This window comes from Coenobita brevimanus, chromosome 56 (assembly GCF_032717465.1).
Source record: "Coenobita brevimanus isolate Jiangsu-jjx chromosome 56, ASM3271746v2, whole genome shotgun sequence".
In the NCBI taxonomy this organism is placed as follows: Eukaryota; Metazoa; Arthropoda; class Malacostraca; order Decapoda; family Coenobitidae; genus Coenobita; species Coenobita brevimanus.
This window is the reverse complement of record NC_137009.1, coordinates 7,717,321-7,789,409: the sequence shown is the minus strand read 5'-3', so window position 1 is coordinate 7,789,409 and position 72,089 is coordinate 7,717,321. Positions and strand designations below refer to the sequence as shown.

At 42.1% G+C, this 72,089-nt stretch overlaps 1 protein-coding gene across 1 annotated transcript; it reads left to right on the top strand.

Moving 5' to 3' along the window:
- The first annotated feature begins 37,111 nt into the window (after positions 1-37,111).
- Positions 37,112-47,386, top strand: LOC145401630 (glutamate receptor 4-like). Its single transcript, XM_080273824.1, has 5 exons — positions 37,112-37,177; positions 37,840-37,998; positions 38,974-39,222; positions 46,607-46,774; positions 47,267-47,386. The coding sequence occupies exons 1-5, from the start codon at positions 37,112-37,114 to the stop codon at positions 47,384-47,386; spliced, it is 762 nt and encodes a 253-aa protein (XP_080129950.1).
- Positions 47,387-72,089: the final 24,703 nt, after the last annotated feature.

Below are 72,089 nucleotides of genomic sequence, written 5' to 3'. Positions count from 1 at the left end.
GGATCTAGGAAGAAAAATGAATGCGAACTACTCTGAAAATAGAAAGTTATTCTGGGAAACTGTTGCGGAAATGTAGAAGTGAAAGCGGAAAGAAGTGGAATGGTGTGAAGGATGCAGGTGGTAGATTATTAACCCATCGAGATGAAGTACGGACCAGATGGAAAGAATATTTTGAAAGCCTGATGAATGGGGATAGAGAGAGCAAAGCAGCTGTAAACATGATTGGTTTTGGGGATATGCAGAGAAGGAATCCAGTGCCAGGAGACGTGACACTCGCGCAGGTGAAGAGTGCTGTGAAGCAGCTGAAAAATGAGAAAGCAATTGGGGTTGATGAGGTGTATGCAGAGATGCCTAAATGTACTGGAGAGAATGGAATGAAGTGCTTGTTGGAGATATGTAAGAGGCGTGGATGAGTGAAACTGTGCCTGCAGAGTGGAAAGAGGCTGTGATTGTAGCCCTGTACAAAAATAAAGGTGAACGAAGTGAGTGCAAGAATTATCGTGGCATAAGCTTACTGAGTGTTGTAGGGAAGGTATATGGAAGAATTATTATAGAAAAAGTAAGAGAGATATCGGAAGTCCTAGTGAGTGATGAACAGGGTGGCTTTAGGAGTGGCAGAGGATGTGTGGACCAAATATTTGCAGCGAGACAGATAGTAGAGCAGGCTTGTCAGAAGGACCATAAGGTGTTTTTGGCATTCATGGATCTGGAAAAAGCATTTGACAAAGTGGACAGACAAGGATTGTGGAAAGTTTTGCCATGTACGGTGTAGAGAGTAACCTGCTGGGTGCCATCAAGAGTTTTTATGATGGTAGTGAAGCATGTGTCAGGGTTAATGGGCATCTAAGTGAATGGTTCACGATCAGTGTGGGCGTGCGACAACGTTGTGTAAAGTCCCCATGGTTGTTCAATATATATATGGATGGCGTGATGAGAGAAGTGAAAACACGAGTAATGGAGAGAGGGTGGCATTGGTAATAAATGGTGATGGATGGAATATCTCAAATTTGTTGTATGGTGATGATGCAGTACTGCTTGCAAGTACCGGACATGAACTTGGCAGGCTAGTGCAGAGTTTTCCTGATGTCTGTAAGCGTCGTTCCTTGAGAGTAAATGTTGAAAAGAGTAAAGTGACGATTGCTGAGAGAGAAGGATGACTTCAGTGCAATGTAACAGTGAATGGAGAGAGACTGGAATTGGTGAGAGAGTTCAAATACCTGGGTACAGTGATAGAAAAGAGAGGAAAATGTGCAAAAGAAGCTGAAAGTAGAGTGATGCAAGGAGGAAAAGTAGCTGGTGCAATGAAGGCCTTGATAAGAAACATAGGTTTGAGTGTTTCAGCTGCACGAGGTTTACATGTTAACATATGGATGTGAGACTATGGTGTGGCATGAAAATGAAAAAGTCAAGAGTAAGAGCAGTGGAGATGGGACTGCTGAGGAATGTATATGGAGTACAGAGGGTGGATAGGATACGAAATAATGTGATTCGTGAAAGATGCGGAGTGAGGAAGTCGGTGGACACCAGAAATGAAGAGGGTGTACTGAGATGGTATGGTCACGTGGAGAGAATGGATAACAACAGAGTGGTGAAGAAGGTATATCTGAGCGAATTCAAAAGAAGGAGGAGGTGAGGTGGGCCAAGGAGAAGGTGGAGAGGTATGGTGGATGAATGTGTGAGGAAGAGAGGTTTGGAAGTCGGTGAGGCTAGGGAACTGACAGGAGATAGAGCTGGCTGGATGAATTTTGTGAGAAGTGCATGATCAGGGACTTTTGGCACCCCTTTTTAAAGTGGCGGCGTCTGGATTAACTCTGTCGGATACGATTATGTGAAGCTACAGAACGTAGTGAATGTTTTTGGCGTATCCGATAGAGCCAGGATTCCGGAGGCTTGAATGATGAGTGAATGGAAGCATGGCCCATTGGATTGGGCAATTTTGGGCTGTCGGGACATTGCTACTCACCCTCCCTTGGGTGGGAAAGGAGTTCCGGATGATGATGATGATGATGATGATGATGGTGATGATGATGATGGTGATGATGATGATGATTATTATTATTATTATCTTGTTTTTTGGTTTAAAATCTCTAGTATAATTATTAAGTGTAATGGTAGTGGTATGATGTACTTATGGCAAAATGCATCTATAATACCCCTGCAGCATTTTTAATGTAAAACGTGAAGGCAAATGGCAGAGTTCCCTGTGTCGGGTGTACAGGACATAGTTTTGATGTTAAAACTCTTATAAATCATGCTAAGCTGTTAATAAAATCTGTTGTTGTTTGTTTATAAGTCTCCTGGTGAAAAATATTGACACTTTCAACAAAATAATAGGTGTTGGATTAAGATGTGAAGATTTACTTATATACTTTATTAAAAATGAAGCAATATAATCAACTGTATAGTTCAATAATTATCTATCTGTCTATCGATCTATCTATCGATCTATTTCTCTCTCTCCCTCTCTCTCAAACTCTCTCTCTCTCTATTGTGTGTGTATATATATATATATATATATATATATATATATATATATATATATATATATATATATATATATATATATATATATATATATATATATATATATATATATATATATAAAGGTGAATGTAGGCAAGAGTAAAGTTATGGTCTTCGAGAGAAGTGAAGTCAATGAATGTACAGTGAGGCTGGATGATAAGGATATGGAAAATGTGAGTACATTTACGTACTTTGGGACTGTGATGAATAAAGATGGAAGTTTGGAGGGTGAAGTGCTTGAAAGCGTACAACTAGGAAGAAAGGTTGTTGGTTCCTTGAAGGCAGTGATAAGAAACAGGGAAGTGAGCATCGAAGTGAAAAAGTTATTACATGGCAATATTGTGATACCAACTCTAACGTATGGAAGTGATGCTTGGACGTTGCTGGAAGGACACAAGGCAAGAGAGAGAGCAGTGGAAATGAGTTATTTAAGAGGAGCCTGTGGAGTCACATTGAGAGACAGGCTGACAAATGAGGATATAAAAGAGCATTGTGGTGTGGATGTGGATGTGATAGGCAGTGTTTGAAGGAATACACTGAAGTAGTTTGGTCATGTGGAGAGGATGAAGGGTGAAAGACTGACGAAGAGAGTGTATGTGAGTGAGTTGGAGGAGGTAAGAGGGAGGGGGAGGCCGAGGATGAGATGGAGGGATGGGGTGGAGAGGTATATGAGAGAGGGGGTTGTGCGTTGGGAGGGGGGCAGTGAAATGGCAGGGGACAGGGCCACATGGAGGCGATTTGTTTGTGGCCCCCCCGAACGGGATCGAGGAGTCTGGCAATAGATAGATAGAAAAGGTATTACTACCAAAAACCTTGTATCAGATTTATTAGTGAGCTGGATAGCAGGTAGTAGCGCGGGTAGGCTGGACCTGTCTCAGCCTACACTAATGATGTCAGGTTTTCATTTTTTGTTGGTTGGTTAGGGCTTTATGGCCATCACCCACACCTTGGGCATTAGGCCTGAACAAAATACTATATAGAAAGACAAACAAAAGGTATGAAAGTCGCACCGTGGTAGGAGCCAGCACATCACTGCACCATTCGTGGGGGCAGCATAAAATAAAAAGATCGTAGATCGACCAGACTTACCTCCTCCCCCTGACAATTAGACTTGGTGGAATAGCCTCACCCAGGTCGACAGCTTGGAGTAGATTGTAAAGCGTGAAGTAATTCGTAACTCCAAGCCGATACGACCCGGAGTGAGCATCGAGCGTCAGGAGGCGTTGGTAGGAGGCAACTTCCAGCCGATCTTTATAGTCAATAATGGGGGGGCCAAATGGGCGACTCCCCTCATCAGCAGGGGGGGCCGCCTCCTCCCCATCTGAGGAACTGATCGTCGACTCCTCAAGCATGGGGACAGAGGCAGATCTCAGGCGGCAGAGGGTGGATATCTGCCGATTCCGTTAGCATGGTCGAGGCCAGTCTAGGGTCATCACAGGAAACAGTCCGCCAGTTGACGGGGGGCGTCTAGCCGCAGCCGTTTCCGCGGTGTTCTGTGGGGTTTAGGCGATGGCTGCGGCTGGGCCCGATGCTCCCGCTGGCGAGGTACAAAATGAACATCGCAGGCAAAGCATTCGGGAATGACAAGGCTGGGCAGCCCATTCTCCTCAAAGATCATGGGGAGGAGAATGTGTAAAGCCCCCTTGTCACCCCCAGCAAAAGCCTTTGCCATCGCAATACACATCTCAATGATGGTAGCAGTCCCCCCAGGACTCCCAGGACCCTCAGCTCTGCACCCCCAAGCTGTGGGGTGCCGACATGCATGGGAAGAACCCTGCATGGCAATGCCCCCACAGTCCAGTGACATCGCGAACCTCAGGACCCTTGGGAGTCCCGAAGAGACTGAACTCCAATTCCCCATCGCCGAGGGAGCGTTGAAGGTGCCGTGGGTTCGGTTCAACGATCGCCGTGCGGTGGACGAAAACATCAATGTCACTGTCATGGCGCTTATTGAATCCATATCCTGCAACAACGTTGAACCAAACCAAAGCACCAGTTAGCTTAGTCTGGCCCTGAGCTGGCTGGAGTCTACTCTCTGCCCCCATGACAGGTCGCAGGCAGAAGAAGACGGAGGAACAGAAGCGTCTCGTGTTGCCTCCATGACTGCGAGCAAGAGCTCTCTCCCCCTCCCAGGTTTTCGATGAAGAGGCCTTGTTTTAGCAGGCCGTGGCAATGTCCTCTCCGTTCAAGAATATATTCCTCCCACCTTGCCAGTGCTCTTCCTGCTGCTGCTTTGGCCACCTGGCCAAGTACAGCCCAAATTGGCTGTCTGACCCAACTGTGCTCAATCTTGATTCTCTTTGTCAGCCTGTACATTCAGCATCCTGTCTCGCAAAACTATTTCCTTTCCTGTTTCCTTTCCTATCCCTCGTACTTTTCCTGGTGTTGTTCCCGTCAGTGGATCGCTGTGAACTCACTCTATTTCTCATCTGTCCATTTTGATTTTCTAGAATTTCCCCTACTTCATTCTCTTCCCCCCTCCGATTCTTCTCCTTGGTGACTTAAATTGCCGGAATTCCCTGTTTGATGACTCAGCGATTAGCACTAAGGCAAACGTATTAAAATGATTTCTTTCTTATCACGAAATCTTCTATCTTTAACACTGGCACCCCAGTTCACATCATCCTACACACTTGTTTCCCTCTTGCTTAGATGTTTCTCTTTGTTCACCTTGAATTTCTCATATTTTTTTCACTGGTTCGTGTTGAAAGAATCTTTTCAGTGATCATTTCCCTCTCAAACTCACTCTTACCTCTTTCTGTCCCGACTCTCGTCCACCTTATTGGAAGTTACATGTTGTAAAATAGGAGTTGTTTTCTTTTCTTCTCTGCGCCCTCTTCCTCCTCGTTTTTTTCTCCCTCCACATGATATATCGTCCTACTTCCCCATTCCAGTTTTAGGTGCTGCCGTCGCCGCCATTTCCCCGTGACACTCGACCATCCACTGCCAAACGTATTCCTTGGTTCGCTTCTGCTTGTACACTGAGGTTCGAACAAAGGTGCTGCGTGAGGAGAGAGGATGCGAGGTGCTGAGGTGGCAGGAGAGGGGGTCAGAGGGATGGATTCAGTGTACGGATGTGATTCACTGATAAGGTTGAGCTGTAATGCTGAAGACTTGCAGTGATGTGTGTATGATCAAGTATTCCATGAGACTGTGAGCATACGTGAATACCAGCCTTGGTATACTCGTACTGAATTTCAGTCTCTGCCGCTCAGTTGCGGAGGAACCGGACAGCACAAAGTGATGAGATTAAACAGATGATAGAGCTATCCCAGACTACCACCAACTTCGATCAAAGTAAGTAGCTCTGGGTATTATTTTCTTGTATTCCTCTGTATGTCCATCCCCATCTCTTACATCTCTAACCCCTTTCCACCCATTCTCATCCTTCCTGTCAACCTCCTACCTCCTTCCTACCTCTTCCTTATCTCTCTCCGCCCACTTTCACTCTTTCTACCTACTTACTTCCTCCTCTCAGGGTCCATGGCCTTTCTGTTTCGATCCAGCGCTATATGTGATCAAAATACAGAGAGAACTAGCTGGTGATCTGAAGACCAGTGGTAGTGGAAACTTGCCTTGACTACGTATACCACGACATTCATTGCATAAAAGTTATGTAGAGACAGTCTGATCAGGTTTATTCGTAGCCTCTTGATTATCAGAATAAATACTCATTTTCCAAACCTTCCCTTATGGGAAAAAAAAAAAAAAATACTGAATCAATGCGAATTGTTTAATAAGCATTGCAAATTATTAAGGAAGGGAAGAATGTGTTAATGGCAGGAGGGTAGAACCGCATAATTATGCAGTGAAATGACATCAGTGGTTGTACGAAACACACACACACACACACACAAATGTGGCAAATGTAATGAGCTTATTGAAAGAAGTATCAGAGGAAATCTGTAGTAAAGACATAGAGGAACACAAAAGGTTAGGGAAATACGAGAATAGCAAATCAAGACCCCTAAAGGTAACTTTCCAGAGTGTAAACACCGTGGAGGAGATACTAAAAATTGCAAAGAATCTTTTGGAAAAAGAGGAGTTCAAAAATGTATGGATAAAAAGATGCCTAACACAAGAGGAACTGGAATTACTGAAAGAGAAAAGGGAGGAAGCAAAAACAAAAAATGAGGGAAGATCAGAAGAGGAGAAGAACACATTTTTTTTACAAAGTAATAGGATTGCAGGTACAAAAGTGGTACATAAACATGAGGGAATAAAAAGGAGGAAGGTAGTAGAACCAAGTAAGTCATGACAAGTATATAAACAAGATGATAAAGTTGATGTGCTCAAATGTGGATGGAATGGTATCTAAATTATTAGAGATGAATGATTATGTCAGACAAAATGAACCACATATAATATGCCTAACTGAAACAAAATTAACACCAAGGATATCAAATGGCATACTAAACTTAGAGGAATATAATATATGGAGAAGAGATAGAAAAAGGAGGAAGAATTATAATATTAACTAAGAAAAATCTACAAGTCAATGAAATTAAACTAGATATACCCTCACAAATAGAACTGATTGCAGTAGCGATCAACACATCTGAAGGGAAAGTAATTGTAGCCAATTTGTACATGCCACCCAGATCAAACACATGGAAAAAGAGACGAATATGAGGACTTGGCAGAGAGTACAATTCAGAGTTTAAGAGCATTACTACATAAAATGGAAGAGAAATCGGAAAGAATTATACTATCTGGAGATTTTAATACAAATATGAATTGGAATACTCTAGATATAATAAGCCAAGAAAGCTGTTGGGACCAAAAGCTCCTGGATCTCGTGCAAGAGTTTTTCCTAACGCAACATGTGAGGGAAACCACCAGAAAAAGAGGACTCGATGTACCTTCAATGCTAGATCTAATATTTACTAGGCAAGAAAATGATATTGAATATCACCCTCCTCTCGGCAAAAGCGATCATGCAGTACTAAATTGCAACTTCAGGATAGCATATGGCATAGTTAACAGCAATGAAAGTTACAAAAAGAGCCTAGACTATAAAAAGGGAAATTATCAAGACCTATAGAAGTATTTCTTAGAAGTTGATTGGGAAAATGAGCTTAGAGGACAAGATTTAAATGCTGTATATAAAAAATTCTGTGAATTTTATGAAATAGGAGTCCAGAAGTACATCCCACAGCACAAAGAAGCAGAGAAGAAAATATAGAAATGGTTCAATACAGAATGTAAAAAATCAAAAGAAAAAAGAGATTTGTTGTGGAATAGATACAGAAGACACAATAGTGAACGGGCATATAATAATTACAAACAGGCAAGAAACGATTATACAAGAATAAGGAGGGAAGCCCGAAAACAGTTTGAGGAGGATATAATAAATAAAAGTAGTGATTAACTGAAGCTATTTTACAGCTACATCAGAAGCAACACCAAAGTAAAAGATATAATACAATACATTACGGACGAGGGAATCACCTATACACAAGAGAAAGATATTTGTGAAACACTAAATAAGAACTTCCAATCAGTTTTTACAGAAGAAAAAAATTTTGAGGGGGACTATGTGGAACATGCATGTCCACACATACTACCAGATATACAAGTATCAGAAAAAGTAATACAGGAGGAGTTAAGTAAATTAGACAGAGGAAAAGCAAATGGTCCTGATGAAATTTCATGTTGGGTGCTACGAGAATGTGCAAAGGAGTTAAGTAAACCAATATTTTTAATTTTCAAGAAATCCTTGAGTCAAAGTAAACTACCTGATATTTGGAAGAAAGCAAATATTGTTCCCTTATTCAAGAAAGGGAATAGACAAAATCCACTGAACTACCGACCAGTATCACTGACCAGTGTTGTAAGCAAGGTATTAGAAAAGGTTATAAGAAAAGCTTGGGTAAATCATCTAGAAGAACACAACATGATAACAGAAAGACAGTTTGGTTTCAAAAAAGAAAAATCATGTGTTACTAATTTGTTGAGCTACTATGACAGAGTAACAGACACAATACAGGAAAGAGAAGGATGGGTGGACAGTATCTATTTAGATTTCAAGAAAGCATTTGACACAGTACCACACCAAAGACTTTTATGGAAACTGTACCTTCAAGAAGGAATTCGAGGCGAACTGTTTTGTTGGATGCAAGCTTTTCTCATAAAAAGAGAAATGAGAACAGTACTAAGAGGAAACTACTCATCATGGAAAGGAGTGACTAGTGGAGTACCACAGGGCTCAGTGCTGGCACGAATCATGTTTTTAGTGTATATAAATGATATAGACAGTAACACTGAAAATGAAAGCTATCTAAATATGTTTGCAAATGATGCAAAAATACAAAGGAGAATTACTAACAGACTTTTGTAAAGAGCTACAAAAAGAATTAAATAAACTTCATGAATGGAGTAATACATGGCAAATGGAATTCAATGTGGACAAGTGTCATGTAATCAAGTTTGTTAAAAGTGGAAAAAGACCTGATTGGGATTATAAGTTAGGAAATAAAACCCAACACACATCAGAAAGAGAGAAGGACCTAGGTGTGATTATCAAAAACAGACTATCTCCGGCTGACCATATCAGTGAGAAGGTATGGAACATGTATACACTGCTTGCAAATATGAGAATAGCATTCACATACATAAATGAAGACATGCTAAGAAGGATTATAACATCATTCATTAGACCAATCCTGGAGTATGCATCAGTAGTCTGGAGTCCTCATCTCAAAAAACACATAGACAAGATTGAAAAAGTTCAAAGGGCCGCTACAAGATGGATGCCAAGCTTAAGGGATCTAAGCTACGAAGAAAGACTAAATAAACTGAATCTACCAACACTACAGGACAGAAGGAAAAGAGTTGACATGATAATGCTATATAAATGCATATCAGGGAAGGAGAAAATAGACATAAATGATTGCTAAACATATGGGGAAGCATCAGCAAGAGGACACTGCAAAAAATTGCATAAGAAGAGAGGTGATAAAGACGTAAGGAAATTCAGTTTCCCAAACATAGCAATTGATCAATGGAATGCACTACCGAATGAAATAGTGTGTCAAAACAATTCACAAATTTAAGGATATGTACGATAAATATGGTTTAAAACACGGGACAGTACGAGCTTGACTCATTCCTTTAAAGATACAATTAGGTAAGGACAATTGGGTAAGAACACACACACACACACACACACACACACACACACACACACACACACACACACACACACACACACACACACGTGCGCACACACGCACACGCAAACACCAGAGAGAGAGAGAGAGAGAGAGAGAGACGGTTGTTTTAAATGTAGAAGAGAGCGGCAGCGGATTTTTTTTTTTTTTTTTCACCAGTGTTATTGGGCAGTATAATCAACAGTGAACTATGTATAGTCTAAGACTACATTACCAACAAATGCAATATTTTGTATTAACTGTAGAAATGGCAGAGAGATGCGGCAACTTGGTGGGTGAAAGGAAGAGTGCAAATGCTCCTGAGGTCATTAACCCCTTGGCCGTATCATCGTTGTGTGGGATGTGGGAAAGTCATCAAGAGAAACTGCCTTTCTCACAGGTGTCTGTGTTAGGACTGTGAATCGATGGATTCGTCGGTGGCAAATGGAGGGCTCAGTGAAGACAAAGCCTCACAGTGGAAGGCCTCGAGTTCTCACTTCTTAAGAAGTCGCCTGTATAGCGGACATGGTAAACGAGCAGTCAAGGTGTTCTGCAGTTCAGGTTACTCGGACTTTACAGTTTCCCTGCGATCCGCGGACAACGAGAAGACACATTCACGAGATGGGCATTCACTGTTACAGGACGGCCAAGAAAGAAAAACTCTCTCAACCCAATAAAGAGTGTAGACTAGGCTTTGCTTTTCGGTATCTATGAGCAGACGGAGATTTTTGGAACAGTAATATTTACTTATGAGAAATGCTTCACTCGGTGGAAGTAGGGGATCAAACGTGCTGGAGACCTGTAAACATATGAATGTAGTAAGGTGAGCCTATCATTTTGGGGATGGATGTGGGTCAATGGACCTTGAGAATTGATGAAAATAGAAGGAAGATTTACAGGGCAATAATACATTGACGTGTTAGAAAATGTATTATTACCATCCATGCGAAAAATGGCAATCCCACATCCTCATCCTATTGGCATGTAGCTATCCTCCTTGGATTTCTTAAACCTGGTAAAACTAGTCGTCTTCCTCAAAATTACCGTCCAATGACACAGACTATAGTTGCAGCGCATGACTCTGAGGATGTCATTATCGTGATCTAGCAACCTACCCGTCAACGTTGCTTCGGATTTCGTGTATAATATGATATGCTTGTGATTCATTTACAATATGTTCGTGTATAATAATATTCATGTATAATATACAGTATTCGTGTATAATATGATTCGTATATAATACGATACGAAATCGTACGCGCTTTTGACAGGTAGGTTGCCAGGGTACGACAGTGACAACCCCTGGATCGTGTGGTGCGACTTTAGTTGTTTATGCAAACTTCTTGAATGGATGATCAACAATCGACTCATGTAGCACCTTGAATCCAGTTGTCTTCTTTCCCCCCTTACAGTTTTTGTATCACCAATTACGCAACACCTTAGATCATCTACTCTTCCGCTGGAATATTTCATCCATTCTTCTTTTTCACTCTGCCTGTCAGTCTTTTTTTTTTTTTTTTTTTTTTTTTTTTTCATTAATAAAAAGTCTATGATACTACTTGGAGGTAACACGCTCTTCAAAAATTTTGTTCCTTTCGAACTGTTTACGTCCCCATAGACTTTCAGTTTTCATGTGAATTTCCCCATCATGAAGCTGTCCCCCGAGACTGTCTTTAGTGCGATATAAATGGCACATCTCCCGTTTACCCTTCCCCAGTTTCGGCCTCGGTATGTTGACGATTTTGCATTGACACTGCAAACTCAGACATACCTCATCTAAATTCCATTATTCTGCCACTGATGTTGCCTCAACGTTGACGTTACTCATTGTTTTCATTATTTTAAGTCCTGTACAATGGCGTTTACCTGTTAACAAACCATACTATTTTAAACCTTCCCTTTACCTGTATAACACCCCTCTTCCCTACCACTTCTCTACTAATATTCTTGTCCTCATCTTTGCCTTTCGGTTAAATTGGAATGCACATGTTTCATTCATTCAATTTTCTACTCTTCAACAGCTTCACTTGTTACAAAAGCTATCTCAGATTCACACTGTCCTTATTTTTCCTAAACTCGATTGCGGTTGCCAAGTCTATTTTTCTGCCTCTGATCGTCCCCTTCCAAAACCTGATTCCATACAATACATCGGTCTTCAATTAACTATTGGTGCTTTTTGGTCATATCCCACAGCAAGTCTTTACGTCGAATCAAGCACCCCTCCCCCCTTCTTATCGGAGTTGCTTTCATACCATTTAGGTACAACATGCATCTCCTTCATTTTCCAACTAATACATCAATCAAAATGGGGAAGGCCCCAGGAATTGATGAAGTGTGTGGTGAAATGCTGAAACATGAACGAGAGATAGTACTAGAATAGATATAGAACATGTGCTAATTGGCCTGGGAGGCAGATAGAGTCCCAGAGAATTGGAATTCAAGTATAATTTTTTCCCTGTAGAAGGGAAAAAGGGAATAAGAAATGTGTGGTAATCATAGGGGCACTTGTCTTCTCAGCATAATAAGAAAAGTGTATGATAGAATACTTATTGGCAAAGTTGGGGAAATAACAAAGGAATTAGTTGCAGAAGAACAGGGAGGTTTTAGAAAGGGAAGAGGTTGTGTAGCTAAGATATTCATTCTTAGGTCTTTAGTGGAAAATTTCTAGAGAAGGAAAAGAAGTAGTATGCTGCCTTCATGGATTTAGAACAAGCATAAAACAGGGTGGATAGACAAGGAATGTGGAAAGTATTAAGAATTATGGAGTAAATGAGTTGTTGAATGCCGTGAAGGGTATATATGAGGGTGCTAAGGCTGCAGCGCATGTGGATAGTGAACAGAGTGAATTTTGTTTTTTGCGCATGTGGATAGTGAACAGAGTGAATAATTATTTTGTTATAAGAATGTTGGATTGAAACAGGAATGTGTCCCCATGGTTGATCAATATGTATATGGATGGGGTTACAAAAGGGGTACAACGTATGACAATGGATTTTGGAGCGAACCTAATGAGAGAGGACAGTGTTTTGAAAATCCATGTACTGTTGTTGTTGTTGTTGTTTTTTTTATGTGGGGAAGAAGGAACCAAAGGCAATGAGCCCACAAAACTGTTCCTTCCAAGAGATAAACAAAATACAAGAGAGAGTCAGATTCAAGATCCATTCATTTCGAGATGCCTTGACACACTGCGTTTGAAAGACTGGAGATCATAGGAAGCAGGAAATACAGACAGAGGGAGACATTTCCAGAGTTGACCTGTTGCATAAATGAAGGACCGGGAGTAATGATTAACTCTTGCATTAGAGAGCTGGACAGAAAAGGGGTGAGAGTTTGCTGCTTGACGGGTGCTACGCGCCCGTCGTAGAAGTGGAGGAATGCATGCAGACAGTTCAGAGGAACAGTGACCACTGTAGTAGCGATAGAAAAGAGCTAAAAATGCAACATTGCGGCGAAGAGACAGAGGTTGAAGGGAGTCAGTAAGAGGGGGAGAGTTAATGAAACGAAAAGCCTTTGACGCCACCCTATTGAGAAGACCTGTATATGGGGAGCCTCCCCACACATGAGAGTTGTACTCCACACAGGGGCGGATAAAATCCTTGTATAGAGTCAACAATTGTGCAGGGGCAAAGAAGGAACGGAGTCGGCTTAGCACACCCAATCTTTTGGAAGCAGATTTTACAAGAGATGTAATATGATCTTTCCAAGACAAGTCCCGAGCAAATGAAACCCCAAGCATGTTCAACGATGATGCAGGATTAAGCTGAGTATTATTAAACATAAGTGAAGATGAAGGGGAACTGCAAGGATTGTTGAATGAGTTGGGGAGAGTGAAAGAAACAGACTCTAATGCTGAATGTAGAGAGGAGTAAAGTTATGATCTTTGAGAGACGTGAAGCCACTGAATATACAGTGAGGTTGGATGATGAGGAAATGGAAAATGTGAATGCGTTTAAGTACTTGGGTAGTGTGATGAGTAAGGATGGAAGGTTAGGAGATGAAGTTCTTGAAAGGGTACAATAGGGAAGAAAGGTTGCTGGTTGTCTGAAGGCAGGATAGGGAACAGGGAAGTGGGCATGGAAGTATAAAAAGTCGCTGCATGACAGTATTGTGATACCAACCCTAACGTATGGAAGTGAAGCTTGGACCTTGTTGGAAGGACACAAGTCATGAGTGAGAGCAATGGAAATTTGTTGTTCAAGAGAAGGGTGTGGAGTTATGTGGAGAGACAGACTGACAAATGAGGACGTGAAAGAGCGTTGCGGTGTGGATGTGGATGTGATAGAAAGAGTGAGGAGAAATACATTGAGGTGGTTTGGCCATGTGGAGAGGGTGGAGAGCGAGAGATTAACAATGAGAGTGTATGCGAGTGGGTGGAGGGGGGAGAGGAAGGGGGAGGCCAAAGATGAGATGGAAGGATGGAGTGGAGAGGTTTATGAGAGAGAGGGGTGTGAGCTGGGAGCAGGGCAGTGAAATGGCATTGGACAGGGTGACATGAAGGCTACTTGTCAGTGGCCACCCATTACGGGATTGAGATGTCTGGTAAGAGATAGACAGACGTTACTCCGCTCTTCTAGCCTGCTCCAGCACTCCTTTCCCTCAGTCCCCCATTTCTTTCTTTTATCCTTTTTGGACCCTGTACAAGGTCTAACAAAAGGCATGGTGACCTAGCTTGAGTTTAATGAGGGATATCTTTACAGGAAGTATGGGTTGCCCATTCCTGCATGCCCTGAGCCCGAGACCTGGATCAAAATTCCCTAGTGCCCAGGCCACTCCACTCTGCCGGCTTACGCCCAGCTCTCGCACAGCACACTGAAAAGCCCCATGGATCCCTCTATTTTCAGTTAATATATTTCACCTTTCCTCCTTTTCTTCCTCTTCGTCCAGTTATCTTCCTGCCGTTGCTTCTGCCTCCTCCAGTACTCTGTTCTTCTTTCCTTGTTTGAGTTAAGTCTCTTCTTCCCTCAGATATTCTTTGCTCTCTTTTTCTTAAACACGTCTTTTCACCCTTCTGACACTTTACTGACAGCCATGGTGTCAGGTCTGCTGTTGTGTTCTCTGATACCTTCCAAAGTATTCTTTCTTTCATAAAAGGTGTTCTTTCTGCAGAAACTTACATTCTTCACTTGAAATCTTGTCCTAGATTCTTTTCATCTTAGATTCTCCTCCTTCTTCCTTGTTATCTTCTCTGATTCTCTCAGAGCACTCACTTTCTTACACACCTCGTCTCATCCTCACTTTGCAAACACCCAGTTTCAGGAGTGGCTGTTCCGCCTTGCTGTCCAGAAAAAGCCAGTTCATTTTTTTTTATTCCTCAGCCATATAACGATTACTGGAAATGAACAAGCTGACTCACTGGCATGTTCAGATTCTCTTTCATCTAGGTCCTCTCTCCAATCATTCCTGCCTCCGACTTTTTTCGTGCTCTATTTTGTACCTTCCATAAACACTGGCAATCTTCATGGGGCCTGCAGGTTAACAACAACCTTCAGATCAGATATTGTTCTTCTGCTGATAAGATGTAATCCAGTACTACCCGTCTCTTGGTCGTGTCGTTGGCGACTAATCCCCCAACCCATTGACCTAGGTTGATGAGGAGGGTGGTTAGAAACCCCTGAAAAATAAAAACAAGAGCAGTCAAAGGGTGGATAACCTATGTAAGATATCGACCATCTATCGGGGAGGATTGAGCTTGATAGCCTTGACTGGCAGTCCACCTAGTAACTTTTAAACAAATCCAGATACCCCTTGTAAGGGATTTCACTCCCCTTTCCAAAGACTAAGGTCAGTTCTCCTCTGAATTGGGAGGTTTGAGTGAGGGTTGCGTCTCCCTCCAGGAAAAGCTTACATCCCACATGACTTAATTAGAGCAAGAGGGACCGGATTCAGCGTGGACAGTCTGACAATGACCCATTTTTGCCGGGAGGATTCCTCCTTAGGTGCCAGCCTGACGGAGCTTTTGGGATCCTGTTATGCTGGCACCAATTATGATGGCTGCTGAGTTAAACCTACAGGATCCCACCAGCTGGATGAAGTGTAGGGGGGGACCCCCTAGTCCTAAACCTGTTTATGAATGGTGTGGTGGCGCAGAGGATGTACGAACCTGTAGCACCACGTGCTGGTTTAGCCTCCAGAAGGCACACAGAGTGGGGGCTTGGAACTTTCTAAGCATTTTAAGGGATGGCCAACTGCCTTTGTTGTCACAAGAGCTGGGGCTGATGGGCAGTCACATAGCTGCACTGTCTGAAGTGAGATGCCCCAGGCATGGAGAGATCAGTAGCGATGGTTATACACACTACTGGTCTGGCTGTGACAATGGTGGCCAGCTTAGAAATGTTACTGTGGCAACTGTTGCTTGCTTTGTCAGTTGTACTGACAGGAAAACTCCGGTTGGTGAGTGTATAACGCTGGTGAGGTTGAAGCACTACTTAGGTCTCATCTCAGTTATTGCCTTGTATGTTCCAACTGTGATGAGTGATCTTGAAGAGAAGTTGCTGTTCTATGCCAAACTTGATACAGTTATGGTATAGTACCCATTGCAGGATATACTCTTTTTCCTGGATGACTTCAATGTAGTTACTGGTACTGACAGGGAAGGATTTGAGGAGTCTGTGCATGTAGGTTCCCATGGCTCTGGAACCAGGAGTTCCAATAGTTCCTACTTTTTGGATTTCACAAAGTCTCGTAAATTGAGAATTGTTGCTTCCTCATCCCAGTGACCAATGGACTTGGTATTCCAGTACTGGATGGGTTGCAAAGGAGACTGAACACATCTTTGTTTGTATTTGTTGGAGGATCCTTCAGAACTGGAGGGTTTTTAGGAGTGCAGAGTCCTTTGTTGCCGATCACAGACTTGTTGTTGCCATTTAAGGCAACAAATAAAAAATATGGGAACCTCAAAATGCTACCCAAAACAGTTCCATCTTGAGAAACTCTGGGATGAAGAATGTCCTTTTGAGTATGCAGTGGCAGTCCCAAATCGGTATGAAGTACTCAGTATTGTCGAGGACCCTGTTGAACAATGGGATACGTTAAACGTGCTACCCTGGTGGTACCGGTTAGTTCAGTTTAGAGCACCTGAGATCAAGGAGGGGTTTTGTCTTGCCAGGGACACTGGCCACAATTGAGGAGTCATGCTGTCGATTGACTTGGGATTGGGAGCAGCACAGACGTATGTCTCAACATGGAAAAGTTTTACAGAGAAAGGAAAAGTAGAGGTATGTCAAAGAAAGTATGACCTTCGAACTGCTTATGAACCCTGAAGAAGCTCCACTCCAGACCTGCCTCGCAAGTTAACTCGGTTTGAACAGAAGATGAATGGCTTGTATTGGGGGCGAGTGAGTATAGGGCTTCTTGGGCTAAGTAGTTTGAGCAGCTGTATTTGGCTGGACCTTCCTGTGGAGAACTTCCATCGGCTGGTGAACAACCATTGACTGCTGTGCACCCACCATCCGCCCCTCTCCCGGTGACGACACTAAGAGCTGCCTGGAACCACTGTCTGATTAATTTCTTCTTCATTTCTGCAACATTCACTGCCTTTCCTCTAACCTTCTCTCTTTTGAACATCACCTCTCATCCTCAAAACTTCACCTTCTCTTCCTTACCGAGAATCAGCTGCCTAACGCAACTGGCAGCAAATCCTTTTCTGTACCCTCCTACTTTCTCCATGCTCTTTCAAGCCAAAGGTGGTTGTTGTGCATATGTACACAACGACTTATCTTGCTCTCATGTTCCTGAACTTGATTCTTCTGAATTCTCTACTCTCTGGCTTCGGCTCTCCTGTCATTCTCTGACTAAATACATCCGTGCTGTTTACTTATTCCCTAATTCTATTGACTATCAAAAATTCTTCGACTATCTTACGTCTACGATGGAACACATTTAGAATGGAGATTTCAATGTTCAGCACCACCTTTGGCTCTCCTTTCACTGATCCACCTGGTGAACAAGCCTACATCTTTTCTATCATTAATGACATAAAGCAGCTTGTACAGCACCCTACCTGTATCCCTGACTGCACTGGAGAGAGCTCCAACATTCTTGACCTCTTTCTTACAACTAATTCTTCTGCTTTCCTCTCTGTTGGGGTCCTCTGATTACAACCTTATTACCTTAACCTGTCCTATCACTCCAGTATGGCCAGCGAACCCTCTAATGAAACGTTTACTGTGGCACTTTGGAACTGCAGATTGGGAGGCCCTCAGGCAGTACTTCTTTGATTTTCCCTAGAATGATTATTGCTTGTGTGGCCGGGAGCCACCTGAGTGTGCCTTGTACATTATGGAGGTTATTCTTTCAGGCATGGAAGCATACATTCCTTTCTCAAATCCTTTTACTAATGCAAGAGAACATTGGTTTAATCATGCTTGTTCTAATGCTGTCTGCAAGAAGGAGAGGGCCTATAAAAGGTACCAGAGCCATTCCACCCCTGAATCACATCTTTTTATGTTTCTGCCCAGAATCGTGCTAAGTCTGTTCTTTGCTCTGCTAAAAATAACTTCATTTGTACTAAATGCTTTCAACCGTCCAACTCGAATTCTTTCCGCTCCTTCTGGCACCTTGCCAAAAACCTTTCTAGTAACTTTACCTCATCATCCTTCCCTCCTCTTTTCTACTCTGATGGTCCTGTAGTTATTTCTTCTACTGATAAAGCAGATCTCTTCACTCAGACTTTCTCCTCCAATTTCACAATAGACGATTCTGGTGCTGTTCCTCCATCACTTCCTCCCTCTGACTCCCTCATGGCTAACATTAAAATTTCTTTAGCTGATGTATTTTCTGCCATCATTGGCCTCAATACTAACAAGGCATATGGACCTAATGGAGCCTCTCCTGTTGTCCTCAAGAACTGTGCTTCTGTGCTTACACCCTGCCTAAGTGAACTCTTTCACCTTTGTCAGTCAACTTGTACCTTTCCTTCTTGCTGGAAGTTTGCTCTCATTCAGCCAGTCCCAGAGAAGGTGACCATTCCCAACCCTCTGACTATCGTCCAATTGCTTTAACATCCTGTGTCTCAAAAGTTTTCGTGTCTAATCTTAACAGAAACATTTTAAAGCATCTTTCCTATCACAACCTTCTTTCTGATCTTCAGTATGGGTTCCATCAGGAACGCCCCACTGGCGATCTTCTTGCCTACCTTTCAGACTCCTGGTCATCCTCCATTCGGGACTTTGGCAAAAGTTTTGGCATAGCACTTGACATCTCAAAGGCTTTTGATCGAGTCTAGCATAAATCTTTAATTTCCAGACTGTCCTCTTATGGTTTCTATCCTTCTATCTGTGCCTTTATCTACAGCTTCCTTTCTGGTCATTCTGTAGCTGCTGTTGTAGTCGGCCATCGTTCTTCTCCTAGATCTGTCAACAGTGGTGTTCCTCAGGGCTCTATCCTATCACCAACTCTCTTCCTTTTTTTCATCAATGATCTTCTAAGCCGTACATCTACCCTATCCACACGTACATTGATGATTTCACCCTTCACCTTTCCATTTGGTTCCCGCAACGTCCATCTCAGCAATTACTTCAACAAACAATGGAGGAGGCTATGGCACACCTAAAGTCTGGCTTGGTTCATATCTCTGACTGGGGTAAAAATAATCCTGTTGTTTTTAATGCATCAAAGACTCAGTTTTTACACCTATCAACATGACAAAATCTTCCACAGGACTACCCACTAATGTTTAATAATATCCAGCTCAAGCATGCATCATCCTTGAACATGCTCGGGGTTTCATTCACTCGGGATTTATCTTGGAAAGATCATATTACATCTCTTGTAAAATCAGTTTTCAAGAGATTAGGTGTGCTAAGCTGACTCCGTGCCTTCTTTATCCCTGCATAGTTGTTGACTTTATACACGGGTTTTATTCGCCCCTGTGTGCAGTACAACTCTCATGTGTGGGGAAGCTCCCCACATACGGCTCTTCTCAATAGGGTGGAGTCAAAGGCTTTTTGTCTCATTAACTCTCATCCACTTACTGGCTTCCTTCAATCTCTGTCTCTTCGCCGCACTGTTGGCTCTTTATCTTTTTTTACCGCTATTTCCATGGTCACTGCTCCTCTGAACTGTGTGCTTGCATCCCTCCACCTCTATGACAGGTGCATAGCACCCATCTAGCAACAAACTCTCATCCCTTCTCTGTCCAACTCTCTAATGCAAGAGTTAACCGTTACTCCCAGTCCTTCATTTATACAACAGATCAACTCTGAAACTGTCTCTTTCTGTCTGTATTTACTACTTCCTATGATCTCCAGTCCTTCAAACGCAGTGTGTCCAGGCATCTCGAAATGAACAGATCTTGAATTTGGATCACTTGTATACTGTTTTTGTTTATTTTTCTTGGAAGGAATTATTTGTGGGCTCCTAGCCTTTTGTTCCTTCTTATTCGCATTAAAAAAAATTAAATGATGATACTGTGCCTTCTCTAGAGGACGTCAAGAAGACATTAGATAGGCTGAAAAGTGGTAGAGCAGCTGGTGGTTGTGGTTTGCTGCTGGAACTGATCAAAGATGGAGGTGAAGTAATAATAAGGGTATTATATACTGTCAAAAAGCCATTTGGCAAACCAATATTTTTCCTCCTGACTAGGCAAGGGGTTTGGTTACCTCTGTCTAGAAAGGGAATGGAGACCAACGTGACTGTGGTGACTACCATGGTACAGTGTTTCAGTGTGCCATGTAAGGTTCTTGCTTACATTCTTGTGATGTGTATCTGGAACCATTTACTAATGTTTCAGAGGCCTGAGTAATCTCAATTCATGCCCAAAAAGTCTACAGTTGTTCGCATCCTAGATTCTCAAATTCTCGTGTAACGCCAAGTTGGGTATCGACAAGATCCGTGTGTAGTCTGTACAAGGTGTTTCACATGGTATATTGGAAGACAGTATGGGATCTCCTGTGACTCCATGGGATCCTCACAGGGATAATCTGTCTGACTGTGCGAAGGAGGAACATCCAACTTCTTCCTTGAAAGTACTGGAGTAAAACAGTTGTGTGACCTTGCTGCCATGCTTTTCAACACGTGCATGAATTGGGTACTTGACCGAGCTGTGGGTCAAAGTCAGTGTGGAGTATCAGTTGGCAATTTCAGAGTTACTGACCTTGAGTTTACTAACGATGCAGTTATCCTAGTAGAGACGTTGGAGATACATCAGATTGCCCTCAGGAAATTTTCGGAGAATGGAAAAGCCAGTTCTGAATGAAGGTCTCTTAGGCCAAGACCAAGGTCCTGGCTTTTGGTTGCATGTGTGATGATGCAGTTCAGTCTGTCCAAGCATGTGCTGAGTATATGGAGGTCTTATTTTGGTAGTTTGGTAGGTCAGACGATGAGATTTCTTGATTCATCAATCTGGCCCATGTGGTTATAGGTTTACTCACCTCGGGAATTTGACGGTGCCGTTATTTGTTTAGAGGGACGAAGATTCGCATCTTCATGACACTGATACTTCGTGTCTTACCCTGTGGCTATGAGAAACCGTCATTAGTGATCTGAACGGATGAATTGTATACCGTATAATTATGCAAAAAGCCTGAGCTAGAATTGGATTGTTGCATGCATAACATACTGAAATACTAAAACGAGGGTGCCTTCCCCTGAAAAGAAGTGTTTTGGTATGTCCTTTAACTGTAGGCCAGCTGTAGCTAACTAGTATTATTCAAAATGGTATACTTTTGCCCGCGATGCAGTTTTCAGGCCGTAATTCACCAACCGCAGCCTGAATGCTTTTCTAAACATGAAAAGAAAAATCTACACATGACAAGCAGCTTTTCTGTGTATAATACGCAAGCGTACACCTTATTGTTTTGGAGTTATGACTGATGAAGAAAGAAAGAAAGAACAAAATCGATATTTTTGCAGTTAGCTTTTGCCACTCCTACGAAGGTTAGCAAGACATTGCTAGTAGTGTTGCACTTGAATAACGAAGGTCTTTTAGTTAATAAGCTCAGAACTAAGCTTTGCAGCTGTTTTCCCTGGAATGCTCCTATACTCTATGAGGGAGGACGCCACTCTGAACCTGCGCCATTACTATTTGCGGAGTGCTACCGCACTCAGTGTTGGGCTCGTGGCCCATTTTCCTGAGGCTGACCCTGCCCACAGGGTGATCACTGAGAGTGTTTGACTTGGGTGGAGATTAAACGGGTGGCCACGAAACTCATGGTTCTTGATCCGTTTCTCTTTTCAGTATTATATATCACTTTTCTTGCTGCTCGTCACTGCTTGCATTTAATTCATCCACCCTCCCCCGCTACCTTCTACACTAGTGCTATACAGCCATGTTGTGGCTGCGTGATACTTCTTCAGTGTTCCTTCTTTCCTACTTTTCTTATTTCCTTTTCTATGCATGAGAGAGAGAGAGAGAGAGAGAGAGTTTCTTCCCCTCTTCTCATATAAATGATAGTATTATATATATTGCTTTTGTCTTGGTGTCAATGTATGGACTTCGCTACAAACCAGTACAAACCTCATATATTTGCATAATATTCATAGCTCATTTATTTCTATCATACCGTTAAATAACATGATATTCAACATTCTTGAAATGTGTGGCTTTAACAGTACTCCCGAGGAAACTCCCGGAGAATACCGTAGTATCCCCGACGACAGGGCGAACCAGGAACAACAGAGTTCACCCACAAGAATGCCGACACCCCCACACGGACCCCACGGGGTAGCCGCCACCAGCCACCACCACTCCGGGCAACAACAACGCATGTCAGCCCGGGCCGTGCGCCCCTGTGACATTCAGCCACCACGCCGACGCCACCGTAGGCAAAAGACACTACCTTCGCGTGGCGGAATCACTGAGTTAGCTAGGGGTGGAGTCAGAAACAGTACTCCAGACAGCGCCCCTCTGGTAGAGACGATCTATGGTCGCTCCCACAGTGTTTTGGTTGAGACGATCAATGGTCGCTCCCGCAGTGTCCAGGTAGAGACGATCAATGGTCGCTCCCTTAGGGTTCCGGTTGAGACGATCAATGGTCGCTCCCACAGTGTCCAGGTAGAGACGATCAATGGTCGCTCCCTTAGTGCTCCGGTTGAGACGATCAATGATCGCTCCCACTGTGTCCAGGTAGAGACGATCAATGGTCACTCCCTTAGTGTTCCGATTGAGACGATCAATGGTCGCTCCCACAGTGTCCAGGTAGAGACGATCAATGGTCGCTCCCTTAGGGTTCCGGTTGAGACGATCAATGGTCGCTCCCACAGTGTCCAGGTAGAGACGATCAATGGTCGCTCCCTTAGTGTTCCGGTCGAGACGATCAATGGTCGCTCCCACAGTGTCCAGGTAGAGACGATCAATGGTCGCTCCCACAGTGTTCGGGTCGAGACGATCAATGGTCGCTCCCCCAGTGTCCAGGTAGAGACGATCTATGGTCGCTCCCAGGGCGTAGCTAGGAGAGGGACGTCTCCACAACCGGAGATTGAACTCCAGGTGTCCTGTCCCAGAACATCCTGGACAGACCTCCCTGCTTCCCCCGGTCTCTGTTCTTTATGCCTGGCCCTAGAGCAGACACACCTGTCGGGCCCCAGTGACAGTCACTGCCGCAGTCCTCCCCTGACAGCGCCTCTGGACGTGGGAGACCGCAGCCCGTCGCCTCTCTCGGCCCTCCCTAGGACACCCGGGCGAGACCTCGCCACGCCCCCACGACGCCTATTTGGCCCCAGTCCCAAGGGCCTTACGCCGGAGCCCATTCTGGAAGCCACCGGGAGTCCCGGACATGAGAGGACGCCCTTGCGAGCCGCCCAGTGCCCTCTCAGTTCGCCCTGTCTTGACGGCGCCCCTAACTCAGCCGGATCACCAATGTCGTGCCCCCGTCTCCTTTCTTAGCCCGCCCCGTCCCGACCACTTTTTGACCACTGGTACCCCCCAATCCTGACCATTTTTTGACCCTTTTTTTCTTTTGCTAAAACTTTCGCTTTTGGTGAGAAACATCGAAAATTCTTAGAGAAATCGCTCACCTGAGGTTTAAAATACTCATTACAGGTAGGAGAGCCTCCTTACCTTACTGGGTTTTCTATCAGGCTGGCACCAAAGAAAACGAATTCTATGGGAGGATAACTATTTCACACCACTCATAAACAGTATCTATTTATTTACTGTTACGAATTTAAATGTAGTACAAGAGTATATTGGTTTTCAAGCAGTAATATCGGCATTATAAGCATTGTTTCACTCACTAATACCTGACCTTTCTTTGCCACATTACCTGATCATCATTTCTAACTGTTTCTTCCTCTAATGCTATGTAAAGTTTGTCCTCCATATTGTCATTGATTGGGGAATCACTCTGGCCCTGAATTTCGTACTGTGGCATGACATGGCTATACTGGCCAGGTCACTGATAACAGGTGAATTGCTGAGACAATGGCATGCAGGGGGGGGGGAAGAGGTCATGCTGGGTAAGGCATTGTCTCTGCCTGGCATCTTGTTGAGGAAGGTGTCACGTGTATACGTACCAAAAATGACTCGCGAAAATTGAAAATTGTGGAAATTATGAACCTTGCAATTGCAGGACGTTGAAGTACGTCCCCGGGATTAGCTGTGACAAAACGTGAGGACGTGGAAGTACGTCCCCGGGACGCTGCGGGTTAAGAGAATACGGGTGATAATGTAATATTAGTGATATAGGTTAAGTGTGACTCTCTCTCTCCTAGAACCAGTATTGTGCAGTGAAACTATGTGATGTATATCGGGGTAAAACAGATCACAATGAGAAGTTAGAGGTCGAGAATGTGGACTAAGATCTGAGTGAATATATGTGCGAGTGTCACCCCGGATATCTATAAAGACATATCCCCATTGCTGAAAGAAAGACTGTGAGGAAGAAATGTCATCTAGCCGCAAAATAATATTGTGAAAGTAGTATTAAGAGTATTCCGCCCTTGTTCCGCGTTGTGAAGCAAGATTCTATGGACCATACCTGGAAGACCTCTCTGACAGGTGTGTAATTAATAAGCCTGTGCCTAAAGGGACATATTCCCACTCTAACGAGGAAATATCAAGAAAGGAAGTATTAATAATATTCCCTCCCCCCTGCACGCTACCCCTAAAAACCCTCTCTATTACTCGCTCAAGCTCTTAAAGCCAAATCAAGAATCAGAGTTATTTACCAAAGTACCTTCACTAACAGAAACCATATAAACTCCCCTGCTAATATCGGGCATCTTCCAATATTACCATAACTTTCTCCTCGCCGTTTTAAGTCACTCTCCGCGCCTCCCCTATCTCCTCCTAGTGAATCACAAACCCCCCCTCCTCCTCCCCCTCCTCGCGCTCAGCGCGCACCTGTATTTACTGCACTCCTAATACACTAGGATTGTTGTGTTGTCATTAGTATCTAGAAAGCAAGTATCCTGCGAGATACTCATATCTTAGATAAGGTTTTATATTGCTCAATATTGTGTTGTAATATCTGCTGAAATGTCCTGTGTCTGACTGTGGTAATATATGTGTATGGTGTTGCCGAAAGTTTTTATGTCCTGCCTCTCTTTATTGCACTAGCTCCGGTCTCGAAAGAGGACCCCGCTCCACGTTGGGTGAAATAGGAACGAGAAGTCGAGCCTAATTCTACCCAGCATTACAATTCTCTTCCTTGACAATATTTCTATCATAATGCCAGATACCTTGAGTTGGGCTTACTTCCTGTATATAACGAGAAAAAAAAAACTTTACTGAATAATTTCCTTGTAACCTTCTAGAAATATTCAAGGCAAAGTTGTGAATTCTAGATTAGTTATGCAATTGTTTACCTTACTGTTGTCAAAAGTATGATTTTTTAACGATGAATAGTCTTATATTTTCTTGTTTGCCTTTCAGCTTTTTTTTTCGACGAGTGTTTGTGTTAAACTCCCTAGTTTACCTGTTTTTTAAATGTCGCCGTATGGTGTTGTTTTGATCGAGAATAGATTCAGCTTAGGTAAGAGACACAATTACACGGGAAAAAATAAAACTGTCAACCCTGATAAGCAAAGTAGTACAGCTGAACATTATTCCAAACATGCTATCCCAAAAGATTAAGTCCAAAGAAAAAAGACATCCTACACTGAATATATTTCTCTAAGAATGGCGTCCCCTGCACCAAGGAAATAATCAGGTGGTATGTGGAGTTAAGCAATTAAAAATGCCATATTACTAAATTGGGATTCTTTCTTTCTTCTTTTTGGTCTACGCTTACTGTGTTTGTTCACTAGTGTTCAAATTTTCAAATTTATAAATGATTTCTTTTTCATTCCTTGCGTCTTGTGGGGATCCGTTAATAACTGAGGCCAAGTTCAAACTATCAGGATTTTAAACAAGATTTTTGTACGAAAGTGCTTTCGGGGTTATTGCCTAACAGCAAACAAGTGTCATAATCAAATCTGCACATTTCATCGGCAAGCATAACGCAATCCTAAGCGAGCAGGGCGAACCGGGAAGGCGAAAAAAAAAAAAAAAAAAAAATCAACATGTTTAAAAACTCCAGGACAGTAACCCGATGTTAAATCCAGGTCATTGTGCATAGTGGAAGCATTGTGTGAGCCTAAAGAAATCGGGAAGAGCGTAACGCATGTATAGTGACAGCATACTGCATTCGGCTATTATTGGCAACTCGCGGGAACGCCCGGGCGCCCAGAATCAGTGCTATGGAATGGAACCCCTTGTACTCGTAGAACTTAGAGCCAGCACTTTTAGGACATTTGATAATGTGCTTTCCATCAATGGCTCCAACACAATCAGGGAAGTTCCATCTGTTTTGAAAGACTTCAGCCACTGCCTTCCACTCGTCAGGGGTTGTAGGACATGATATCAGTTCCTCTGCATCTTTTTCTGTGACAGCTTCACAAACTTCAGGCACGAGAATAGAGATGGTGTTCTAAGCCACCTTAAATCCATATTGTAATGACTTATAGTTGTTTCCAATTGCCAGGTACCTCAGAGTGATGGCCAGTTTCAATCCAGGTTCCAAGGCTGGCCTCCAGAAAGTGTCTTTCTTCTCAGTCCAGGGTCCCACTCTACCAAGCAACTCTTAAAACATCTGTGTCCACTCTGAGAACATTCTGGAATCCGCTGTGATCATCTGCCCTTAATTCTGTCTTTAACTTCTCATACTGGCCATAGAGTGGTATGCTTGGAAGCCAGGGCCTGGTCGACACCCGTCTTCTTCTTTGCAGTCTCTTCTTTTTCCTGCTGTTCTTTTTTCTAATCTTCTTCAATTTGCAATACTAATCTAGCCAAACCTACGTCCATTTCTATGGTGGTAAGGCTAAGTTCCAGTAGCTCTCTATTGTCCATGAGTGCTATGGTGAGGTCTTCACTGTCAAAAAGCCAAAGATAGACTGATGAGAAGTGGAGGAACCTGCCTCATATTTATGCCCCCAGCAACTGAAATCTCGATCAGCCGTAGTGCGAGCATATTGTAAGCTGGGTATTATCGTGAAGAACATTCAACGAGCACAGTTCAATTGAGACGCATTTGTGCCTTATCGCGCTCTAGCGGCGATATTCAGACTCAATCGCCTTGTGAGCGGCGAGTAAGCATAGTAAAAGCGTTTCCCAGTCTTGCATTAGCGTAGCGTAAGCTCAGTGCAATCGTAACGAGTGACGTCAGAACGTCAAAACTCTGCGAACTGTCAGGATTCCTCGCGACTTTGACCTATTTCCAAGCGTAGCGAGATCGCCTATGAAAATCGTGAATATGTGATCTGGGCTCTACTACAACAAATTATTTCAAAGGGAAGATAACCTCTGTTCACTGACGTTATGTCCCCGCTATGGCAATCATTTTCCCGTTACAGCAAATGCCAGCCATCTTCTTGTGCAGAAAGGTTTTGTATATTATATACAGTAAAGTATTCAGTTGCTGATAAAATTTCTCATCCAGTGCTTTCTCTGGGGAACTTAGTCCTTTATGTCGTCTATCACAACGCTAACTGAAAAGGGATTCGAAGTGCGTGCTTAGAATTGATGTGAAAAAAATTGAGTTCGTCATTCTTCAGTGCTTGTTTTATTGTCTGTACCTACAGTTTCAGTTCAATATGCTAAACTACAGGACTTGAGTGATCAGATTTTCTGAAGATACTACTGTACATGAAAATACTGTTACTCTAAATCATCGCTGTTGCAGAATGGGATCATGTACACATTTTAATAAGATAGTTCAAGTAACTAAAATATATGTTGGGTTAGGTCACTTCGGCCTAGCAAGGACAACTTGAACAGTTTTTAACCACATTACACTGAACCTAGTACGAGGGTTGAGGATGAGGCAAGAACGAAGGAATTCAATTTTGAGAGTGAGCAGTGTCAAGATCAGAGGGCAAGGTCAAAGTTCTAGCCGGATGACTGTGTGTTAATAAAATAGCTAAAACAATTTTGATCTTGTATGGTCCAAAATTGGTGAAAGGATTTAATATAAACAAGGGTTTGACCCTTTTTTTTATTTTTTATTATTATTTTTTAGAACAGTTGGTTACAGTCACGTACTAAGGTCGAATAATTGTTATGAAATTGGCAATCTTACGTAAAATGATTGTTCACAAACTGTATACACTACTCTTGAGTGACAGTAGTAGTATCACTAGTTGATGTATAAACATTTTATTAGCAATCAAATCTGGCAACATAACTTTTCGATTTGATGCAGAGAGCAGAAAACGTACAACCTTGTAGCTCATCTGGTAAAAAAGTGGTGTACAGAACTTTCTTCACTGGGGCTCATTGCTTCATTAATATTGTAAGAAAAGGAGCCTAACAAACATGTCAGTTTAGACAACGATTTTTTTGTACTGATTCTAATATAATTATGGCAATGAAATTTAATGAAGATATTGTAGGGTCTTACAATCAGATAGATGTTTGTGCATGGCATACCTAAATTTGACGTCCCTTACACTATATAGGTATAATTTCTCTGCACTTCTCAGGTGTCAAACTGTCATGGGATCACCGATTCATTCGGCAGCTGCATTAGTGATTGGTCTACTTATGGTCAAATCATCAGCAGAGAAGCAACGTCTCTCAGCTGCTGTGGGTGAGGAGGTAGACATATTTAGAAAAATGGAAGTCATCCAGGCGTCATCTGTAATGAACCTTCTTGCTGAACAGTACACCCCAAAGTGTCTCAGAGCTGTGATATTACCTGAAGATGATACTAAATCAACCTCTTGGTCAAATAATGGAACAAAAACATATCCAGAAAATACACTACTTTCCCGACAAGTCAACCGTTATGCAGAAAAATCTATGGAAAAAATAGTGGTGGACCAGGCGAAAACAGATGTGAAAATTATCCTCAGTCAAAAAGTCTCTCACCAAAATCGTGAAGCATTGAAATACATAAAGAAATATACGGCAAGAGTGACTCCGTATTCCTGCATAACGTACATGATGCCAGAACCACCCGACTCCCAACTGCTGGCTTTATTAACAGACTTTTCCTCCAACAAGCTAACACAATACTTCCTCGTCCACGCCGAAGACACCGTTGAGGCTGAACGCTTCCTCCTGGATCAACGCCTGGGGAAAGAGCAAAACATGGCAGTCATCATCCCGCCGACGAATCAGAACAATACCTACTGGCGTGTATTAATCCGCCAGCTCTTGCACCCTTCAGGTTCCCCCAAAGTTCACAATGTTAACAAGTGGTCCAGTGACACAGGCCTTGCAAATAACAATGACATATTCCCAGACCAGATGGCTAATTTCTACGGAACCAAACTAATAGGCTCCGGTTTGCAATACAGGCCGTTTGTGGACTATGAGATTGTTGAAGGATCCAGGGTGGTCATACCTAAACCATCCCTTGACACCAACATTCTGGATGCAATGGCTTATAAACTGAACTTCACCTACGACATCATCATGCCCGCTGATGGTGAATTTGGTGTTCTCAAGGAAGATGTGAGTATTAGGAAGTCTCTCTCTCTCTCTCTCTCTCTCTCTCTCTCTCTCTCTCTCTCTCTCTCTCTCTCTCTCTGCACAAGATTCCTCTGCTGCATTAATCTTTACTCTGATGACTGTTTTAACTAGTGAACTTTGTTATCGTCAATTTTTATTGTTTTGTAGTACTGAATTATCTCTTAACTCTAAGACTGTAAGATATTTAGCATATTTTGTTCAACGTCGTAAACTCTTCTCTGTACTAATATTGACTTTCCGTAAATATGGTGGTATAATGATAACAGAAAATGTTGAAATGTTGATCAGTTTATATATGGTAATTGTTTGGCTTTGTTTTTACTCCCCAGTACTTTCAAATTTCGTCCCAAACAAGACGGTTTTTGTATTTTCTGTAAGTACAGCTTTTGAAGAGGTAGTTATGTCACACACAGCATGTAGTGATTCAGGAAAGAAAATTATTATCAAGACAAAGACTACTCACATCGTCAAGTTATCTTTCATTCTACGTTTTAGAGTTTGGTAAATTAATAATCGTATGAAGGAATATAAGCCAAAGGTGGCAGGAGAAATGAGTCATCTGAAGGGAGAATGTAAGGAGATATGAAAAGACAGAAAAACAAGTGAAGAAATGAAGGAGCGCTGTGGTGTTGATGTGGATGTGTTGGAAAACATTAGAAGTACCTTGAGATGGTTTTGCCATGTAGAGAGAATGCAGAAAACCTGTGAGTGAAATGGAAGGGGGAAGGGGATGGGGAGATCGAGGATGAGGTGGCGGGATGGTGTGGAAAGTTTTGGGACTAAGGGGGGTTGAAGAGAGGGCAAAATGATGACGGAGTACAGGATGACATGGAGGCGATTCCTTTGTGGCCATTCCTTCCGGGAATAGGCGTCTGGCTAAAGCTAGGTAACTATATGAAAGAATAATGCATGCCTCCGCATGAAAATAATCATTCAAACTATGGTGAAATGGACAGTATAGAGTCGTTAAAAACTCAGCAACGTAAATGTACAGTACAGTATCATCCATCGTAGCATGCGAAGGGAAAGGTTGACAGTTTAGAAGGTATTCATGTAACCTGGTTAGTACAGAGCATTTGTGTATTCAATACACCTTTGAGAAAGAAGGAAAATTTTCAAAATGCGTTAGGCACAGTACCACCGGTTTTGTCAGGCAACGTTCTGTGTGTGTGTGTGTGTGTGTGTGTGTATGTGATTTTAATCATACATTAATCAAAAAATTCTGGCAAGTCCTGTGTTTCCTCATATTTAATATGGTGTCAATAGAGACAGGCATGTTTCACGGCATTTTAGAGGGGATGCTGAAGCATAAATATGGCTTGCTTGTACAGTTTGTGGTTATTTATTAATTTGTTCTTCATAGTTAACTATCACTCATATATTGATGATTAAATGAAAAGTGTACCCTCATATTCTGGTACATGTTTTCTAAATTTCACAGCAAGTGCATCATAAATTAGCTGAACCAAACAAACTTTACCTCCACCAAATATTAACGGCAAAAAACGGGCATTAGTTGCATCAAACTCTAACTGCACCAAAAATTAGCTGCAACACATCAATATATATCAGCTGCAGCAAATATTAACTGTATCAAATATTGGTTGCCCCAAACAAACATTAACTGTACCTGACATTACTGTACTGTATCTTCACTGAACCTTATGGCTGATGTTCAGTTCGGATATGACAACTCTTCCTTGCACTTTGGTCATAACGCAAAAGCAAGGAAATTCAGTGAATCCCTTTAGTTTCTCACTTCTGTTACTCGTCCAAAAGAGTGACTGGTGTGGGATGATGGATGACTCTGAGACTGGATATAACAAATGTCTTGCTTGGCCATGGAACGAGAAAATCCTATCGTTCTGGACCTGTCTCCTTTTAATTTCAAGGCCAACTGAACAGTCATGGATGACGTCTACTTCGGACGAGCCACTTTCTCTTTATGCCTGGTTATCGTACAGCAACGAGCAAATTCACTGGATCCTGTCTGGGTTATAGGTGAGGCTCTGTCTTCGTCAAGCACCCGGAAATTATTAAAAATGCTGGAGGCTTGTCTTCTTCCCAATTACAGTTTTAAAGATACGGTCATAAATCCTGAAACACCTTGTTGCTTGGCTTTCGTGGCAAATGGGGGCAAATGGATCAGTTGAATAAGTGGTGATGAATTTCAAGTCATGATTTACTAGGAAACCATGTCAGTGAACCCCCATCATTCTCAGTCTGTTTGCTCTTTTCTCTCATTACACTGGTCTTCAAAATACATCTCTCTCATAAAAGTCAATCCTTTAGCCTCACCATTATTCAGAAGCGACTCTGTTCGCCGGATCCTATCGTGTCTCATCTCTCATTTCTGGAACTTGCTTTTCCTTTCACTGTTTAAGTTTTAAGCATGTGGGTATAAATCCCGATTCAGTCTTGCCTCGCAATAAAAGGTCATTGGATTGGCGTGATGAGTGATGCAAGCCAACTATTCCTTGTGCTTGGAACGATAACAGCGAACTCACATACTTCTTTCTGCTAAACAGGGCTCAGATTTTCGAAATTTTTTGGATTATTTGATGTAGCTCAGTTGTTGAAGACAACAATAGGCTGTTCCATTGCACTTCTTCGTGAAGAACACCGTATTTCAGTATTAATATCATGTTATGAATCGGCAGGAGTAGGTGAAAATGAGGGGGCAAAAGAAGGAGTGTGTATTATTGTGAGTAACAGATGGAAGGAAACTATAAGACAGTATGGATCACTTGGCTCAAGGATTGTGTGGGTAAAACTGAAAGTTGGACTACAAATGTGGGCGATTGTGTGCGTGTATGCGCCAACGCAAGATTGTGCAAGAAGAGTAAGAGAAGAGTTCTGGACAAATGTGGAAGTCTGCACGGAAAAGTTGGAAAGGAAAGAGAGAGTGTTTTTGATTGGTGATATGAATGGTAAAGTAGGGCATGTGAAGGTGGATGGAGTAATCGGTGAGTGGGGTGTGCCTGCTGAGATAGATGAGAATGGCACTGCTTTGTGCCAGGAGGAGGTTGGTGATAGCCAATATCCTCTTCAGGCACAAAATGATCCACAGGCATACATGATGAGTGATAAGAAGGGTGGATGGTGAAATGAACGAAAGGAAGGCAATGATTGATTATGTGTGTGCGTGGATGAAGGACGCGAAGATGTGTTATGGATGCAAGAACATTTAGAGGTTGGGGGAGTGGACTTTCTGACCACCACTTGGTGGTGGTCAGAATCAAGGTCCAAGTAAAATGGAGAAATAGAAGAAGGGAAGGACGGGAGGAAGGAGTAGATGCAAGGAGAGTGGAAAGGTTACAAGAGGATGAGAAAAAGGCAAAACATAAGAGAGAAGTGGAGGAACGATTGGGTAAATATGAATTGAAGCAGATGGGGGACGTGGAAGGTGTGTGCAAGACATTCACAGACGAAATATGTGCAGTTTGTGAGGTGGTGTGAGGGGTTAAGAGAAGGCGAAAGGGGGTGCAAGGAACAGCATGGTGGAATGAAGAGGTGAGACAGGCTGGGCACAAAAGAAGAAAGCATATAATGAATGGATGAGAAATAGGGGGGTGGAAGAAGTTGAGAGACAGAAGAGAGAGTTATATGTAGAAAGGAAGAGAGAAGTTTAAAGATTAGTAAGAGAAAGTAAGAGAGTGGATGAGGATTTTGGAAGGAATTTGCGTGTCAAGTGAAAGGAATGTAAGAAAATGTTCTGGAATGAGGTAAAGTGAGACAGACAGGATGGCAATGATGTCTGTAGGGGGTGAAAGATAAAAATGGTAGATTACTAGTTGAGAAAGGAGAAAAAGTGAGCAGATGGAGAGAACACTTTAATGAATTGTTGAACATAGTGTATGAAAGTAATGCGAGTATAAGTGGCTGGGGAATGGCTGGGAGAAGGAGGGAGGTGAGAAGACAGGAAGAAATCAGTAGGATGGAAGATGTGGAAGCAATGAAGAAAGTCAAAATGGGGAAAGCCCCAGGAATTGATTGAGTGTGTGGTGAAATGCTGAAGCATGTGGGAGAAATAGTAGTAGAATGGATGTGGAGGATGTGCAGATTGGCCTGGGAGGAAGGTAGAGTCCCGAAGGATTGGAAGTCAGGTATAATTATTCCTTTGTACGAAGGGAAAGGGGAAAAAGAAGTGTGTGGTAATCATAGGGGCATTTGTCTTCTTAGTGTAATAGGAAAAGTATATGGTAGGATGCTTATTGACAGGGTTAGGGAAATAACTGAGGAATTTGTTAGAGAAGAACAGGGAGGATTTAGGAAGGGAAGAGATTGTGTAGATCAGATATCTTAGATCTCTAGTGGAAAAGTGTCTAGAGGAGGGAAAAAAAAGTTGTATGCGGCTTTCATGGATTTGGAGAAAGCATATGACAGGGTGGATAGACAAGGATTGTGGAAAGCATAAAGAATATATGGAGTAGGTTGGAAATTGCTGAATGCTGTAAAGAGTATGTATGTGGGTGCTAAGGCTGCAGTGTGTGTGGATAGTGAACTGAGTGAGTTTTCCTATATGAAGGTTGGGTTGAACAGGGATGTGTCATGTCTCCATGGTTGTTCAATCTGTATATGGATGGAGTTATAAAAGAGATACAAGGTAGGGCAGTGGATTTTGAAGTTGCCCTAATGAAAAATGAGAGAGGGCAGTGTTTGGAAACTCCCTGTACTACTGTTTGCAGATGATACTGTGCTGTTAAGTGAAGAAGAAAGGGAGCTGCAAGGCTTGGTGGATGAGTTTGGGAGAGTGTGTAAGAAACGGAATCTGAAGGTGAATGTAGGAAAGAGTAAGGTTATAGTTTTCGAGAGAGGGGAAGTCAGTGAATGTACAGTGAAGTTGGATGATGAGGAAATGGGAAATGTGAGTACGTTTAAGAACTTGGGTAGAGTGATGAGTAAGGATGGAAGTTTGGAAGGTGAAATGCTTGAAAGGGTACAAACAAGGAAGAATGGTTGCTGGTTCCTTGAAGGCAGTGATAAGAAACAGGGAAGTGAGCATGGAAGTGAAAAAGTTACTACATGACAGTATTGTGATACCAACTCTAACGTATGGAAGTGAATCTTGGACGTTGTCGGAGGGACACAAGTCAAGAGTGAGAGCAGTGGAAATGAGTTATTTGAGAGGAGCCTGTGGAGTCACATGAAGAGACAGACTGACCAATAAGGATGGGAAGGAACGTTGTGGTGTGGATATGGATGTGATAGGAAGCGTTAGGAGAAACACATTGAGGTGGTTTAGCCATGTGGAGGGAATGGAGAGTGAGAGACTGACGATGAGTGTGTATGTGAGTGAGGTGGAGGGGGAGAGAGGGAGGGGAAGGCCAAGGATGAGATGGAGGGATGCAGTGGAGAGGTATATGAGAGGGGGGGGGGGAATTGGGAGCGGGGCAGTGAAATGGCAGGGGACAAGGTGACGTGGAGGCGATTTGTTTGTGACCACCCCGTATAAGGGATTAAGGCGTCTGGCAATAGATAGATAGATAGAATCAGCTCTCGAAATAAAGATATGGCAATTTTATGCCACGTACAAAAAAATAAATCCCATCGTTCCCTACCTGTCTCGTCCATTCCCAGGGCCACTGGACTGGGGTAATGGGTGAAGTTGAGTTCGGGCGAGCCAACTTCTCCTTATGCCTAACCATGATGCAAGAGCGAGCCATTTTACTGGATCCTACCAAGATGTTCTTCATGGACGCCATCTCCTTCATCACAGCCAAGAGTCCCCCGAGCGCAAACTGGCGGAAACTCATCACTCCTTTCCAGCGTGAGTTGAAGTAGGATGTTCCAACATAACCAATATGGTGGGTTGTGTTCCGACTCGTATTACTCCTGGATTTCACTACCGCACCAGCTATTTCATCCTCTGTCCCCCTCCATCCTTAACACCCAGAAGCAAGTCTCACTGTACTTTCGTGCTCTCCTTATCAGTCACTTGAGTCAAAGTAAGCAGTTCAACCTCAATATGAGGCTAAATCAGCATTTCCAGAGTGAGTCACACTAGGCCATTTCAACCCAATGACAGCATTCCTGTGTAAGTCATAGTAGGAATTTTCCAGCTAGTCAGTGTAGGATTTGTCAGTGTAAGTCAATACAGGAAATTCCAGTGTAAGTCAGTATCTTAACTTCAAAGTAAGTCAGTGTACGATAATTTTACGTTAAAGAAAATAATTCCAGCGTGAGACAGTGTACGATATTTAAGTTCATGTATGTAATTCCAGTGCAAATCTGTGTAGGAAGTGCGTTATTCAGTGTAGGACTCTGCGAAGCTATGCCATTCTAGGAAACACCACCCTGGCTCAATGAAGCAAATTACAGCGTGAGTCAGTGGGTAGTTCTTTCAATCTTCCAAAGCGAGTCAAAGTGAGACATATCCTTCATAATTCCAGTCAGTCGAAGTAGACGATCCCAAAGCACGTCAGATTTTTCAGCATGAGTCATGTCAAGTTGCTGCAACTTTCACAAAATAAACAATTCAAATAATCAGTGCCTGAGTCAGTTGTACAGTTTTAACACTGGTTAAAGTATACTTTTCAACATGAGTCAAAGTGCGCAATACAGATGATAATAGCCGAGCTCATAATATTATTACCATTCTTCGAGGTGTAGGAGCCTGAGAATAGGCCACTGCTTTCCAGTCCGAAAAAAATTAAGGGTGGTTCACCGGCCTGCTTCCTGTGGTGACAACACATGACCGCCGAACCTTCAGCCACCCTTACCTTTTGCTCACACACTCACATATCCAATCCACTCATCTCTGTCTTGATCTATCATCTCTAAGTGTCATGAAATACCAAGACGAAGATGGATGGATTTGATAAGTAGGTGCGTGAAGAAGAAAGGTATGCTGGTTGCGGATACTTAACAGCTCGGAACAATATTCCTCGTAGAGAAAAATTCAGCTCAAGAAACATTCATGGTTGGCACTGGGTTGGATTTTATTATTTCCTGTACAAACATAGTGTCTCATAAACTCTTCCCATGCCACATACCTTTACATGAGCTAATCTCAGCTACTTCCTTTACTGAAGATTTAACTCGATGTGCTTGAAGTGCAGCGGATGTTTAAATGTGTACGGTGATATATACCAGGATGAAGAGATTTTTACAGCAATTTATCTATGTATATCAGTTTTTTATTGCACATGAACTTATTAAACTTTCTTTGCGATGGGCGTATAAATGTGTGTGTGTGTGGGAGGGGGGGGGTTGCCTGCAATGGGGCTCTGCTGTATCATTTTTTTACCACATTCAGACCTCCATAGTCTTCTTCATATACACATTAAACCTATTAAACTTTTGTTGTGAATGGATGTATGTGGTAATTTTTATGTGATGGTGTTCAGTTTTAAGTTTCGTTACCGCACTTCATTGTAATATTTTTGTTCATTTATAAACAACAGATTCTCTTCGCACTTTCCATTCAGTGAAGGTGTGGGTGTGTGTGGTGGTGTCTGTGTGTGGTGGGGTTCTGCTCTACCATGTCTTCTACCACATTCAAGCCACCATCTCCTCCTCCCATCTCCTGAATTCCCTCGCCTTCATGAGCATCGTGGCTTCCTTCTTCAGCCAGTCCCTCTATCAGTACCTCTGGCTCTCAGCGGGCAGGGTGAGTATGAGTCTCATTGCCTTTTCAATATCGCATGCTTTTATTTTTCAAGTGCTATTATTCAGAGTATAGGCGCACACACACACACACACACCTATTATTCAGAGTATAGGCGCGCGCGCGCACACACACACACACACACACACACACACACACACACACACACACACACACACACACACACACACACACACACACACACACATCAAAGGCATAGTATCAACTGTTGCCTCAGAAACTGTTGTCACACCCGAGTGCTAAGGCACTTATTAATGTAATCCGTTTTCTAATTTGATATTGCAGTAGACACTTCATTTTCCTAAGGCTTCTTTGATCCTAATAGTTTTGGCAGATAAGAAATATTTCGCCAATATTTGATCACATAATCTATTATATTTGTATCGATGGTAGGAGGGTTATTACTAACTGCTCAGTGCCACGTCTCGCAGATGCACATAACTCTACCATTATAATTTGTTGTTTATTTAATAAGTCATGATATCACCAGGTCGACTACGGACGGTCCTAATCTAATTTCATGTTTATACGTTGATTTGGTGGCACGTGAAAAGCGCACAAGATAAATACAGAAAAAAATGAAGGGTAATGAATATTAATAACATCAGTTTGAAAGAAGTGTAGCACTTGCCATTTTTCCCCAGGTGTTTCTCGGGTTCTGGCTCCTGTACGCCTTCTTGGTGACGACCCACTACAAGACCTCCCTCACCAGCAATTTAGCAGTGCCCTTCATTCCCCCGCCGCTAAGCACACTCGAGCAGCTCCTTGGGTCCAACCTGAAGTACGGTATGAATGAAGTTCAGGTAGGTATTCGCCAAACGGATCAAGACTCGTATACATTTGAGATACAGGATGAAAAACTTTGAAACAGTGAATTATTTTATCCTCTTTCAGTAAATAGTTATATATCATAGTCTAGCCTACACTCACTCATTCGGTTAACAGTATTTGGCACAAACTTTAGTTGTCAGATATTCAGGATTGTCAGACAGGGGTCTCAGTGCAATGTTTTTTGTGCTTGTGTGTGTGTGTGTGTGTGTGTGTGTGTGTGTGTGTGTGTGTGTGTGTGTGTGTGTGTGTGTGTGTGAGAGAGAGAGAGAGAGAGAGAGAGAGGCGGGGGGCAAGGGACAGATATTGTACAGGGAACTCAAAAAGTACCTTGACAATAAAAGAAACTAATTTGTATTTATAATTTTCTCAACGCAACACAAATCCTAACTGCCAGGAAGGACATAGCGAGTAAAATCAGCTCAACAGGGGCGTGTTCTCTAAATATGATGAAATCTTGTCAGCATATTCTACCTTCCTTCCCATTATGGCTTGGAACACCAACTCTCCACATCCCCCATCCCTGAGTATCAAAGGATGGAGAGCGACGTGCCATGCTACGACGACGAGAACCCCAAATAACTGACTAACATTATGTTCTTTTGTTTTACTTCATTATCTAGGTTTATGCTTCCTCCCATTCCACTTTCACTGGTGCAACAGAGAGACGCCGTCACGTTGTGGAACCGATATAGCCGGATGCTGAAGTTTTCCGATCAATCAGACATCCATTGCATGTCATGCCAAAGGAGGAAGGCGGACTGCAGGAAAGGGAAAGCTTCAACCTACAGTCTGAAGCTACAGTAACAACAACAGGACCTGCACTACACCATATTATTATTTATATTTGTCTCTATCATATCACTATGTGTTCAGCACCTTGAAGTGAATAGGATAAAGGCATTTAATATTATGCACGGTTATAATTTCATCTACTTTCTTACAATCAGGGAGCACAACAACAGCTATTCTCCACGTCCCCCATCGCACTGTACCAAAGGCTGTGGAGGGACATGCAATTCGACAACGAAGAAAACAGCATGCGGATGGTGGTGGAGGGCACCATCTCTTATATCAACTACCGCATCTTCCTCATGCTTCAGATGATGATACACAACAGCAACCCCAGAAGAAAGACTGATCTGTATGTGGCCAAGGAGCAGTTCTTTCCAACCGGATCCGCGTGGTATTTGCCCAAAGTAAGTGAAAGAAGAAATACGAGTAATTTTTAGTATTCTCCTCCAGCTAATGTCAGATTATATTCTTTGCTTTGCAAGACAGAAAAACTTGAGATGAAATGCACAGCGACAGCTGAGATGTGTAAAGAACAAATTATATAGTATCTTTTTTACAACATTTATTTTTATTTTACCATTTGCAGCCTCATGTTACCCAGAGGTAACTGTTTGGGTGCTTTCCAAAACTTAAATAAGGATGAAGCTCTGAGTCATAGACCAAATAATTTCGCAACTGTGAGCCAATAAGCGAGGGGTGGCATAGTAAATAACCCTTCTCCATAACATACAATGTGCAGCAACCCTGGGCTCTGAAGGGTTAAAACCCGCGCTCCAAAAGCGAGTGTGGATATTTGTTGATCGCTGTGTGTGTGTGTGTGTGTGTGTGTGTGTGTGTGTGTGTGAACAAAATAGCTCCAAATGTTTTATTCAATTTACAAAAAATGATGAAAGTGTTGAGGGTCAGACAATGGGTCAAAGATCAAGGTAATAGGGAAAAGTTTAAGTTTGATGAAGGACAGTCAGTTTTTATCCAATTTAGACCAAACATGGAGGAAGGACTGAGGGAAAGAGAAGAGTGAAAAAAAAATCAGTTTTTATATCAGTCAGTGAAAGGCTTTAAGTCAAAGGGCAAGATCAAAGTTCGACCCGTGTGTTCTTGTGTGAACAAAATAACTGAAGCAGCGTTGACCTTATTTCGACCGAACCTGGTGGATGGGTTTAGGATCAGACAAGGGGTTGTTTTATTGTTTTTGAAAACAATAGTTCAAATGTGAAGGGTTCATGAGAAGGTTAACTTAAACCAAACTTTGAGGAAGGGTTCCGGGAAAGGCAAGGAAACAGAGCTTCATTTATAAGAACAATTTGTCAAAGGGTCAAGGTCACAAAGAAAGGTCAAATGTCAGTCACAGCAAATGTCAACTCAGTCTAGAACTGCTTTGGGTCAAACTTCATTACGGGGTCAGGTAAGGATGAATTAATTTGACTTTCAGAGTGTCATGAGTTGGAGCGATTAATTATTTGTATAAACTCATGACATTAACTTTGGTGGGAAACCGCGAATTCTAGTGGAATCCCAGTATTTATCGCTCAGTTTAACCGCCATGTATTCACCCGATCGGGAGTGTTTTTCAGGACATTTTTCACTAGTTCATAAGTGATCGTCTTTGTGCGCGACATTAACCTCCGCCTGAGTGATATTGTGGGTATGTATCGCTCACACTCGTTGGCCATTAGCAAGTGCGGCCACGACACTCGCCTCTCTCCCACATTTGAATCAGTCAAGATTTGAGCACCGTGGAAGCAGGTAGTGTGTGTGGCAGCGTCCTTCCTCAGCAACGACGCCTAGTTCCCGCCGCCGGCGTTGGATTCCTACCTAGCGTGATTGGCGAGAGGCTCAGCGTGTGCAGTGTCCTTCCTCAGCAACGACGCCCAGTCATCCGCTTTGTCCACTTTTCTGACCAGTATTTCTTTTCGTTTTTTCCTAGGTTTATGAGTTAGCTTTTGAGTGAGCAAGTGAGTGCGATCTCCTTATTTGAATTCATCTTGAGACTCATGTAACGTTAATTTATTTCATTGTAATCAATAAATTTAACAGTTCTTTTTCTTTTGCTTCATGTAATGTAAACTCGTGTTTTATTTTTCCATAAGCTTATTCTAGTTGCAGCTCCTAGTTTGCATAAACGCTTTGCATTATTCACAACTGGTACTTAGGCCAGTTTTTTTTTATTAACTCAAATCCGTTGTGCCATCTAGGAGTTCATTGCACCAGCAAGAACTTATCATTAATAGCATTAGTTATTGGTCGTTAGGGGTGGAGTCACTTTCTCCAGAGGCCAACAGTACTAATAAACAGCACGAGTGAGTCATTAGTCTCTGCTGTGTACTGTTGAGAAAGTTTATAAATTCTCGTCCTTAGAGAATCAGCGAAGTAAGCCGGCATTAAGTAATCATTGCTTGATTTTCAAAGTCAATTCATTGTCCTGTTGTCAAGTATTATTGAACAATATTCTTTAATACTGAATATACATAAAAACCCCATGACATTTGGCGACCTCATTCCAGGATATTAACTCCTAGCTCTAAAGTTATTCATGGGCTCATACTCACTCGTTCATACTTAGGTATTCATTATTAAAGTCTATAGGCACTATTTTACTGGTGATTATTGATTCAGTTCTATTAATTTATGTAATAGTTTTCACAGTCAGTTGATTGTTTAATTTTCTTTCTTTACCAGTTTCATTAGATAAAACTGGTCACCACTGACCTGTGCCTATATTCTTTATTCTCGATTATCGGCATCTTTCTCTGCAAAAATTGCAGTCAGTACTGAGTCGCTAGTTTACTTAGATTGAGTTAGCATCATGTCCTACCAGCTTCTATGTACAGGAAGCCAAAGACATGGGGCTTACAGACCCAACTGAAGTAAAGGATTATGTCCTCTCTTGTCTTAGTCACGAGCAGCAACACGAGAGTGATGCTTGTGAAAGGCTTAGTCACGAGCAGCAACGCGAGAGTGATGCTCATGAAGAGTGTAGAATCCAACGTGAACACGAGCGAGAACAACGCAAACACAAGTGAGAACAGTGCGAACACAAGCAAAAACAACGCGAACTTGAGTTAGAACATGAGCAAAAACAACGCAAACTCGAGTTAGAACATGAGCGAGAACAGCGTGAGGAACAAGAGAGAGAACGAGATCACGAACGTACCGAGTGAGAAGCATGCAAAAAACATGAATTTGAAATGCTGAAGTTCAAGTGAGATTCCTTGGCTTCAGACACATCTGGTGCAGTTGGCCCAAGCTCCACTAGCACTCTCCCTGCACATGTTCTGGCGACCCCACACATCAAGCTTCCCCCATACAAGGAAGGCGAGCGAATCGAGCCATACATAGCTCGTTTTGAAGACATGGCTCAGCTTTACCAGTTGGATGATGCAGCTACGCAGCTTCAGTTTCTTAGCCTGTTTGAGGGCCCTGCCCTCGATATTCTCCACAGAATTCGTGGAGACAATCTCTGGTATGAGATGATGAAGGTCGCACTTGTCAAAGCATACAGTCTCACAGTTGACGACGCCAAGAGTCAGTTCATGAGGGCGCGTTTACAGGAAAAAGAGACTGCCGTTCAGTTTCTTGACCAGCTTACTGCTTACTTAGGTGAGTGGATGGTGAAAGATGAAACTCCTTCCACATGTGAGGGGATAATTGACCATATGCTCCGCATGCAGCTAGAAAAGTCGTGGCCTACTGAACTTATGGCTCAGCTTAAGATCTGCCAGGTAAAGGATGCCAGCCAAATGGTGGAGAAGGCTGACGCATTCTTTACTGGATACGGGTATCAAACTCGCAAGCAGCATACCTGGAACAGGAAACCTGATAAATCTGGGAAACCATCTCAGACTGAACCCCAGCAACAAGGCCGTTCTCAAAATAATGGCCAAGGTCCAAAACAGCAGAGGAAGGACCAGGGGCAACACACTCAGAAACCTGAGTGGAAGTGGTACAACAAGTACCCTAACCAGCAGCAGTATCAGCCACACAATCGACCATCGGGACAAACCTTTTCCGCACCTTATCGATGGATCAGTTTGATTGTTCCCTGAGGCACATATCCAGGTGGCATCTCCATTTTATACTGGTACGACACTCGCAGTTGTCATGCCAGAACCCTTATTTGACCTTATCATAGGCAATATTCCTGGTGCCAAGGATAGTTACACCGAAGATGATGCTACTCAGACTTCAGCTGCAGTAACACGAGCCATGAATGAGGCTCTAAACTGTGTCACCCCAGTGACCATTGCATTGCCGCAAGATCTGATGTGTAGCCAAGTTGTTGTTCAAGAACAACATTTTGACCTGACACTTGCTGCCGTGCAAAAGAAACAAAAGGGTAGAGTGATAAAGTATTCACGGGGAGGTCAAGCCAAGTTCCTTCGTAAGCAAGGACGGCTGTACCGTGAGTCACGGACACCCCAGGGTGAAGTTGGACTGCAGTTTGTCGTTCCCGCCAAGTACCGCCAAGCAGTGTTACAACTGGGTCATTGTTCAGCCTCAGGAGGTCAATGGGGAAATGGAAGACCCAGGGCTGTATCCGAGCTGACTTTTTCTGGCCAGGGATGGGACAAGAAATAGATAGTTTTGTGCATTCCTGCAGTGTGTGTCCATGTAACATCAATCAGGGACATGTCCTCCCTGTGCCGTTTGAACCCACACCCATAAACTCTGAAGCAGTTGAAAGAGAGGGCAGTGGTAATGTGGGTGCAGACCCGATGTCTCGCCTACTAACTGATGACTAACACACACAACTGTTGTACACTGGGTTCCATAAGACGGGCGTTCTCAGAGATGTGAGTAATCCAAGGACCAGCCTGGTTCCCAGTTAAAAGTGTACCAGTAATTGCTGATGCCTTGCCCATTGGTCCAACAGGACACGTTATGTCCAGGACCTGTATATACATGTATACCATAAGTTAAGGGGGAAGTTTGAGAACCCTGCAGAGACAGTCCGAGGCTGTGTATGAATTACCTTGTGGAATGTCTCGGGCTGTGGGCCTCTCTGAGGATTCCCGGAGAATGCACAATATCCACACAAGTATTCACACCCACGGTGGGTGTTAAAACGTGACCTGCCCGAGACTGAGTAAGGATTCTCAGCTTCCTGTCATTAATTGCAAGTGTAAAGTCAGGTTAACCAGTAAACTGCCCTTTCTAAGAGATTTGAGCAATTCAAGAACTGGCACGTTTCCTGGTTAATAATATTAGGTTAACTAGTAAACTGCTTGTTCTAAGAAATTTGTGAATTCAAGAACTGGCACGTTTCCTAGTAAACTACAAGGGTCCTGAGAGATTTGTAAATCCTAAGACTACGTTTCCTGGTTAATAATGACATAAGTACTGATTGCTAGGCAGAGAGAGAGAAATGACACTTTTGATGCTCCATGTTGATTGTTTTCGCAGGTGCAGCTGGAGGGTGCAGCATTGCCATGCAGAATAGCTGATCATCCTGACGCATGCTGCCGCCTCTTCTCTTCTGCCTCGTCGTCATTATTTACTATTAATTTGTATTATATCATTTTACACGTAGGTACAGTTACATCACAACTGTCACACCTACACCATGTATTACATACATCATACTACATAACAATTAGTTGTTAATGTAAATGTAGCGAACTTTTCACTCAGTTTGACCTAAGTACAGGATTTTTCACCGTCGTCATCGAGTTTTTCCCTCAAGTTTGCTTCTATTAAAGTAAATACGAGGTTTTTTCGCTCACTGGCGACTGTGACTTTCTCCTGTAGCAGGATAGCACACACACACACACCACAGTGTGAATCTTGCGTGACTGAGTTAGGATTTATACAGTATGTATATTAAAAAAATTTTCCTGAGAAAAAAATTTCATTTTTGATGGGGCATAATGTCACAAGTTGGCGCGATTAGGTATTTGAATAAACTCGTGAAATTAACTTTAGTGGGAAACCGCGAATTCTAGTGGAATCCCAGTATTTATTGCTCAGTTTAACCGCCACGTATTCACCCGATTGGGAGTGTTTTTCCGGACATTTTTCACTATTTCATAAGTGATCGTCTGGGCATGACATTAACCTCCGCCTGGAGTGATATTGAGGGTGTGTATCGCTCACACTCGTTGGCCGTTAGCAAGTGCGGCCACGACACTCGCCTCTCTCCCACGATTTGAATCAGTCAAGATTTGAGTGCCGCGGAAGCACGTAGTGTGTGTGGCAGCGTCCTTCCTCAGCAACGACGCCTATTTCCCGCCGCCGGCGTTGGATTCCTACCTAGCGTGATTGGCGAGAGGCTCAGCGTGTGCAGTGTCCTTCCTCAGCAACGACGCCCAGTCGTCCGCTTTGTCCACTTTTCTGACCAGTATATCTTTTCATTTTTTCCCAGGTTTAAGAGTTAGCTTTTGAGTGAGTGGATGAGTGCGATCTCCTTATTTGAATTCATCTTGATACTCATGAAACGCTAATTTATTTCATTGTAATCAATAAAAGTAACAGCTCTTTTTCTTTTGCTTAATGTAATGTAAACTCGTGTTTTATTTTTTCCATAAGCTTATTCTAGCTTTGTGGTAGGTGGTGGCGACCATCATCCACTCACTTGATGTAGTGCTGCCTACTTCCTTAGCTTTTATCATTCTTTTTCTGTGTCTGCCCTCCTCTCTTTCTATTTCTCCTATCTTTCCTGTCACTTCTTATTCCTTTTCTTTCCTTTACAGGTGGCTTTACATTGAGTGACAAGCCAAACGGTTTCCTGTAAGCCAAGAAACCATTTACAACGCTGGGTGGTAACCATATATCCAAACCATACATGCTCCCTACGTGTCAACAAGTGGGTTGGTGGAGGGTTGGTGCCCCTCCCTGTAAAACAACTAACTCAGTGTCAAATGGCCACCCTTTGCGGGATTGTGGTGTCTGGCAATAGTTAGATAGATAGATTATTCTAGTTGCAGCTCCTAGTTTGCATAAACGCTTTGCATTATTCACAACTGTTACTTAGGCCAGTTTTTTTTTATTAACTCAAATCCGTTGTGCCATCTACGAGTTAACTGCACCAGCAAGAACTTGTTATCATTAGTTATTGATCATCAGGGGTGGAGTCACTTTCTCCAGAGGCCAACAGTACTAATAAACAGCACGAGTGTGTCATTAGTCTCTGCTGTGTACTGTTGAGAAAGCTTATAAAATCTCGTCCTTAGAGAATCGGCGAAGTAAGCCGACATAAAGTAATCATTGCTTGATTTTCACAAGTCAGTTCATTGTCCTGTTGTCAAGTATTATTGAACAATAATCTTTAATATTGAATATACATAAAAACCCCGTGACAGAGAGCAATCAGTCGGAGATAAAGTACATAGGGCAAATTCAAATGTTTTGCCCTTAGTTTATGTGGTGGGTACAAGTGTTGTACTCTCTATGTGATCCTTCTTGTTTTTTATGCATCCTTATTGTCTAACACCTGTAACCTATTATTTTTCTTTTGTATTTTTTAATATGAGTTATAGTTAGTATCTGATAGAATGGTGTTGGCTGAGAGGCGTGGAAAAAAAAATGGTTGCTTGAAGTTAATGTTTTTTAGGTGGAGGCAGGAGGGATACCGGACCGTTTCATGGTTGAGGCTGGTTTAGACTGTGAGGTGATTTTGACAGCAACTGGAAAATATAAGGCAGAAAGAAGTGGTATGTGAGTTTTCAAAATTTTAGGTGTACATGGATAAATCCAGTTAACTCCATGATATACACATTTTTAACTCTGTAAAAGCTCACAGAAACCTTGCATTGGCTTACATCCTTCAGATTATTTTGCTGTTTGATTCAGGGTGCACCTTATCTGAAGAACTTCAACGTAGTGATGTGGCGGTGTGTGGAGGCTGGCTTAATCAACAAGTGGCTATATGACCTGAGCACCGTTTATGTGAAGGAATACCAGGACCAGAAGTCATCACAGAAGCAGGAGGACACAGCCGTTGAGAAGGACACCAGGCTTGTAAGGTTTAGATGAGAGAGAGAGAGAGAGAGAGAGAGAGAGAGAGGATTAATGACACTGTACGGTAGATTATCTTCATTTTTTTTTTGGGGGGGGGGGCTGCTTCCATGCTACATTAATCAACTGAAAAAATTTTCTGTCTAACAAAGGTTGTAGCACAACTATATTTACTCGGTAAAAAATCGTTATACTTCGCGCCAGCCAAGATGGCATTAGATACACGCCCTCTCTTAAAATCGGTACTAATTGGCATAGTAGTAACTTATCGTGCTGTTTACAGAATGGTGATCAGCGTCATGCAGTATGTTCATGTGTATTCGTAAATACTGCAACAATTTTCCCTGACTCTTTGATAATATCTGAAAGTGAATGAATGTCGTTAAGCTAGAAGCTCGGAGTATTGTGTAGCTGTGAACTGATGCCTAAAACAGCCTTGTATATTTTAATTCCATAGTGTTTCTTTCTCTTTACATGATGTCTCTTCTTGTCCAGGTTGTGTTCACCTTGAATCACCTGCAGGGAGCTTTCTTCTTGTTCTTCCTCGGCCACGGGTGCGGGCTGTTGCTATTGTTTCTGGAGCTGCTGTTGTCCCCGCACACCTCATCGCCCTGAAAATATTTAATGTATAATGCCTTCAATATAATGAACTATTTTGTTTTATTCTCTCTCTCTCTCTCTCTCTCTCTCTCTCTCTCTCTCTCTCTCTCTCTCGTCTTTAGGCGATTATATTTAGGTTTCGATATTTTCTTGAACTGGAGGGGTTTGATACAGCTGTTATCAATTCCTCCGCTACTCTTGCACTCTAATAAAATTGTCCTTTTTTTTTTTTTTTACGCCTGCGGCAATAATGTGCAAAAAAGTGGTCACTGTATAGACTTATAATAAAAAGAAAAATATTCTGAAACAAGAAAACGTTGGAGATAATTTCATTAGGTACAATTGGAACTAAAGATAAATAGATAAATGAATAAATAAATAAATAAACAAATAATACAGTACCCGAATATCCTTTATTACTCCTTGTAGTTATTTGATTTGCATCTTCATTCAGGTGACATTTTCTTAAGTTTCCTGATCATTCTTAGGTAGTTTAAGTTTCCAAAGTAAGATAATAAAAGCAGTGTCCAATTTCTAACAAATACTTCATGTTCTACATAAAATAGAAAATCTGACACACCATGAAACTTGTGACAACACTGTTGAAAGATTGTACAACAGTTTTGGCTGACTTGGATCCCCTTCAGGTATGAATAAACATGGAAAATATACGTAGTATACAACGAGGAGAGAAAATGAGAGAGAGGCGGAGGTCATATCTAAGTTGAGAACAATCCCATGGACAAGACAACGTCACACTGTGAACAGCCATCCTCTTGATCAGCCGTAGCTCGCCATTTTCACTTTGAATTACCATCAGAGGATGATTTTATTCAGTTATATAGGTAAGAACTGTTGAACTGGAAGGGTTAGAGTTTACAGCAGTATCTTCAGTACTGAGTGGTTTTCTTAAGCTCAGTCTAATTATTTGGAAGCTAAAGGAGTAAGCAATAAAAAGAAGTACTTACACAGCGTGGTCCTTTTTTTGTCCCCAGTAGGAACTCAGTTGCAAGTATCTTACGTCTTCTGGGGACGCATTCGTCTGCTGGTGTGGGCGTGAGTGTGACACCGTGATTCGAATGAGTGAAAAATGCAGGATAGCCACTGATAATTCTGACCGAACCGCTCCCGAAGCACACGAGAAATTGCCCGGTGAAGTGGAATAGGAGAACTATATCCCACTGGAGCCCAGTGTCCACAGAACTAGACAGAACTGGGAATTTTCAACCCTTAATAAAGTAGGGAACCCCGGGTAGGGACCTATGAGCTTCAAGCGACTATGAGCCGATAGGCGGAGGGCGGTAAGCTCAGCACCCTCCCGAAACAGTGCCTCGCCCAGCAACTCTGGGATCCAATGGGATATATGAACAACCCCGCCGTAACCCTATGACTACAATGAGTTTCTGGTAGCTTAAGGAAAGGTCAGTCGCTGCCTGAGTTTAATATGGACTTCCTTGTTCACGGCCACAGCGGTAATGACCATACTCTTTAACACAATGCAGTTCAATCACCATCTTGGCAGAGAGTTTTGTCTTTTTGCATCCGATTTACCATAGTTCATTGGTAGAAAGACAACACTACAGCTCTGCATCCTTCCCCTAACATTTCTTTACTATTAGTCCTATATTCTGGTGCTCAAGAAGACTTCATCCAACTCTTTCAGATCGTTGTGTCTGTTACACTAAACAAAATGGCCTGGATATTACACCGATAATAATTTAATACGTTCCTGTAATGAATGGGTTAGCGTCTGGAGTAGAATATTATGAAGTGGAACGTGAATAAGTTTGTTAACAATCACTCACACAGATACAACTTTCACCTTTCCCTGTGACCTTGACCTTTGCATTTTTTTTTTTTTTTTTTCAAAATTGAACCACTTTATTCTTTCTCAGAGTGTTCCCAAGGACTTTGAGGGCTTCGTGGCGCCTGTTTTTAAGCGAAATATATAGTCTTATTTCACTCTTTTTACTGACGCAGACTATGTCAACTTAAAACACAATACTCAAGTGTAATAATGCAAAATTTTACGCTTAAGAAGGTTACGAAATCTCCTAGTTCGCGTGAAATATGAATCCCTGGGTTAACTGAGTAACGTACAATGATGGGTGTAGCATGAGCAAGGATGTATTTACAAACTTCGTTGCAGTTGTGTATCAAATTGCCTGTTTACTTTTGTATCTTCATTAATTTAAGTGCCAAATTCATAGCAAGCAAATGAAAGTCAATAATGATGTGATAATACACTAAGAAACATTATGACATCAGATTAAAGCCTTTTGTTTGAAAATTTAATCATCCATAGGGAGAAAAACTCGATCTTATATGAATGCGAACCCAAGAGAGGAGAAAGTGGGTGAAGGGGAATGGTGGAAAGGTGTTGAGATATGAAGACGGATGAGAGGTTGCTGGGGACTAATGATCAGTGGTAGGGAAAAACAAGGTTCTGGAGAGGGAAGCCTTCTCATTGTGCTGCCAGTGCAACAGAACGGAGGACCTGTCCAACTACAAAAATGTTCCTCCACTTCCCTCACATCACGAAAAAGGAGGATGAAGACTTCAGGTTTAGTTTCCTGCGGCTGACTGGCATCTCGTTCCGATGAGTCTGGGATTGCTACTTCTACTACTACTACTACTACTATTACCACAACAACAACAACAACAACTACTACTACTACTACTACTGTTGTTGCTTTGCTGTGGTGGTGGTGGCTGCCGCTCCTGCGAGAAAAACGCAAGAGATGATTCCGGAACCAGATTCACAAACAATCTTTCGACCGATACCATGTTGTATCTGCGATTTGGTTTCCCTGGTGGACGGTGATAGAAGAGTGCAGAGCCTTCTTACGTTTCTTGTTTCTCCTGCAAAGACAAGTTTTTGACACAAGGGGAAAATGACTGTAGTTTTACATGCATGGTAATTTACTGCTCTTAGATTCATGAATCATTTTAGTTTTATTGTTATTACTGAACCAGTTGAAGGGCATGTTGTACATGTGACTCAATCGGTAGAAAGGTGGCTTGCGGTCCTATCGGACCCAGGTTCATATCCCCGCTGGGGCAGGGAACATTTTAAGAATTAGAATTTCATTATGAAAGACTTTACTGATCTACCAGAAGACCCGCCGACATGTCGTAAAAATACCCCCGCTAATACCAATACACCAGTCCTGTATGAGACAGCCCTAGCATATATTCAATATGGATGGTGGGTGTTAGCGCCGAAGTGGTGACATGTAGAGGTGTACGATATGTAGGAGGACTATTGAGCCTTGAGAGCAGGCTGAGAAGCCTATGCCCAGAGTCAAGCACATTAAAAAAAAAATGTACTTATATCTTCAATATCATCAAGTCATTACAGTTCATCGACAGTTACATCAAGCTTTTAAAACAGTTTTCTTCAGCGTTTTAACATAACTGAACCCGTTGTTCCAAGTTGGAGAATTTTGGGAACAACTTATCCATTGAAATGGCTACAATATCATCAATGAGTATTCGTGAATGAAATCAATCGTACGTGGGTTGTATTAAAATTAAATTCCCTTGTAGACACACAGTCAGACAGAAAAAAAAGTAGTAAAATCTGGAATTATATACGTGTGGTCAGTTTATCGAGTATGGCATGATCGTGGGATCAAAGCAGTTGGCCAACTGATGCCCAATCAGTGTCGCGCTGCTGGGAGGAAAGACACATTTCATTTCGGGCTTGTCTCTTTAAGTTCAAATATGGATGCTTCTCAAATGGACACAGAACGATATTTGTAATTAAAGAGATTGATTAAAAAAAAAGTTTCATTAATAACGTAATAATTGGCGTTATTATGAGGCCTCAGAGTATTGAATTATTCCATGTATGTTTTACTAGCAATTTCAAGGAATAGTTATGAATCTTGTTATGCCTCTAGGTCCTCCCACACAAACAGATCTAGGTTGTGACAGGGAACTGATCATAAGAAGAAAACTAAAAAATAAATAAATAAATAAATAAATAAAAATGAAAAGCGCTCACAATCCCATCTCAGCACTGTTGGGGACCTGGATGTAAATTAGATTGTACAGTGTAGAGTTGGTCTTAAGCAAAAGTAATTGTCTCAGTGGCCATCCTGTAGTCGATACACATTAAACTAATTTTCTTTTTTCGACTGTAGAGGAGGAAGAAAAGAGAAAATAGAAGAAAGTATAACAGATGCAAGAGAATTTCAGGGAAGGAGAGATGAAAAGGGTGAGGAAAAGTCACTAAAATGTACTCATAAGATTCTGAGTAGATTCATTCTCTGAACAACTCTTGCATAATTTTCCTTTTAATGGTAAGTAATTTTCAAAAAACTCTGTAGAGTGATAATACCATCACCATTACTCCTTCCATGATCAGAATGTTCCGAATTCATGAGATTGTGCATTCTATAAATCCGTAACATTGTACTCGGGTGAGAAAACCATGAACTCTAGTGGAATTCCCACTGTGTATCACTCAGTTTAACCGTCCTTGTATGCACTTCGTTTGAGGTAGTTTTTCTGAATATTTGTCACTGCTCCAAAAAGTGACTGTTCTTATGTGCGATATTAGCGCATCACTGAGTGATTTTATTGCGTGTGTATATCGTTCGCCCTCTCTCCGTTGACGTTGAAGTTAGGTCATGCCTACTTCCGGTGAACATGGCCATCTCTTACCCTCCCCTTCCCAGCTTGAACTCAGCTTCAAACCGCCACGAGAGTTGGGTCGTTTGTGCCCAGCGTAGAGATCAGCATCTCCGTTGTACAGCGATTTCCAAATCTCTCCACCTACGGTGATCGGCGTAGTGGACAAGCAGCGAATAGCAGCACCTGGTGTTCAACAGACAGACGCCCAGTCTTTTCCTAGCTTCAGCTCCGTTCCCTCCACTGACCAGCGTTTTCGTTTTCTTAGCCTTAAGTCTGATTAGCTTTTGAATGAGTGAGTGAGTGTATTTCCATTGTTATTTTAATTCATTAGTCCCCCTATGACAGTGAATTCCCCTCTTGCATTCATTTTTGAGTTTCATGTAACGTAAATTTATTTCATTGTAATCAATAAATTTACAGTTCTTTTCTTTGAGCTTCATTCATTCATTGCCAGACGCCATGTATCCCAAACGGGGTGGCCAAGGGCTTAGAGTTAATTTTTTTACAGGGAGGGGCACTAATCCTCCACCAACCCTACTTGACACGTGTAATGTATTAATGGTATTTCATTTCTCAACATTGAGCTTAATTTAGTTTGCTACTCCCAGTTAGCACAAACTTCTTATGTTAATCACAACTGGTATCTAGGCCAGTTCTTTTGTATCAAAACTTAAATCCATTGTGCCAGCCAGGAGTTAAGCATCAGCAAGAACTTGTTCATTATTATTATTAATTATTGATTGCCAGCGGGTAAAGGTCTCACTTTCTCAGAGGCTAACAGTACTAATAATAGAGCATTCGTGAGTAGATAGTCTCTGCTGTGTACTGTTGAGGAAGTTTATAAAATTCTCGTCCTTAGAGAATCGGCGAAGTAAGCCACATAAAGTAAAACTTGCTACCTGATTTGACAAGTCAGTTTCTTTGTTTCCCTTCAATTAGCATCAGCATTGCATTCATTCTTACATTCACATCCCCCCATGACATCTGGCGACCTCAATCCAGGATATTAACTCCTAGCTCTGAAGTTATTAACGAAATAATACTCACTCATATCTAGGTAATTGTTATCATTAAAAGCTATAGGCACTAGTCACGATTCACTAGTCCCCCAGCGACAGTGAACCTTTTCAATTTAACTAGATAAGACTAGTCACAATTCACTAGTCTCCCTGCGACAGTGAATCCTTCCAGTTTAGTTAGATAAGACTAGTCACGATTCAGTAGCCCCCCGGAGACAGTGAATCTTACCAGATTAACCAGATAAGATTAGTCCCGATTCACTAGTCCCCCTGCGACAGTGAATCTTACCAGTTTAACTAGATTAAACAAGTAACAATTCACTAGTCCCCTTGCGACAGTGAATCCTCCTCCACAGGAGATAAAACGAGTTACAGTTCACTAGTCCCCCTGCAACAATGAATCCTCCTCCACAGGAGATAAAACGAGTAACAATGCACTAGTCCCCCTGGGACAGTGAATCCTCCTTCATAGGAGATAAAACAAGTAACAATTCACTAGTCCCCTTTGACAGTGAACCATCCTCTACAGGAGATAAGACTGGTCACCACCAGCCTGTACCTATATTTTTTGCCTTTGATTATTAGCATTTCTCTGCAAAACAGCAGTTAGTACTCAGTCTTTAGTCCACTCAGCCTTAGTTGAGTTAGCATCATGGCTACTAGTACATATGTACAGGAAGCCAAAGATAGGGGGCTTACCAATCCCCAGGAAATTAAAGACTATGTGCTCTCACAGTACACTCTTGAACAGCAGCGTGAAAGTGATCCCCGTGAAGAGCGTAAAATTCAACATGAACATGAGCGAGAACAGCTGAGGAATATGAGAGAGACAGCAAATACGAGCGAGAGCAGCGCAAATACGAGCGAGAACAACGCGAGAGAGACGTGAACACGGGCGTGCCGAGCGCGAGGCATGTGAGAAACATGAACTTGAGATGCTGAAGCTCAAACAAGGCTCCTTGGCTTCAGGCACATGTGGTGCAGCTGACCCAAGCTCCACGAAAGCTCTCCCTGCACATGTTCTGCAAACCCCGCGCCTCAAGTTTCATTCATATAAGGAAGGCGAGCAAATCGAGCCATTCATAGCTCGTTTCAAATACATGGTGCAGCTGTACCAGTTGGATGAGGCAGCCAAGTGGCTCCAGTTTCTTAGCTTGTTTGAGAGCCCTGCCCTCGATATCCTCCACAGAATTCGTGGAGACAATCTCACGTAGGAGATGATGAAGAAAACACTCAACAAAGCGTACGGTCTCACAGTTGATGATGCCAGGAGTCAGTTCATGAGGGCGGCTCTCCAAGAAAAGGAGACCGCTGTTCAGTTCCACGACCGTCTCACTGCTTACTTAGATTAGTGGATGGAGAAAGATAAGGCCCCTCACACATGAGAGGGGATAATTGACCTTATGCTGCCCAAACACCTAGAAAAGTCGTGGCCTGCTGAGCTTATGGCTCAGCTTAAGATCTGCCAGGTAAGGGATGCCAGCCAAATGGTGGAGAAGGCTGATGCATTCTTCATTGCGTACAGGTACCAAACTCGTAAGCAACAGACCTGGAACAGGAAAGCTGACAAATCTGGGAAGCCATCTCAGACTACCCCAGCATCAAGGCCATTCTCAGAATCATGGCCAAAGTCCAAATAGACCGCAGAAGAAGGACCAGGGGCAAAATACACAGAAATTCAAATGGAAGAAGTACAAGCAGTACCCTAACCAGCAGCAGTATCAGCCACATGATCGACAGTCGGGACAATCCTGTTCAGCACCAACCCCAGTGTATCGGAGGCAGTAGGCAAACGCAGCCTTCATTCCTCAACAGCAGTACGGTGGTGTCGTCCCTAACAGCACAGGTACTTTCCCACAGTTCACAAGTCCCCCTGCGACAGTGAACCTACTCTACAGGTGGTCAACGTTCCAGACGGTGAGTACGACCCCTCAGATATCAAATTCTCAGGACACCTTGTTTGCCGCATCAATCTTTCAGCTTCAGTAACAAGAGCCATGGCCAAGGCTCCGAACTGTGTCACCCCGGTGACCATTGCATCGCCGCAAGATCTGATTTGTAGTCAAGATGTTGTCCAAGAACAACACTCTGACCCAACACTTGTTGCAGTGCAGAAGAAGCAAAAGGGTAAAGTGATTAAGTATTCACAGGGAGGTCAAGCCAGGTTCCTTCGTAAACAAGGACAGCTCTACCATGAGTCACGAACACCCCAGGGTGAGGTTCGACTGCAGTTTGTCGTTCCTGGGAAGTTTCGCCCAGCAGTGTTAGAATGGGATCATTGCTCAGCATCAGGAGGCCACACAGGCAAAACAAAAACCCAAGGCCGTATCCGTGCTGACTTTTTCTGGCCAGGAATGGGACAGGAAGTAGATAAATTTGTCCGTTCCTGTAATGTGTGTCAACGTACCACCAATCAGGGACATGTCCTTCTTGTGCCGTTTAAATCCACACCCATAATCTCCAAGTCAATTGAGAGAGGGCAGTGGCAGTGTGGGTGCAGACCTGATGTCTCGGCCATTGACCCCACAGGACACACTATGTCCAGGGCCTGTACATACATAGGTACCATTGGCTAAAGGGAAAGTTCGAGACCCCCGCACAGGCAATCCGAGGCTGTGTCTGAATTACCTTGTGGTGTCTCGAGGTGTGGGCCCCTCTGAGGATTCCCGGAGAATACACATTATCCACATGAGTGTTCACACACACGTTGGGTGTTAAAATGTGACCTACTCGAGATTGCTTAGGGATTCTCAGCTTGCCGATATTAATCGTAAGTGTAGAGTTAGGTTTAACCAGTAAACTAAAGGATCCTTTGAGATTCTGTCCTGGTACTACGTTTCCTGGTTAATAATGTATCCATTAAGAAATAATGATGTACCTTTTGCAGCATACATACTGACTACTAGGCAGAGAGGGAAACTGTAATTTAATAAAAATTGTTTGTCACACTGACACTTTTGATGCTCCACCTTGATTGATTTTGCAAGTACAGTTGGCGGGTGTAGCAGTTTTGTCGTGCAGACCAGCTGATTTTCTCTGCCGCATGCTACCGCCTCTTCTCTCCTGCCTCGTTGTCTCTGTTTACTATTCATTTGTATTATATCATTTTACACATAGGTACAGTTACACTACAACTGTCACAACTACACCGTGTATTACATACACCATGCTACATAACAATTAGTTGTTAATGTAAATGTAGTGAACCTTTCGCTCAGTTTGACCTGAGTACAGGAAATTTCACCGTCGTCACAGAGTTTTTTCTTCAAACTTGCTTCTATTAACGTAAATATGAGGTTTTTATGCTCACTGGCGGCAGTGATTTTCTCCTGTAGCAGGATAGGACACACACGACAGTGTGAATCTATTGTGACAGAGTTAGGGTGTATATGTATATATCATAAAATTTTTCTAAGAAAAATTTGATTTTGACGGGGCGTAATGTCACGAATTCATGAGACTGTGTATTCTACAAATCCGTGACATTGTACTCGGGAAAGAAAACCACGAACTCTAGTGGAATTCCCACTGTGTATCACTCAGATTAACTGTCCTCGTATGCGCTTCATTTGGGATAGTTTTTCTGAATATTCATCACTACTCCAAAAGTGACTGTTCTTATGCACAACATTAGTGCTTCACTGAGTGATTTTATTGTGTGTGTATATCGTTTGCCCTATCTCAGTTGACCGTCGAAGTTAGGCCATGCCTACTTCCGGTGAACATGGCCATCTCTTACCCCCTCTTCCCAGCTTGAACTCAGTCAGCTTCAAACCACCACGAAAGTAGGGTCGTTTGTGCCCAGCATAGAGAGCAGCATCTCCGTTGTACAGCGATTTCCAAATCTCTCCACCTACGGTGATCGGTGTAGCGGACAAGCAGCGAATAGCAGCACCTGATGTTCAACAGACAAACATCCAGTCTTTCCTAGCTTCAACTCCTCTCCCTCCACTGACCAGTATTTTCGTTCGTTTTCTTAGCCTTAAGTCTGATTAGCTTTTGAATGAGTGAGTGTATGTCTTTTGTTATTTGAATTCATTAGTCCCCCCTGTGACAGTGAATTCCCCTCTTGAATTCATTTTTGAGATTCATGTAACGTAAATTTATTTCACTGTAATCATTAAATTTACAGTTCTTTTCTTTGAGCTTCATGTAATGTATTAATGGTGTTTCATTTCTCCACATTGAGCCTAATTTAGTTTGCAACTCCCAGTTAGCACAAATTTTTTATGTTAATCACAACTGGTATCTAGGCCAGTTCTTTTGTATCAAAACTTAAATCCGTTGTACCAGCCAGGAGTTAAGCATCAGCAAGAACTTGTTCATTATTATTATTAATTACTCATTGTCAGGGGGTAAAGGTCACACTTTCTCAGAGGCTAACAGTTCTAATGATACAGCATTCGTGAGTAGATAGTCTCTGCTGTGTACTGTTGAGGAAGTTTATAAAATTCTCGTCCTTAGAGATTGGGCGAAGTAAGCAGCATAAAGTAAAACTTACTACTTTATTTCACAAGTCAATTCTTTGTCTTTACTTTCGAGTAATACCAGCATTCTGTTCTATAAATTTACTTCCCCCCCCCCCTGACATAGAACAACCCTAATATTCTCTTGTAGGTAACGCCAGACTTTTTATCCCTCTAAGCGTGAGTCACAGCTGCCTAAAATATTAAAAACCAGTTCTTATCATATATATTTCATAGATCCAAAGCTGTATATAATAATAGGTGGTCTCCTATTTTAAATGAAATGTTTTGCTAAACTTCCTCACACAATCCAAGTTTCACATCCTTACCACTTAATTGCCTCAAATAACCCAAGTTTCATTTCCCGACCACTTTAATAATCACAAATCACTCGTTTCATTTCCCTACCAATTTTCTGGCCTCAGATTACCGAAGGTTAATTTTTCCACCATTTACCCCATATAACTCGTTCCAGTTTCCTACCAATTTCCTTGTGTCAAATAACTCGTTTCATTTCCCTGAAGCTTTTTCTGCCTCCTTTCACCCCTACCCAAATAACCCAGGCTCCATTTCCCGCCATTTTACTTCAGGTATCCGTTTCACTTGCCTACCAATTTATTTGTCTCAGATAACCCCAGTTTCACTTCTCCACATAAACTTATTAACAGATAACATATCTCATTCAACATCTCCGTATACTCACTCGAATTAATCCCGGATACACTACCCCGCTGATACTTGCCTCAGTTGGCCCAGGATATCATAAGTTTCATTTTCCTTCTCCCATACAGAGTTCCTAGTATCAGTATATGACCTGTGCCAACACGACACTATTCCGCAGCATGTTAGAACGCATGACCTACCAAACCATCTATGAAAATTTTTAGCCCTTGGGTGAGGGCAAGCACGCGTTCATATCTTTCAATCCTTATTTTTCACATGGTTATGCACAACAGCAACCCTGAGAGAGAAAATGACCTACACTTGACCAGAGAAGAGTTCATTGTTGGAGGTGATGCCATGGAGTTTCCTGAGGTAAGTCAGGAGTAGATTCGAATCGAGGATAAAATGATAATGATGAGAGCAATGAATGACAGCAATATAATACATAACAAAAATATTACCACCACCTCCAAGACAAAAACAAAACAACAAGAGCAAGATGAAAAATAACATCATCATCATCATCAACAACACCAACAAAAATAATAATAATAATAATAATAATAACAGTAATATAATGCTTTCAAAGCGCATACCTCCGCCAATGCCACTGTAGGATCCGGATCTGGATCCGCCCGAAAATTGAATTAATTCTTTCCTGACTCATGGCCCACCCTTTTACAGAAGCTCATTGAAAATCACTGAAAATTTTTGGAGATATCGTCTGGACAAACAAACAGAAATTTCCCGGCTCCAGATAATGATCAGGATCACTACCAGTATCTAATGGATTGTTCCTTGGACCATACCCTACACCTCAAAAAAAAAAGAAAAAGAAAAAGAAAAAGAAAAATCAGTTCATAACTTTTTGAGTAATCCTGCAATCAGACAAACCAATGTGGGCAAAAACATAATCTCCTTGGCGGAGGTAATAATAATAATAATAATAATAATAATAACAACAACAACAGCAACTACAACAACAACAACAACTACAACAACAACAACTACAACAACAACAACAACTACAACAACAACAACTACAACAACAACAACAACTACAACAACAACAACAACTACAACAATAATAATAATAATAATAATTTTAATAAAATTAATAATAATAATAATAATAATAATAATAACAACGGTTGATGTAGTGTGTCTCTAAAGCGCCAGCTCTTCTAAAATATCAACCTGCGCTCAAAAGCTCCCCTGGAAAAAAGAAAAGAAAAATAAAGTATATCAGTACACAAGCGCCACTGGAAGGCTATAGCGGACTTGTAGCAATTATTCGTTTGCAAAATTTAATGTATAATTTACCTTTGTAGTTTCGTTTATGTTATAGTGATTCGATTTCTTTATGTTTGTTCAGTTGTCCATTTGTTACCGTAATACAGCAAAAACCACTCAATATAATGCAACCTTTGTCAGAGAAAGGTACCACTAAAATGCTCTAACTTGAATAAAACAATTTCCAATCGAATCGGGCATCCGGTTCCAGAGTTATGATAGACTCATTTTTGGCCTTTTGGTATCGAGCGGCTTAGGCGGTCTTAAGGCAGATCACTTCCTTTCTGGTCATTGAAGTCACCGTAACACAAAACTGTAGAACGTAGTGCAATTTTTGTTATAGCATGGTACCATTAAAATGCTCCAACTTAAAGAATAAAACAGTTTCCAGTCCATTCGCTCTACCGGTTCCCAAATTATGACTCATTTCTGGCCTTTAGACATCCAGCGGAAAGGCCACCAAAGGGAGGCCTTTAATCGAGTGCTATTTAATTAATTTAGTATTAACACAGTATGCCAAAGGAAAATGAAGTCAAAGAAACAACCACCTTCCTCGTTCCATCTCAAGAATATTTAGAGCTAGCGAAAGGCTAGTACAGTGAAAACCTTATCTCCAATAGTGTGTGTTTCAGAGGGTTCGATTTTTCCGTAATCAATTCATCAAACTTTGGAAAGACAGTTGAGTTTCTTTCTGTATAAGAAGATTAAAATATGTAATGTGAATAATAAATCGCTGAGAAATAAGTGCTACGAAGACTTTTATACCACTTCCAACATGGCCGTGAGCTGCATTTTTGGAAGCGATATTAAGAGTGATCCACATATTGCACCTCGCCTTGCCACTCAGCTGTTAGATTCCTGTGTGTTGCTGGAACGACTCAGTTAGCATGGCCTGTAACTGCTCTGTCTTACGAGATTATGTTTTTACCTTGATCTTACCTGAAAATGCCATCTCTCCATCATGAATGCTGAGTTGTAGTAAGAGAGTAACACCAAAATTCAGTGTAAGTCGGGAAGAAGTGCTATGGACACGATGTAAAGCGGAAGCATTGCCTGTTTCTGCACTTAGCTATGGAAAACAAGCTGTAAAAAGACTCATATCTAGGCCATATTAGTGTGAAATAACTAAAATAACCGTGAAACAAGAGATGGAAATGAGAGTAGACCCTATAAAATATGAAGGGGTTATGGGAAGCAGAGAATGATCAAAGGTAGAAACTTAACGCAACACACACGAATTCGCCAGCTGAGCAGTAACGATAGTGCAGCGAGTGGAATATGATATCTTAACTCTAAGAATAAATGCAAGGCACACAGGAGTATGGGTTGTCAAGTAGCTATATTCTCTACGCTCCTGGTACCTCACAAGTCCTCACTTTAATTACACGCACTTTTATGTGTGTGTGTGTGTGTGTGTGTGTGTGTGTGTGTGTGTGTGTGTGTGTGTGAACAAGACATGTCTGGAAGTTTTTATCAGACTTTTACAAAACTTAGAGGAAGGTTTGAGAATTTCCCCTTTCGATCTGACTTTTTTTCTGGGAACATCAGGTCAAAGGTTTGGTCACCATGCAGTATTAACTAAAGCACTTTTTGATGAGATTTATATTAAGGTGGAATATCTGAAAATCAGGTAAGGACAAAGGAGGTCGATGTTGAAAAAGAAAAAAAAAAAGTCAAACATTATGGGCCTAAATCAGTCACAGTCCAACCCGTGCATGTCTGTGTATCAACAAAATAACTAAACAGTTCTGTTCTCATTGGCTTCATACTTGATGGAAGTGTTGAGAATCAGGCAAGGGGATGACCCCTCCTCCTTTTTTTTAAGGAATATAGGTAAAAAAGGAAGGTCACAGGTCATGGTGAACCTTTTTCAAAAATTGTCCGATTTAGACCAAACTTTGCAGAAGGGCTCAAGACAAGGAATGGATGAGGATATTCAATGTCAGTAACAATTCGTCAAAAGTCAAGGACACAGAGTAAAGTCAAAAGTCAAGGTAACATGCCAAGGCCAAATTATTAAGCTTTGTCACGATGTAGACTAAATTTGGTGGAACATTTAAATGTAAGTTAAATTTGAAGGGATTCGTCAAAGCAAACTAGTAAGGTCAAAGGTCGACTCGTGGGTGTTTGCTATGAATAACTGATTGAAGATTTTTGTTTACCTGATTCGAATTAAACTTCGTGGAATGATTGAGGGTCAATCGCGAAGTTGACCTTTTCTTTTTGGAACAGTAGGTCAAAGGTCAAGTTTACATAGCAAGGTCAACTTCAACAGTTTTTACCCTTGTTACACCAAACTGGGTGGAAGCGTTCAGAGTACAGCAAAGATTAACTGCTTCTGTCAGAAGTCAAGGTCACAGGCAAAGCCAAATGCTAAGCCGTTTGACAAGTACTAGAGTGCAATTGTCTTGAGTGCTCTTATTTCATCTGCTATACCAGCACAGTGAGAGATATTCCTAAGAATAATATAGGCTGTATCCATGCCCACATTGATTATTATATTAAGGCTATTAGATGTATTATTATTACGTATCATTTCGTACAACAAATGGCCTGTGATATGGTATAAGGCAAAGGCAAGAAGAACTGAGCTCATATATATGAAGGTATTAAAAGTGGAAATACAGTATTGTGACACGAACTGAACCCTCTTCAAGTACGATTTAGGAGGGAACATAAGCATTTGCATGCAGTATAACGTGGTTAATGATGGGAAGTGCAAGGGGGTAAAAAGAAGAGTTCAAGTTGGGGCGGAATTATTATACCTCCCCCAAAAAGCTGCTATATAATCCTAATGTGATTACAAATCTTCCATTTGAATGAATTGAGGTATTGTGAGAACAAAATATTTGAAGATATATTAACAGAAGTAAATATTTGGAAACCGATTGTCTTCATGTTAGTCCATTATTATTAACATTTTTCTTCAGTTTTCCCAAAGATGCTTCCTTGTGGTTATACACCTCAAAAACTAAGGTTTATTTCTGATTAACAATTTTTTTTGGTCATTGTGGGGATGATCATCGCCTCTTCACAACAATGAAGAACATTTTATTCTTGCTCTCTTCGGGTGAATATATTCAGATTTGGATTAACTTTTCTAACATGAGGGGAAAGAAAATCTTCCATTGCGCCAAAGAGGCAATGTTGAATGAAATCTTCATGAACCGACAAGAATGAAATAGAAACAAAGTCACCATATTGACATAGTTAAACTTTCTACAGCAGATGATGTCCGTTTATCTATGTTGGCGAAGCCAACAGCAGGTTGCATACATGTAGTATACCTTAATTTTGGAATTTGATGGGTCTGATTGGGCTAAAACGCCATTTAATGAATTCTTTTCCCATGCATGTCACCCCTTATAACTGTTCATTTGATTAAAGATTATGGAGGCTCACCTAAAGTTTCTTTTTTTTTATTTTTCTTTTTTAAGAACAATTTGGTCAAAGGTCAAGCCACGTTGTTAAGACGACTTTGTGGGAACGTTTAGGGTAACGTATGAAAGAAGGGATTCGAGTCTGAAAACAGAGACCAAGGTCAGTGGTGTAACTTAACGTGACATGGAAAACTTGGCAATGAAATATCTAGTGGCACCAGAAGAAGAAATAAACCCACAAAAGTGGGGAAGGGGGTTACGTACTCAGGACATTGGTTCCTCTCTATCTATCTATTGCCAGACGCCTTAATCCAGTAAAGGATGGCCACAAAAAAATCGCCTCCATGTCGCCCTGTCCAGCGCCATTTCTCTACCTTGCTCCCAGCTCACACACCCCTCTCTCATATACCTCTCCACTCCATCCTTCCATCTCATCCTTGGTCTCCCCCTCCCTCTCCCCCCCTTCACCTCACTCACATACACTCTCCTCTTCAGTCTCTCACTCTCCATTCTCTCCACATGGCCAAACCAGCTCAGTGTGTTTCTCCTAACGCTTCTTATCACATCCACATCCACAGCATAATGCTCCTTCACTTCCTCATTTGTCAGTCTCTCTCCATGTAACTCAACATGCTCCTCTCAAATAACTCATATCCACTGCTCTCACTCTTGACTTCTGTCCCTGCAACAAGGTCCAAGCTTCACTTCCATGTGGTAGAGCTGGTATCGCAATACTGTCAAGTAGTAACTTTTTCACTTCCAAGCTCACTTCCCTGTTTCTTATAACCGCTTTCAAGGAACAAACAACCTTTCTTCTTGTTTGTACCCTTTCAGGCACTTCACCCTCTAAACTTCCATCCTTACTCATCACAATACCCAAATACTTAAACGCACTCACATTTTCCATTTCCTCCTTATCCAACCTCACTGTACATTCACTGACTTCATTTGTCTCGAAGACCATAACTTTACTCTTTCCTACATTCACCTTTAGATTCCGTTTTTGCCACACTCCTCCAGAATAATCAACCACGCCCTGCAGCTCCCCGTTGTCTTCAGTAAACAACACAGAATCATCTGCAAACAACAGTACAAGGAATTTCCAAACACTGCCCTCTCTCACTAGGGCCGCTCCAACATCCACTGCCCTACCTTGTATCTCTTTTATAATCTCATCCATATACAGATTGAACAACCATAGAAACATGACACATGCTTGTTTCAACCCAACCTTCAAATAGAAAAATTCACTCAGTTCACTATCCACACGCACTGCAGCCTTAGCACCTTCATGCATACTCTTCACGGCCTTCAACAACTTCCCATCTGCTCCATATATTCTTAATACTTTCCACAATTCATGTCTATCCACCCTGTCATATACTATCTCCAAATCCATGAAGACCGCATGCAAGTTCTTTCCCTTCTCTAGGAATTTTTCCACTGTGGAGCTAAGAATGAAATATCTGATCTACACAACTTCTTCCCTTCCTAAAACCTCCCTGTTTTTCCCTAACTAATTCCTCTGTTATTTCCCTAACTCTGTCAATAAGTATCCAATCATATACTTTTCCAATTACCCTAAGAAGGCAAATGCCCCTATGATTACCACACACTTCTTTGTCCCCTTTTCCTTTGTACAGGGGAATAATTATACCTGACTTCCAATCCTCTGGGACTCTGCCTTTCTCCCTATACCTGATTTTCAATCCTCTGGGACTCTATCTTCCCCCAGGCCAATCTGCAGGTCTTCCACATCCATTCTACTACTATCTCTCCCCCATGCTTCAGCATTTTACCACACACTCCATCAATTCCTGGGGTTTTCCTCATTTTAACTTTCTTCATCGCTTCCTCAACTTCCATCCTACTGATTTCTTCCTCTCTTCTCACATCCCTCCTTCTCCCAGCCATTCCCCAGCCACTTATACTCGCATTACTTTCATTTTCTATGTTCAACAATTCCTTAAAGTGTTCTCTACATCTACTCACTTTTTCTCCCTTCTCCACTAGCAATCTACCATTTTTATCTTTCTCTCTCCAGCTAACGTCATTACCATCTAACCTCTTTCCAGAACATTTTCTTACATTCCCTCCACTTGAGAGTCAAATTCCTTCCAAATTCCTCATACACCCTCTTCTTACTCTCTCTTACTAATCTTTTCACCTCTCTCTTCCTCTCTACATATGACTCTCTCTTCCTTCTCTCAACTTCTTCCACTCTCCTATTTCTCATCCACTCACTATATGCTTTCTTCTTCTGTGCTACAGCCTATCTCACTTCTTCATTCCACCATGCTGTTCCCTGCACCCCCTTTCGTCTTCTCTTCACTCTACACACACCACCTCACATGCTGCACAGATTTCTTCAGTGAATATCTTGCACACACCTTCCACGTCCCCCATCTGCTCCGATCCATATTTACCCGATTGCTCCTCGTCTTCCTTCTTATATTCTGCTTTTTTTCCTTCCTCTTTCAGCCTTTCCATTGTCCTTGTATGAACATTGGTTCCTATCATCCAAAAAGGGTTTTATTGTGTTATGGATACTTTCATTTTCCCAGATACTCAAGATCGTAAGCTGCCACCTAGACAAATGCAGAAGGGCAAAGAGGGAGATGAGGAACCGATGAGAGAGCTAGGAATGGAAATCAATGTTTTCTTTACGCTCACACATTCCGAGTCTGTTTGCGTTCTAACCCTTGTTTCACTGTATCCAGTCATGAATGATTCTTATGCTAAAAAAAAAAAAAAAAAAAAAAAAAAAAAGTTCAAAATTGACAGGCAGCATATATTTCGATCAACTTTTCACTGCATGAACCATAATAATAAAAAAAACACTGAACACTTCCTTCACATGGTAGGTCTCTCTCTCTCTCTCTCTCTCTCTCTCTCTCTATATATATCAGCTGCAGCCATTTGAGTGTTCACTGCAGGACCGGCTTATCCCAACTGGAGTGGGGACGACACAGCCTATGTATCTCAACCAAGTAGCTTAGGCTGTCTGGTAGAAATTGTATGTAGGGTGAGAAGTGCTTGTAAGTGTGATTGTAGTGTTGGAGTGGCCTTGGATGTGTGTGTGTGTAGTCTGTGAACCAAGTATAGTCGGCCCGCACAAGCCAACTCGGTGCAAGCATACATTATGGTATGCTACACTGGTTCAATCACAGCTCCCCTTATGTCCACCAAAGCAATCCGTGGCCGATTGAACACTCAAAGTTTATTACCTTGGCGGGGCGCGAATCTTGGTTCTTCCATGTACGAAAACGCACACTCTACCGCTGTACTGCAGAGGCTCCATATATATATATATATATATATATATATATATATATATATATATATATATATATATATATATATATATCACGAAAACATTTACGAAAGTGGATAAAGCTAATAAAACTTATTACTTAGAATTTCATATACAGGGTGTCCTGGCAGGAATGGGCATAACTCTGGGAAAAATTAGAAGAGGAAATTCTAAGCAAAAAATGTTAAATTAACATGTGTATAAATCTCAGTTGTTACGAACTAACGACCTTATGGGCGAATTATGAGGGAGAATATTGTAGTCCATAAGGGCATCAGTAAATGTAGCTCCATAACGGTAGGGATTTGGAAGGAAATTCATACCATTTTTACTAATAATTCCCTCACCTATCATTTCCCAAACTATGCCCTTTCCTCCCATGACATCCTGTACTGTATATCCTGTACTGTGTATATATATATATATATATATATATATATATATATATATATATATAGCCCGACGACCTAATCTCGCAAAGAACAGTCGCAGACAAAACGCCTCCAAGTCGCTCTGTCACCCACCATTTGACTACCCTCCCCCCAACTCACCCCCTCTCTCTCATATACCTCTCAACTCCATCCCTCCACCTCATCCCCGGTCTACCCCTCCCTCTCCCTCCCTCCACCTCACCTACATACACCCTCTTAGCCAGTCTTTCATTCTCCATTCTCTCCACATGTCCAAACCACCTCAGTGTATTTCTCCTAATCTTCTCAACCACATCCACATCTACCCCACAAGGTTCCTTCACTTCTTCATTCGTCAACCTGTCCCTCCACGTCACTCCACATGCTCCTCTCAAGTAACTCATTTCCACTGCTCTCACTCTTGACTTGTTCCCCTCTTGCAAGGTCCATGCCTCGCTTCCATACGCCAGGGTAGGGATCACAATACTATCATGCAGTGACTTCTTAACTTCCATACTCACCTCCCTATTGCTCATCACTGCTTTCAGTGAACCAACAACCTTCCTTCCCTGCTGTACTCTTTCACGCACTTCATCCCCCAAAGTTCCATCCTTACTCATCACACTACCCAAGTACTTGAATGCACTCACACTCTCCATATCCTCACCATCCAACCTCACTGTACATTCTGTGACTTCATTCCTCTCAAACACCATAACTTTACATGTTTACATTAACTTTCATCTTCCTCCTCCTACACACTGTCCCAAATTCATTCACCAAACCTTTCAACTCCCATTCATCTTCACTCAACAATACTGTATCATCAGCAAACAGCAACACCGGAATCTTCCAAATCTCACCCTCATTCATTAGAGCCTCCCCAACATCCACTACCCTACCCTGCACCTCCTTTACAACCCCATCCAAGTATATATTAAACAGCCATGGAGACATCACACAACCCTGTTTCAGTCCCACATTGAGATCAAAGAACTCACTCAGCTCACCATCCACTGGCACCGTAGCCCTAGCTCCTTCGTACATACTCTTCACAGCATTCAACAATTTCCCATCCACTCCATATACTCTTAATACCTTCCACATACCTTGCTTATCTATTCTATCATAAGCTTTCTCCAAGTCCATGAAGGCAGCATATACTTTCTTTCCCTTCTCTAGGTACTTCTCCACTAAACATCTTAGAACAAATATCTGATCTACACACCCTTTTCCCTTCCTAAATCCCCCTTGTTCTCCAACTAGCTCCTCTGTCATATGCCTAACCCTATCAATGAGTATTCTACCATATATTTTACCAGTCACACTAAGAAGGCAAATACCCATATGGTTACCACATACTTCTCTCTCCCCTTTTCCTTTATATAAAGGAACAATTATACCTGATTTCCAGTCCTCTGGAACCCTTCCCTCTTCCCAAGCCAATCTACACAACTTCCATATCCACTCCACTACAATCTCACCCCCATACCTAAGCATTTCACCACACACTCCATCAATTCCTGGGGCCTTTCCCAACTTGATCTTCTTGATTGCTTCCACTACTTCCGTCCTACTGATCTCTTCCTCCCTCCTCTCATCTCTTCTTCTCCCAGCCATTCCCCAACCACTTATACTCGCACTGCTGTCACTCTCTAGTCAGCAAATCCTCAAAGTGTTCCTTCCATCTCCTCAATTTCTCTCTGCTCTCCACCAACAATCTATTATTCCTATCTTTTGCTCCCCTACTATTTCCCCTTTCACATTGCCTTACTTTCTTTACCTCCTTCCAAAACAATTTCTAACTCTCCTCCATTTCACACTCAGATTCCTCCCAAACTCTTCATCCACTTTCTTCTTACTCTCCTTCACCAGTCTCTTCACCTCCCTTCTCCTACTCACATATACCTCTCTCTTCTCTCTCTCATCTTCTCCCCTACCTCTACTGACTAACCATTCACTATATGCCTTCTTCTTTTGTTCCACAGCCCGTTTCACCTCAACATTCCACCATGCTATCCCTTGCACACCCTTGGAACTCCTCCTCACTCCACAAACCACCTCACACGCAGCGCCTATCTCTTCCGTAAATATCTTACATACGTCTTCCACCCCTTCCATCTGCTCTAGCTCATACCTTCCCAATCTTTCTTCCACTATGCTCTTATACTCTGCCATTTTCTCACTACCTTGAAAATTCTCCACTCTTCATACAGAAGCTGTTTCCTCCTGTCTTCCCCTTCGTCTCCTCAACCATTTTCTTTGCAGCTTTACCTTGGCCATCACTAAGTGATGGTCCGAGACTCCATTCTCCCATCCTCTCCACACTCTTGCATCCAACACTTGTCTTCTCATTCGCTCATCCACACACACGTAATCTATCATTGCCTTTCGTTCAACAAGTTCACCATCCATCCTCCTCATTACTCTCCATGTATACCGGTGGATCATCTTATGTCGAAAGTAGGTGTCGGCTATTGCCAACCCCTTACCAGCACAGATGTCCACCAAAGCACTACCATTCCCATCTATGTCAGCTGGCACAGCCCGCTGACCACTCACTCCATCCACTCGTACATTCCCAACTTTGCCATTCATGTCTCCAATCAAAGTACTCTCTCGCTCCTCTCAGATTTGTCCATACATGCTTCTACGATCACCCAAAACTCATCTTTCACTCTTGCCATATATATATATATATATATATATATATATATATATATATATATATATATATATATATATATATATATTGCCCCACTTAAAATACAGACAAGATACGTAAAGTCCATCCTAGACAATTTACCTACCAACAAAGCTCCAGGCCCAGATGGAATTCCGCCAATTGTTTTGAAAAAGTGTTCCCCTGAACTTGCCTCTGTCCTAGCTAAATTATTCAGACTATGCATACGTACTTCTTTATTCCCAAATTCATGGAAAGAAGCCAATATCTACCCAGTTCCGAAGAAAGGAAGTTCGTCTGACCCCTCCAATTACAGACCAATAGCTGTCACATCTTCTCTTGGTAAGGTATTTGAAACTTTAATTAATAAGCATATTGTTAAACATCTTGAATCCAACAATTTAATTAGTGATGGACAATACGGTTTTCGCCACGAAAGATCCACCATTGACATACTCAATCTCTTAACTCATACCATCCATCAATCAATTGATCTTTTTGGAGAAACTCATGCAGTAGCTCTTGATATCTCTAAAGCTTTCGACAGAGTATGGCACCGTTCCCTGCTGTCCAAAGTCCCTCGCTATGGACTAACGTCTTTTGTTCCTTTGATTTCTTCTTATCTTAGTGACAGGAAAATAAGAGTAAAAATAGATGATGTATATTCGAATTTCCACTCAATTAACGCCGGTGTGCCGCAGGGATCAGTTCTGGCGCCAACCCTATTTCTGGTTCATATTGATGATCTCTTATCTGTCACTCACAATCCCATTCACTCATATGCAGATGACTCAACACTACATAGTTCATTCACACTCAGACATCCATTTACAAAGTCTAATATCTCTACCTCTCAACTCAGTACAGCCATCTCCATAAATCAAGATCTATCTACAATCAGTAAATGGGGACAAAACAACCTTGTCTCTTTTAATGCTAGTAAAACTAAATATATACAGTTTACTAATAGACAGATATTGCCAGATTCGTACATTGCCTTCAGTGCTACTAATATTCCCATCTCCAAAAGTACTGAAATTCTTGGTGTCTCACTTAACAGTGCCCTCAGCTGGACCTCTCATGTCAGATCACTTGCTAAAACCGCCTCAAAGAAACTTGGATTATTGTACAGAGTCCGTAATTTCTTCGCCGATGAGCAGTTAGCTATAATTTATAAGAGTCATGTGCGCTCCCAGCTTGAATATTGCTCACCCTTGTGGAATGGTTGTGGAGAGGTTGCATTAAGACAACTAGGCAAAATTCAGAATAAAGCTGTAAGAATCATTAACAACCCTGCCATTACATATAAACTACCTCCCCTGCAAGTAAGAAGGAATGTTCCCTCCATTGCATTATTTTACAGATATTTTTTTGGCAAATGCTCAGACGAAGTTGCGTCCATGGCGCCACCTCTCCATGACTTCCCTCGTGCTACACGGGCATCTGGTAGCGCTCATGACTGGAATGTCACTCAAACATATTGCAGAACTTCTGCCTATCAGAATTCTTTCATTCCCCGAACTGCATCTCTCTCGAACTCGCTTCCCCAGAGTTGTTTTCCTCCAAATTTCAACCCACAACTGTTCAAGTCTAACTGTTACAGATATCTTATGAACAGAGGACACCAGTAATCTGGTGTATGGATTATTTTTTTTTTACCCATTTGTTTTTCCTTCCTCCGTTCCGTTATTTATATATATATATATATATATATATATATATATATATATATATATATATATATATATATACCTTGGCTGCTTCCCCCAAGGAAAGGGAGGTAGCCGAGACAGGACGACACACTCTCCATTTACTCATCCATTCAAACACATTCATTCGCATCTTAGTCCCAAAGGGAAGAACGGACAGATCCTCACCGCACCACACCGCACAAGGGTCAACTGCACAATGCAATCAGTGACATCCACAGCAGGGCCCGACAGCAGAGCTGGTTTACCCCTGCCACATCATAACACTCATCCCCTTACCTGCACCTGACCTGAAATAGCTGATCAGACCAAATGCGGGAGAATATCCCCTCAGGGCTGCGTCATCACTTATTCATTCACAATTTCTCTCCATTTATTTCTGTCACGCACAGCCACTCTTCCTTGCTCAACAGACATCCCTCTCGCATCCAGCGCTATCTTCACACTGTCCATCCATCCTATTCGTGGTCTTCCTCTCAGCCTTACACCTCTCACATCAGATCTAGTTATCTTTTTCACCAATCGCTCATTATTCATTCTCTCTATATGCCCAAACCATCGCAACACCCTCTGCTCAACTCTACCAGCCATCTCCCGAACAACTCCAGTTCTCCTTCGCACTTCATCATTCCGCACTCGATCCATACGCGTCACTCCACACATACACCTCAGACACACATTATATATATATATAATGTGTGAGAGAGTTTAGAGAGAGAGAGAGAGAGACGGGTGCTGACGCCTGGATAGCTACTAGTTCGCCAGCGTAGTTGTTTGGGTATCCTTGTCCCAGGCAATTAATTCCTATGTCCTACAGTGACTCACATTATTTGCTGAAGTTATTTTGCGCTCACTGGAAGTGGCGGGTTCTGCAGAAGTCTTTTTTATAAGACAAAAATGTCGATGATTACTTTGGACTCAATCAATCAATCAATCATTTCCTGTGGCACCCTCAGGGATGCATAGGGCCTCGATGAACTCACACCACCACATCCTATCTTGTGCTAACTCCTCAAGATCTCCCCAACACTCATCTCCAGCTTCCCGTCTCATTGTCCTCACCCACGTCTCTTTTGGCCTTCCTCTACCTCTCCTACCAAGTGCCACCCACCCTGGTGTACCTCGTACTATTCCCTGTCTC

What these genes read in the sequence shown, in the direction of transcription:
- LOC145401630 (XM_080273824.1), top strand. Translation starts at nt 37,112, where the DNA reads ATGAGCATCGTGGCTTCCTTCTTCAGCCAGTCCCTCTATCAGTACCTC. An exon ending in TCTGGCTCTCAGCGGGCAGG is followed by an intron (nt 37,178 to 37,839) that starts GTGAGTATGAGT and finishes ATTTTTCCCCAG; the next exon opens with GTGTTTCTCGGGTTCTGGCT. An exon ending in CCGCGTGGTATTTGCCCAAA is followed by an intron (nt 39,223 to 46,606) that starts GTAAGTGAAAGA and finishes TGTTTGATTCAG; the next exon opens with GGTGCACCTTATCTGAAGAA.